General features: G+C 31.9%; 6 protein-coding genes and 1 pseudogene across 11 annotated transcripts; 3 read left to right on the top strand and 4 right to left on the bottom strand.

The window, feature by feature from the left end:
- The first annotated feature begins 3,973 nt into the window (after positions 1–3,973).
- On the top strand, positions 3,974–8,679 carry LOC107629543 (cinnamoyl-CoA reductase CAD2). The gene is made up of 6 exons (XM_016332361.3): positions 3,974–4,146; positions 4,235–4,407; positions 6,305–6,496; positions 7,353–7,521; positions 7,623–7,806; positions 8,437–8,679. Exons 1-6 carry the CDS (start codon positions 4,026–4,028, stop codon positions 8,579–8,581), a joined length of 984 nt encoding a protein of 327 aa, XP_016187847.1. The 5' UTR covers positions 3,974–4,025; the 3' UTR covers positions 8,582–8,679.
- Positions 8,680–8,795: 116 nt separating this feature from the next.
- Positions 8,796–51,013, bottom strand: SETH1 (phosphatidylinositolglycan synthase family protein). Of its 3 annotated transcripts, none has more exons than XM_088508879.1 (3): positions 50,637–51,013; positions 9,936–10,108; positions 8,796–9,868 (listed from the first exon to the last, which is right to left on the bottom strand). In XM_088508879.1, exons 2-3 carry the CDS (start codon positions 9,954–9,956, stop codon positions 8,987–8,989), a joined length of 903 nt encoding a protein of 300 aa, XP_088365005.1. In that variant the 5' UTR covers positions 9,957–10,108; positions 50,637–51,013; the 3' UTR covers positions 8,796–8,986. The 3 variants fall into 3 exon arrangements, with proteins under 3 accessions (XP_088365005.1, XP_088365004.1, XP_016187850.1); XM_088508878.1 differs by lacking the exon at positions 50,637–51,013 and adding an exon at positions 11,008–11,208; XM_016332364.3 differs by lacking the exon at positions 50,637–51,013 and adding an exon at positions 11,008–11,208 and having other exon boundaries at positions 8,796–10,108.
- Positions 13,721–16,123, bottom strand: LOC107629542 (myosin-like protein). The gene is made up of 5 exons (XM_016332360.3): positions 15,446–16,123; positions 15,018–15,317; positions 14,771–14,944; positions 14,441–14,641; positions 13,721–14,345 (listed from the first exon to the last, which is right to left on the bottom strand). Exons 1-5 carry the CDS (start codon positions 16,121–16,123, stop codon positions 13,977–13,979), a joined length of 1,722 nt encoding a protein of 573 aa, XP_016187846.2. The 3' UTR covers positions 13,721–13,976.
- On the bottom strand, positions 30,648–35,977 carry LOC107629541 (cytochrome P450 81Q32). The gene is made up of 3 exons (XM_016332358.3): positions 35,162–35,977; positions 34,438–34,827; positions 30,648–31,432 (listed from the first exon to the last, which is right to left on the bottom strand). The coding sequence occupies exons 1-3, from the start codon at positions 35,687–35,689 to the stop codon at positions 30,812–30,814; spliced, it is 1,539 nt and encodes a 512-aa protein (XP_016187844.1). The 5' UTR covers positions 35,690–35,977; the 3' UTR covers positions 30,648–30,811.
- On the bottom strand, positions 38,392–41,447 carry LOC107629540 (putative disease resistance protein At3g14460). 4 transcript variants are annotated; one of them, XM_088508876.1, is made up of 4 exons: positions 40,926–41,447; positions 40,750–40,837; positions 39,438–40,675; positions 38,392–38,724 (listed from the first exon to the last, which is right to left on the bottom strand). In XM_088508876.1, exons 1-3 carry the CDS (start codon positions 41,352–41,354, stop codon positions 39,441–39,443), a joined length of 1,752 nt encoding a protein of 583 aa, XP_088365002.1. In that variant the 5' UTR covers positions 41,355–41,447; the 3' UTR covers positions 38,392–38,724; positions 39,438–39,440. The 4 variants fall into 4 exon arrangements, with proteins under 4 accessions (XP_088365002.1, XP_088365000.1, XP_016187843.1 ...); XM_088508874.1 differs by having other exon boundaries at positions 39,438–40,665; positions 40,750–41,447; XM_088508875.1 differs by lacking the exon at positions 38,392–38,724 and having other exon boundaries at positions 39,159–40,675.
- A 2,705-nt stretch (positions 51,014–53,718) lies between the features above and the next one.
- LOC107632465 (cytochrome P450 81Q32-like) lies at positions 53,719–64,680 on the top strand. The gene is made up of 3 exons (XM_088507078.1): positions 53,719–54,243; positions 54,750–55,148; positions 63,906–64,680. The coding sequence occupies exons 1-3, from the start codon at positions 53,719–53,721 to the stop codon at positions 64,536–64,538; spliced, it is 1,557 nt and encodes a 518-aa protein (XP_088363204.1). The 3' UTR covers positions 64,539–64,680.
- Positions 64,681–64,928: 248 nt separating this feature from the next.
- LOC107632464 (gallate 1-beta-glucosyltransferase 84A24-like) lies at positions 64,929–66,479 on the top strand (annotated as a pseudogene).
- The last annotated feature ends 5,610 nt before the right edge of the window (positions 66,480–72,089 follow it).

Raw genomic sequence — 72,089 nt, forward strand, 5'->3', positions numbered from 1 at the left:
TTTTTCCAGTTCCTATTGGCAAGCTCATTTTTTTCAGCATCATTGGGGAAGAGGAGACGCTCGAGCCAAGCAGGACCGCAATTTCGACGCATGAAAGGGGAGAAGTTGAGGTCCTCATTGTGGAAGTCTTTGCAGGAATGGAAGGAGAAAAGACACCTCAAAATCGGTCTTCATCCGATTGTACTTCTGGAAAATCTGGTTTGAAATTAGCCAATCAAAAATCTTCAATGTGTTGTTTGTCTGTAGCGCCAGCCCCAGGCATTATCATATGCTTTTCGAAAATGGCGTTAAGCTATAATTGGAGAAGTCCGAGTGGACCACATGTACTGATCAAATAATCATTTCGAAGACAATAACAAATTGGTCAAGTTCTTCGAAAACATGCCCTATAAGAAGTTTGGCCAAATTGAGGTTGTTTCCTTCGTGAAGCAAAGAAGCAAGAAGAAGGAAAAGCTTCTGCATCTGCACACTTCGAGAGTAGAAAATAATTGCATTTAACCAATAAAATAGAAAGACTACATGCTCATCATCTATAATAGGAGTGCCTTCTTTGCCCATATGATGAGCAATAAAGACACTATAGGAGGTCATAGGGCCTATGTTGTATTGTTGTCTGGGTTGCATGTCAGAGGTGAAGTCTGGAGGACTAATGGAGAGTCCCGTAATAGTAGTCACGTCCAAAAGTGACATACCAATCATCCCACAAGGAAGATGGAAATTATTGGTAGTTCTGTTCCAGAAAAAAGTCACTGCTCCAATTATCCAAGGGAGCGTCGAAGGTGAGAAGTGTGAAAGCCTTATAAGGTCCTGAATCCCGAGAGCTCCCCAAGCAGTGCTCTTCGAGGGAGCAAAGCGCTTGTACCAAGCTGTGAAGTCAGTCCCTCGAGGATTATTTTTGGGTTATTCCTAAAAGGCTTTTGGCTGATGAAAAAAAAGATATCAAGGTCTTGGTTGATCACCAAATCTTTCCCTTAAGCACTGGGGAAGAAAGACAATTTCTTGTTTGCCCTTTCCAAGTTCTCGACGGGACCAATGAAACAATGTCTTCACCTATAGTGAAGGGAACAAGGATTCTAGGGTCATTGACTTGGAGTTGTGAGTCGTCAATGACTTTATCATTGACTTGATTCAGCACATGAAGAGTTGGAGGAGCCGGTGGTTCTACCATGGGACCTTTGCCTTTGTCTTGTGCAGCGACGTGGGATGAAGAAGCAGCCATTGAAGAGCAAAGAGGAATGGAGATTGAAGAGTCAAACCCTAATGTGATATGAATTTTAGTGTGTTGTTTTATGAATTTTATGATATCTTGTTTTTAATTTTTTATGTTGTACTTCAACTTAGAATAATTAAATTTAAATCTTGTGTTATTATTATTTTTTTGTTACTCAAGAGAACTTTTATTGATAATATTTTAGGAGTAAATAGGCTTAAACAGATGAAAAATGAATTTTATGGATTTTTTTTTGAAAAAATAGTCAAATAGAATCTTAAAATAGTTTTTTTTTAATTATGCGGATATACCCATATCCGATCCGATCTGATCCGCAAGTATACGGATCGGATCTTGCCTGAAAAAATGCAGATATCGTATCCGATCCGATTCGATACGTGTGCAGCCCTAAGAAAGGGCAGTTTTTCAAAGCTTTATCATGTGGGGGTGAAAGAAAAGAACTAAATAAAAAAAAGATAGGCTTTTACATGTAAAATTAGGTACAAATAAGACAAAGTAGTACTAAACTTTTGAAAATTGAACCGCAATAAAATTAGAAATTTAAAAGTTTAATCAAATTTTAGTTAGAGTTGAACTTGATATATAAAATAATATATTTATCTATAAATTATATAATTTTTTTAAAATAATTTTTTAATATTTTATTATTTTAAATTGGTTAATTACTAAAAAATAGATTAATTAATTAATTGATTGTTTGATTTTTTTTTATTCTTTAACCAATTTATTACTAGTCAGTTTTTAATTTTTGTTCTAAATTTGATTGGTTTAATAACTAATTCTTAATTAATCCATTCAAATCAATAGGTTCAATTCGATTCTTGAAACAATAGGTAGTACTATACAATACCGTATTTTTATTTTTAATATTAGAAAAGGTGTGTTTTATTGTATCATAGAGATAAGAGGTGTATTACAAAATTGTAGAAGAAAAAAAAAATTAAAAGATCAAATTTAAAAATAAAAATTTTGAGGATCAAATTTGGATTTATAATTTTTTATTTGCTTATGAATTTTTTTTATTTTTTTAAAATCACAAATTTGATTATTAGCTTTTCTCTCACGTCAACATTTACAAATCAAATTATCACCTAACCTAACTCGCAGAAATTGTCTGAAAATTTTAAAGGAGTAATCAAATCAATCAGAAATTATTGTGTGGTCTTGATGAGTAGTAGTAATAATTGAATATGTTCTTCAATAATTAATCCATCCATCGCTTTATTTTTTTTTAATTAACATGTTTTTAATGACTTATAAAATAACATACATACATCTCAACTTTATATATATATATATATATATATATATATATATATATATATGTTTAAAATAAATGCCCCTTTAACGAAATCAATAAGTGAAATTGCATGAATAGTGTAGCTTATAATAAAACAAGCCTGAAATTCAGGCACCATTGATCAGAAACAAACGTATATATAGTTGTGATTTGTGAACATGTGATTTCGTCTTCATTATTAATTCTTTATATGTATAAATTTAAATATAAATACAGCGCAATTATCTTGTCTTGCTTCAGAAATAAAGAGCGTGGTTATTTCTTCGAAGCAAAACATGGCACATGGGAGTAATCCCCTGTGGGGTAAAGAGAGGTAGAAAATAATAAAGAAAATAATCAAAATGTATGTTAATTAGGTTGTGAACTTGTCATACAGGCTTGGTCTGTAAAGTTGTGTAAAATATGTTGTTGATATACAATTTTCTTTTCTTCCTTCATAAATATAATTTCTTTTGGCAAAAATCATACACATGTTAAAAAATGAGTCCAACAATATAATATTAAAATTTTTTCAACTAAATTATCCTTGTATTTAAATTTTTATACATAAAAAAATTAATACTTAAAATAATCCCTGAAATTTGATCCTCAATTCAATTTAATTCTCAAATTTTTAATTAATCTAAATTATACCCTGAAATTTTAACGTATGTCTCAAATTGACTCTTCTATCCATTTTCGCCGAAAAAATGACATAAAAAATTTAGTTGACACCTAACAGTGGCACAAAAAAAAATGACGTCATAAAATAATATATTTATCTATAAATTATATAATTTTTTAAAAAATAATTTTTTTATATTTTATTATTTTAAATTGATTAATTACTAAAAGACAAATTAGTTCGATTAATTAATTGATTGTTTGATTATTTTTTTATTCTTTAACCAATTTATTATTGGTCAATTTTTATTCTAAATTTGACTGGTTTAATAATTAATTCTTAATTAATCCATTCAAATCAACTGGTTCAATTCTATTTTTGAAACAATAGGTAAATAATAATAATAATAATAATAATAATAATAATAATAAGTAAGAAAAATACTACACAATGTCCTGTTTTTATTTTTAATATTAGAGAAGGTGCGTTTTATTGTATTATAGAGATAAAAAGTGTATGTATCACAAAATTGTGGAAGAAAAATAAAAAAAAAATTAGAAGGTCAAATTTAAAAATAAAAAATTTGAGAATCAAATTTGTATTTATAATTTTTTATTTGCTTATAATTTTTATTTTTTTAAAGTCACAAATTTAAAAATCAAATTTGTATTTATAATTTTTTATTTATTTAAAATCACAAATCTAAAAATCAAATTTATATATTCATCAAATTTCATCAAGAATTCTGACCACAAATTTCTTATTTCCATATTAAAAAAAATTCTCAATTTATTCACACCAATAAATAATACATCATATCTGTCCATTATTAAAAAAAATTAGCCCACAAGACAGAGGTAGAGAGGGAGGAAAAAGAAACTCAAGAGAGAATGAGTGTCACCACTGGAAATGTTGTGTGTGTCACTGGTGCCTCCGGCTACATCGCTTCATGGATAGTCAACTTTCTCCTTCAACGTGGCTACACAGTCAGGGCAACAGTTCGTGATCCAAGTCAGTTTTTTTTTTTTTTAATAAACTAATTATTATTTATTTCTCACATGAATATAATAAAATGATTGATTTTTTGTTTTGGATGCAGGTGATCCAAAGAAGGTTGAGCACTTGCTCAAACTCAATGGTGCAAAGGAGAGGTTGCACCTCTTCAAGGCAGATCTTCTAGAAGAAGGTTCTTTTGACTCCGCCATTGAAGGATGTGATGGTGTCTTTCACACAGCTTCGCCTGTTTTACTTCATGTTGTTAAAGATCCAGAGGTTCTCACCATTTTTCTAGCTTGGTTTGGCTTTAATAAAGAGCAGCATGAATCTATTTATCAATGCCATATTGATTATGAACACTTTCAAAATTTAAGGCCACTCATCTAAATCTATATTTGTTATTTTCATATATAAAGAGAATATATACATACTACTACTTTCCACTACCATTGCCTATTTTCTAAAGTTTTAAATTATCTTCTAAACAAAATTTAAGAAAAGTTTCTCTTATAAACAATAAAAAAAATGACTCAAGCAAGTACCTATTAAGTCAACAATTATTTTGTAAATTGTAAGGTTGCAATAAGTACTTCTTTGAAAAAATTAGTAGGGGATTATTTTTTTTATGTAATTGTCAAAATATATTTTATCAAAAATAGAAGTAATTAAGATATTTGGATATAAAAAATATCGAAATTTTTTTATATAAAATTCCAACAAATGTCCTACATATGTCTGGATTATCATATAGTTTTTTTTAAAATAAATAATAGTAAACAAAATTTAAAATAAATTATGTTCAGAATATTTAAGTTAAAATGCTAATAATGTTAATAGTTTAAAATAATATTCAACATTTAAATATAAATATTGTAATAAAATACAAATATTTAATTTAAGATAGGATAATTTTTGTAGTATAATATATATTTATATACTATATATATTGAGAATATAAGATGAGTTAACGTCCAATTTTTTTCTTAAAGTACCCTTAATTAAATTATACTATTATAGTTATAGTTCATACACATGTCATTTCAACTACTTTATCTTTTATTATTTTTATACATGTTTAACAAATAAAAAAAATTAATAGATATGTTAGTATCTATTGATATACTAGTATATATAATACTAGTATATAATAAAAAAAATTAATAGATATGTTTTACATGCATTCTATTCCACCGACAAGTCATGTTAACTTTTTTTTTTAAAGCACAGACAAATGACTATTTAAAAAAAAAAACAATTTTTTTCCAAAAACTTCAAGAAAGGAGTCCAATCTATATAATAAGAAATTTTATATAAATTTTATGTACAAATTTATATGTAGTTATTGTTTTATGATGTTGATAATTGAAAATTATTATACAATAATTTAATTAAACATATTAAATTATTTCACTATTCTTAACTATTCATTTGAGACTCAAACAATATAATGCAATTGAATATTCATCTATTTATCACGGATCGGATTGGTTTAGATTTGGGGTAAAATTAGAACCAAACAATTGAATTGTAATTGGTTGTTTTGTTTGAATTTATGCTTTTTTGTATATGTACTTGAACCAAACAAAATCGTTTAAGAACGAATTAGTTTACTTCAAATAATTGGGTACTCGATGAAACAAAAATTTATAAAAAAATTTATCTTAAAAATTATATAAATACAATAAATATGTAAAATCAATAGAAATAATGCAAACATGTTAAACACTAAACACATTAAAAACTAAACATATTAAAAGATATATATTTTAATTATCATATGATTAGATCTATGGGTTGGTTCAGATTCTGCACTCCTATCCAAATTAATTATTAGAAAGAGTAATAATTTGATTTGGGTTGAACTCAATTATCCATTAATTTCAAAACCAATTTAATTGATTAAATTCAGATTCAATCTGATAATCGAATACATGATATTATGATCACCCTATTTTTTTAGGAAGAAGAGAATAAAATATATCATATATGTTAACAAAACCACACACATACTCTACCATGTCTCCGGATAGGAAACTGGTCCTACATAGAGTTACGAGTGCAGCGAAGTGGTCCTAATAGAAATAAATGATATTTCTATATTTATCTAAATTATCTATTAATAATTTTGCAGCTCACAGATCTGTTTGTTGTGTTAATTCATTTATGGTTGCAGGCTGAATTGATTGATCCAGCAGTGAAGGGAACTGTGAATGTACTTGGAGCATGCGCAAAATCACCATCTGTGAAACGAGTTGTCTTAACATCTTCCATTTGCGCAGTTGCATTCTCTTCCCGGCCTAAAACTCCTCAAGTAGTAGTTGATGAGACTTGGTTCTCAGATCCTCAATTCTCCTACCAATTGAAGGTTTCATTTGTGTCTTTCTCTGTTTTATTTATTTTTCATTCTTAGATTTAAATACCAATTTAACTGAGCAAACACATCCAAGTTAGGAATTGAATGACATTTTTTAATCTACACATTTGTTTTTATCCGTACATCTTTCTAATAGTAGAAGATAGAGATATTATTCTGTCGGATTTGAGTTTGTTATTTTTACTAGTATAATTTTTGACCTGGGTTTATGTCATATAAAATTATATAAATTAGGTGGATTCAGTTTAACTCGATTGGTTTTGATTAATTTAAGATCGAAAACCTATAAAATAAGTCGAGTAAAATATTAGAATCAAATTCATTCCAAATTAAACTCAATTTGGCCAGCTCATGTACTCAGAGTAAGGGTTCATTTGGAAAATTTCAAAAGTTACTTTTTTGAACATTTTACTTATGAAAAATAGTAATATTAATATTTAGTGAAATTTTTAAAATCAAATTGTAGTTTTTTAAGGAGTTATTTAAGTGTTTATGGAGAAGTTAAAAAAAATAACTTCTCTCATAATATAAAATTTTTTTATCACATTTCTTTTAAAATAAACACCTTTAAAATTAAAAAATCAAATACAAAATAACTTATTTATAAACTACTTTTAATATAAATATTTATTATTTAAGTTATTTTTTAAAAAAGAACTTAAATAAACTGTTTACTCAAATTGACCTAAGTGTCTAACTGACTAAATTTGTTAAGAAAATGTGCTATTCATACTCAATTTTCTTTTGTACAATAAATTGATTAGTTTTAATTTTTATTTTTTATAAAGGCGTTGTTTATACTTATCTATGTACATTGAATTGACACGGTTCCTATTCATATTCTCAGACATGGCAGTGGTATACAATTTCAAAGACTTTGGCTGAGGAAGCTGCGTGGAAGTTTGCGGAGAAGAACGGCATTGACATGGTTGTTATCAACCCAGTGCTGGTGGCAGGACCTCTCTTGCAACCAGAAGTTAATGCAAGTGTTGAGCCAATCCTCAATCTAATCAATGGTACATTTCATTCAAAATTTAAACACTAGAGTTTTTGGTTTGATACATTCCTTGTTACCAGGGAAAAACATGGAAGCATTCTTTAACTTGGTTGATTTCAGGGAAAAAATTTCCAAATAGTTCTTTTGGATGGGTCAATGTAAAAGATGTTGCAGAGGCACACATTAAGGCATATGAGATTGCTTCAGCTAGTGGAAGATATTGTTTGTCTGAAAGAGTGGTTCACTACTCTGAACTTGCTAGGATTTTAAAATCTCTCTACCCAACGTTACAAATTACTACTGAGTAAGTTTAATAATCTCTTTATTACAATCAATTTTTTCCAATTGTTTATTGAAATCTCTTTATTACAATCAATTTTTTCCAAAGGGTGAAGTACTATTTTCTAATATTTGGGTCAAATTTTAATTTGGTTTCTAACATTTCAAACGTCTTATGTTCATCTCAAAAAACTTTAAACAGGTTTAATATTGTTTTACCGTTAAATTTAAATAAATAATTACCGGGTCATATAATAAAAAAATATAACCAAAACCTTCTTATAACATTTTCTTTTCAATCTCCTTCTTGTAAAAAACCCTCAAATACTATCAATCAATCATTAATATTTCATAATCAAAAGAAACTCTTGCATTAGTAATTAGTAATGACTTGATTTTATCTATGTACTAAAATCAAACCTTATTAACTTTTAAATATGTTAATTGTTCGTGTCAAATTTAAAAACAAAACAACATTAATTCCATTTGAAACTTTTTATGACCGAAATAAGACGGTTAAACTTTTTACAACTAAAATAGGATGTTTGAAACCTTAAATACTGAATTAAAATTTAACCCAAATATTAAGAACTAAAATAGTACTTTATCCTTCTTTTAATTACATTTCACTTTGATTTTTTTTTTTAATCAATAGGTGCGAGGATGATGGGCCCTATGTGCCAACATATCAGATTTCTAAAGAGAAGGCAAAGAGTTTGGGAATTGAATTCCAACCCTTGGAAGTAAGCCTCAAAGAAACTGTTGAAAGCTTTAGAGAGAAGAACATTGTCAATTTCTAATCCATGATTTTGTAATAAGGTCAACCATGTCCGGTTGGTGACCATATACCATTAGAAACTCCATGAATGGAAGGAATAAGTAGGTTATGAGTATTAAACCAGATCAAGTGAATCTTTGGAAATGGACCAAGTTATATTAATATAAACTTGCATTATCAATAACAATCCGTTAAAAGCTAGGGTAAGGCACCATAGCTCAAATTTGGTGAAACTATTTTTCAAAAACTTGTTCACATAAAACTTTCACTATAGTTTCCTTCTGTAATTATGAAAGATACAAAAATCTTAGGGTAACTCCATGGCCCCATGCATTACAAAATTTGCATCTAGGACCATAATCAGCAAATAAGAAGATTACATTCACATGAACCCCAGAAAGCTACTCAAAATTGCTTTGTTTTTATCTCAATCTGTAATAGCAAAACAAAGCTTAGCCTCATCCCAAGGTCCATTGATCTCAAACTTGTACTCCTGGATCCGTATAAGCCAATAAGGGCAGACCACATTGACAAAAACCAGCAAACTAAGCAGCAACACAAAAAGTAAGCGATGCAGCATGTACACGAAACTTAATGTCACAACCATCAAACTGATAGAAAAACACAGGTGTAAACGGAACGAATATTTCTTAATGCAGTAAGTAACCAGGGGACCAAATAGGAAAACTTGCAAGGAGAATAGCATGATGGCAAAAACATGTAGTCTCGACGGAAGGCGAGAAGCAATGAATACAGAGGCGACTACAGAAGCATTTACAGAGATGCAACTGGTCAATGCAGGATTTTTTAGAGCCCCCGGTGCATTGACAGTTGATTCCGAATAGTCATGCAGGAAAAGGTGAATCACGAGAAGCGATACGGTTAACGCCCAAATGGAATCAGAACTGATGGATCTTGTAAGGGTTTGGTAGATGGGAGCCAAAACATATAATCCCATTATGAAAAACGAGATATTGAGGAAATAATGATGAACAAGGATGCTAAGGGAAATCTTTTCCTGAGTGAAAAGGAGAATTAAGAAACCCGAAACAAGAAGACTAACATCTATGCACAGAAGACAATTCTCATCAATGGTTGATTCTAGTGTGTAGGTCCATACTAAGACAACAAGAGCTACAATGCATAAGTATTCAGAAATGGAAACAGAGTCTAACATCACCTTTAGCATGTCCCTTCTTACAACATTGGCATTCATGACCATTCCTTCAAGGAAAGATTCATCGGTATGATTGTCATCAAAACCAGGTTGCATACCGCCATATGCTACTTTCCTCCATCTAGGACGAACCTGCGGAGAATCACTAGCCAAGTGATGATCCATCACAAGAAGCTACCCAATTTTCTTCAAATGTTACCTCAAATCTCAAATCTATCATATGAAAACACTTCTCCAACTTCTATTATGTGCTTAAATCTTGCTCCCCAGACATGATGCCACTTTGGGGCTTATACAATCAGTAAGGTAAGAAATCATAGTTTATTCACACTCTCTCGTGTTTTCAAGCTTGCAGATTTACATGTCAAAACCCTGAAGATAAAAAGTTGAAGAATTCACATAAATGCAAAGAAACCGAATTCACATTTGCAACTAAAGGCATATATGATTGATAACAGAAACATAAATACAAAGACAAAGAATTAAGAATATGATTATGCTACACAACACAAAACAGATATTGAGACACAAAATCAATTAACAAAAACTTACATTTAGATAGATAAATGAATAAAGGATTAAATGCAGCAAAGTTGTTAAGGTTTTTTTAAAACCCAAACCTGATTAAAGGTTAACCAGAAATAAGTAGCCACTATCAATAGTTCAAAGAGACAGTAATTTTTATTCCTCATGTGATGTGTGTGCGCTACACAAATCACGTTCCGAATGACGTAGCAAATCCATAATGCTCCTGTCACTATTTATGCAAGAGTGATTTTAATTCTATTTTGTTATAATTTCATTATACAGAATTACAGATTAAGCCACAGAAAAATGAATAAAAGAGAACATTCCAGATATATTAATCAGCAGAATACAGAAGACCAATGACAGTTATGTAGTTTACCTAAGTGAGAAGAAAAGTAGAACAAAGTAGAGAAGAGGGCTATGCATAACTTGTAGATCAAAACTAATTTACTTTATTTCAGTGCTAATTTTAAAATTTTCACTGAAATTGATTCGAAACATTTACCCTTAACTAAAATGAATAAAAATAAAAGAAATATCGCAGCAAGCAATAGAAAAAGAAAAAAAGGCAATTACAGAGCTACGCATTTCTCCAACTTTTTCAAGCCATATCCATTCACAAATTCCAAAGCATATGCTATGCTAATCCACAAGAACAACCAAACATGCCCACAAAACCCTAAGAACCCAAATTCCAAGGCAACAGAAGAGAGGAAAAGAGGAATAGAGGAAAAGAGGAATACCAGAGGGAGAGACGAGAAAAGAGGGAATGATATGCGTTAATTCAATTGGCAACGATCACTCGAGCGTCACCACCGTTGAATTGTGAATCGGAGAAAGAGAGAGAGAGAGTAGCGGAAGGATTGAAAGAAGGAACCTTGTGAAATTGGCAAACCAAGGATCACTTTCAGCTTGCTAGCTGCTGCAAATGAACACTACTCTTATTACCATTTTCTTCTTTCCTTTTTTTTCCTCCTTTTTTCCATATATTTTTTTTGCTTTTCTTTTACCTAACTGAATTGGGCCATGCCCCTTAGAAAATAAGCCCATCCATGTTTATTAGTGAAGAAGAAATTATAATTATCCAAGACCAAACAAAAAATAATTATAATTATCTAAATTATAATTATCAATTTCGGGTAAAATTGATAGCTTTATCAACGTCACCTGAAATTAATTCACCTTAGTTTTCACCATATCTAAAAATAAAGGTTTCAAGAACCGGACCAGTCATCAAACCGTTTTAGTTATTAGTTTACTGATTTATTGGTCTAACCGGTCCAACCGATAGTTCAACCGAAAAAACCATTTTAAAATAAAATAATAAAAAATTATAAATAAATATCCTAAAATATAATTATAGTCTAACATAATCTTAAAATATCTTCGAAATTTAAAACACTACATAAAATATCATCAACAAAATCCATATGATCTTATTAAAATACAAATTCAACCGTTAAATAGTAAAAAAATATATCTAAATATTAAATCCCAACATCATAATTTATCAATCATCAAAATCAGCAAGAACTTATTATCAGCAATTGCTTCTTGATTAATATTATTATCCATAATTGAAATTATTAAAACAGATACAAAATTAAAAACAGCCACAGCACAATGAAAAATAAAAAAACCATCAACAAGACCATATCTGAATTAACCCCACAGCATTCAGCAACAATCACAAAACCCTAGACCTTCACCCAGCAATTAGCAGAATACAAAACACCAGAACAAAAATAATTAGGAGCATACAAAACACTAAAAGTCATTAGCAGAATACAGTATCTACAAAACAAAGCCATTAGCAGAATACAGTAAACCTTTACCCAGCAAAACTAGCATCTACAAAACAAAGCCATTAGCAGAATACAAACACCAGCAAATTTGAACAAAATAATTAGGAGCCATCAGCAGAATACAAACACCAAAGCAAAAAATTCGGCAGAAATAATGAACTTCATTGGCACAATACAAACAAATTGCTTTAAAATAAAATAAAATTATTGAACCCAACTAATACAACAGCACGTTGTAACTCAAGTTGCACAAAGTAACCAAAGGTGCTTGAACTCAGATATACACACAAAGAGCAAAATTCTTGGCACAGTGTGCTAACTAACTAAGCCAGCTATAACAAATGTAAACAAAGCCAATTTTTTATTGAATCCTAAATCCTAAATAAAAAATAAAATTGCGGATTTCCAATTCTTGGCACCGTTTCTGGAGGTAATCTAACTCCCATGGTGTTTAATCACATCAGTAAAGAACCAATAATCAGTAGAGAACCTGAGCTAATCACAAAATAATCATTAATCAATAAAATCGCAACACATAAAACCAGAGCTAATCACAAAAACAGAGCATAAAAAGTAGAAAAAAAAACGAACAACAACTGAACAATTGAAGAACAAGCAAGCAAGACATTCACTGACCTTCGAAGAAGACGCCAACAGACCCTTGATTAATGGATGACGCCGACCAGACGACGGCAAGAAGATGAAGCTGACGGCAAGAAGATGCAAAGAGTAGGGGATGGGGCGAGCTCGCGGAAGAAGAGAGCAGGGGAGTTGGAGACTTGGGAGGCAGTGGCTACACGGATGGACGGCGGCAGAGCTCGACGGACGGACGCGGCAGTGGCTCGAAAAGAGTAGCTAGGGTTGGATAAGGGAGAGTGAATGATTCGGGCAATAGCAAAGCATAGGCTGAGAGGAGTGAGAAGTGAAGTGGTTCAGTTCAGTAATCACTAATCAGTAGGCCAAAGTTGCAAACGACGCCGTTTCCTTCAAACCGGCCGGTTTCCGGTCCAACCGGACGTTTTTGTCCGGTTCATCAATTTTTTATCGGTTTTTATTTCAGCAGTTTTACATATCTGACCGGACTATTAATATCATCGGTTCGCGGTTGGACCGGTTCGATCGGCTGGTCCGATCCGATTTTCAAAACACTAAATATCCTAATCCAAAAAAACTATCTTGTAAATTTTTTGGTGACGTTTTAAAAACATTTTTGTTACTATTATTTTATAAGAATAGATGTGATTGAACTATTATATAAAATATTTCATAATATCAATGCATTAAAATTAAACTTATTTTGTAAATAGTAGTACGAGGTTTTTTTACACATTTTTTTGAAAAACTTAAATAAAATAGTAATATTATGGTTCAATAAAGAGTGAAATTACTTTTTTATTAAAAAAAATACCTAAAAAATTGTCATATACAATAAATATATTTTCTATAAATTTAGTAAAAAAAAAGATTTCATTCTTCAAAAAAAAAGTCCTAAATAAAATTTGAGACAGGATCCAAGAACTTGGAATTTAAACCTTGAAATATGTTGAGACCGTTATGTATATGTGTCAAACTAAAAGTTATTGTTCCGAATTAAATAGCATTGTATATGGAATATGAAGGAGATAGAGAAACACAAATTTCACAGAATTGATGCTTCAAAACTATACTTTGATCATGCTGTAAATAATGAACGAGGCCGGCCAACAAAACGCATTACACTCTTCATATTCATTTGGATAATGAATTTGGTTGGTAACCTATGACATGAATATAACAACCTTGGGCATTCATTTTCTGCTGACTTAGTACACATTATTACATTGACACATACCAAATCACCTTTATCTTGATCCATCCCATTATGTTAAAGGTTGTTATGATATCTATATTTGTTGTGTTAGTGAGGGTCACTCGCAGAAAATCTTGTCAGCATTTGAAGCAACATGGCTATGGCTATGGCTATGGAAGTGGGAAAATCGCTTGGCATTGTGGTTCACCAACAATGATGATGAGTTCCCAATGTCTCGGAACGGTGTTCGTTTCGTGGCGAGGACTCCACCTATGGTGGCAGCATGTTGTGCTTTTTTGCTTTCCCCATTCCCTGAAACTTCTTTATGCCTGTTGCTATTACTATTTTCCTTTGAGTTGCAAACCATCACTACTCTCTTCTCCAATTCATCATGCCTTTCAAGATCACCAGAGACCGTAGCAATTTTCGCTTCAAGCTCTTTTGTTTTATTTTCAGACAAAATAGCCCTTTGTTTCCATTCTTGCACCTAGTTATAAACAGTTAAATAACAATTTAGTCAAATATGTCAAACTATTTTTCGACAACTTGGAGTGAGTAATCATCTAAATAAGTTTTTCTTACATCATTTTGAAGGGACTGGGCTCGATCTTCCCAAAAGTTGCGAGAAGACTGCAATTCCTCCATCTCTTCTTTAACCTGAGCAAGCATCTCTTGCATTTGGGACCATTGCTCTGTTTCAGCTCTAACCTGCTCCACGATTCTTCGAACAATCGTCTTGCATTCTCCTGAACACAATTTCCCTCCTTCATAACCCAATTTTTCCTGCAGTTTTAAACAAAACAACACCACAATTGAGTTCAGGAATACTGCATTTACATATGCTACCTTTTACAAAAAACCAGTTACTATATAGAATGATATTGAAATACAAAAATAAACATGTATTTATACTTGATGCGATTGAGGTACTCGGATGGAAGAAGATGATGAATCTTGAAGTTCAACTCTCTTTGAAGTTGAAGCAGAACTGTTAGCACTTGACAACATTGAATTGTACTCTTCCTCCATTCTCTTCAACAATACCCCCTTTGATAGTCCCTCCATTTTCCTTTTCAATATCTCCACCTGTGCAAACAAACACAAATATCTCAAAATGTAGATTAAGATGCTAGCTAGATGTTTTTGTTTTGCCGCTTACATTTAGTTTTCCTCTTGCAACAACGGATTCATGAATGGTGTTAACCGAGAAGCTTATATTTGCCATCTCTTGAAACTCCCTCAAGTATATGTCATTGGAGGATCCTCCAATCTTGTCAAGTCTTCTCTGCAAAACCGAAACTTGCTTGTCGAAATTTTTGGTTCTCCTGTTATAATTATTACTAGCCTGGGATGAATTTGTTGATCTCTTTTGCATCCTCTGAATCTTCTCCGTCAACTCACGAATCCCTTCATCCAAAACACTCTCAATGTTCTCCCCTTCACAAATCTTTATTCTTCCCTGCAGCATTATTCAAGTTTGAATCAGCACAAGATAGATGCATGCGCAATGCATATACAAAAATGTTACGCGCACATAAAAAAATCAGCTATCAAATCGAAAAAAGAAGTGAAGGGAGTAGAACTAACAGAAACAAGAGTGCGAAGTGCAGATCTGAGAGTGGTGTCGATCTTGGAACGAGTCTTCTCGAGCTTCTTGAATGCAATCTCCTTCTCCATCCGCAAAAGGTTACACTCAGCCCTCAACATCTCCGCCTGAAACTTGCAGTAGTTTTCTTCATCAACCACCGCCCTGCTGCTTCTTTCGGCGACTTTCTCTCTCCTCTCCCCACCATTAGCAAAGAGGACGATGGGAGGGGCCGATGCACGGCGTTCTCCATGAAGCAAGGTGTCGGCGTTGTTGCCGTTGTGGGGCCTCCGGCGACGAGGGAAGTGGAGGATGCGGGGAGTGGGAGGCGGTGGAAGGTGCCACTTATTCAGAGGGGGTCTCCTTGATGACATGGCGGCAGTAGTAGTGGTACGGGTTTCATACATACCATGCAATGAAAAATAGAGAGAGAATGGGCGGGGCGTGCAGTGCAACAAGGTCCTCGTGAAGTGAGTTAAGTACACAACACAATGCAAGAAGAGCAACAGAGATTTGAAATGAAAGGTGGTTGTTGTTTTCTTTTTTGGTTTCGGTATTGCTCGAGTCTTGAGATAGTAGCTTATTAGGTGTGGTGTTATGTTATGTGTGTATGTTATGTTGTGTGTGGTGTAACTATTTATTTCCAACGTCGGACACTGCCACTGCCACTGCTTCTTCATCGGAATTTGAAAAACATTACTGTTGCTCCTTTTATATATACTAACCAATCATCTATTCCAACTTAATTATTACCCTATACTTTTCAATTTTTCCACCCTTATATAACTACACATGCAATGATGCATCACTAGCTAGTTTGCTATTTTATAATTTTCGAGTTGAATCTAGAAAATACTTAGGCTAAATAATTTTATATGATTTGGAGTCATGTATGTTTTATAGTTAAAATATATACTTTATGATAAAATTAATAATAAAATATTATATTTTTATATTTAAATTAATATTTTTATTGATATTTATTAAATTTAACTTTTAAAGATAAAATTTTACTAATTTATCATATATATAAAATTTATAAAATTACATATACTAATTATACATCAAATTTAAGGTTAGATTCAAATTTTTAAAATAGACCTAATAAAATATTAGGTTGAATCCAAGTCTAGTTAAATCCAATATGGCCTAACCATACTCTCATATTAGCAGATCGAATTTCAATTTGAATCTTTGTGCAGTTTGAGTTTGTTTCTCATTATCATTAATCATCTCAATCGTCTCTAGTAATGGATATTCTTATGATAAGGAAATCAAACGTGTTAGACCGGAGAGAAAACAAAGCAAAGGAAAATTTTAAAGGATAAAATCAAGCCTTTTATTCATAAGTTTGAGATAAATAAAAAGAGAAAAGCAAAAGATTTATGATATATATTTTTATAAGTCTATCTTTTACCAAAAAAAAAAAAGATATGCATATTATATTTAATATATGTGCATATATTTATTACAATAAGTTCTTGAAAATAATTTAATTAAATTAAAATCTAACTAAAATACTCTAATTTGAAAAAAAATATATTTAAATAATTATATAATAATTATTAAGATAAAGGTATTTTTACATGAATATAAAATATATTAAGTGATATAGTCTAATATGACAAATTATCTAATAATTTTTAACTATCACCTTCATATAAAAATATTTTGATACACGTTATAATAAAAAGAAAAAATAAAAAAATTGATGAATAATTAGATGTCTATCTAATATAATATATTATTTTATTTTTATTAACTTTTTAAAATAAATTATACACTTATCTTAATTCCTTTTATACAAAATTATTTTTCTTATAGAATTTGCCAAACATTTTTACGTGATAATCACTGAAATAGCATATATAATAAGTTCTAAATTTTAAATTCGGACCCGTCACTTCACTTCGTACACTTTACTAGTAGTTAAGATATAAAAAATCATGATATTATTGTCCATACTCAAAAGACTTTAGTAAGTCCCACTAATGAATAAGTACTGGTGGATTTCCCTGTTATGATTTGATTTTTTATTTTGTCTAATTCCGATCAACCAAATGTCCAAATCCTCTTCCTCATTATATTCTCCTACTTTCAAATTTGAATATATTTGACTACGTTATAAAATAAATATATTGAATTCTTATGTAACGGGGAAAAACCCTAAAAACGTGTGTTTATATATTTTTTTATACAACCATTGGCGGAACAAGAATATATTAAGTATATATATAGTAGCAGATACACAAGCTTAAAAGCTGGAGCTGCCGAAATTAAAGTAAGTATAATTTAATATCAAATAATTACAATTTTTTTATGTATTTGATTACTATCCCAATTTTTTTTTTCTCTTATTCTCTTCTCATCACTCATACCTTATGAAACAAATAATACTATATATGATATATCCTAATCTCATTTTAATAGAATCATGGAAAATATATATTTTTTTCCCGCGCCAATCATGAACCGACGATGTTTATTATATTCAAGTTTTGAATTTGATACTGATTACATTGATAAAATAAAATGATATAGCAATGTATACTAAAAAGTTAGAAATAAAACTTACCACTTGAAGAAGCAATAGTAAATACGTAACTGAAACAATGAATACTACGAATAAATGGAATATAAATAGTGAAATACTAGTACTAAGTAGTACCACTAGTACTATAAATAATTTTTATTAGCAATTAAGCATAGGTGAAGAAACTCGTGCTTGCAAATTAAAAAATAAATTGAAATTGAAATGATGAAATATTTGTCAGCGCATGTTTTGAAGGAAGTCACACATAACAAGGTGTGCTCATAACAATCACATAAAGTGTCAGTGAGTCATTAATAATCAGCGATTAAATGCGAGTATGCCAATAAATATACATCGTCCGTGCCGTCTAAGCTGAACAAATTTTGATTCTCTGTCTCAACTCTTTCTTCCTCAACGGTCGCAATCTCACTCACTGTCAATTATTAACGATACTTCTTTTTCACAGGTTTAATCTTAAAAGGATTTCAATGGCTTCTAGTAGGATCATTTCTGTCTTTTTTATTCTCATAGATAATTAATTAATTAAATTGCTGTATTTGCATTCTAATGTTGTTAGTCATGTCTCAAAATGTATGACTATTTATTAATAAGAGAATATTTATGGATAAATTGTTTTATAAAACCGTATTATTATAGTAATAATATTATAATTCCTACAAAAAAATACGTTATGATTTATAATTTTTCATAACATGAGCCCATGCATATAGTTAAGTGATTGAAATATTGATGATACATTGAAGTAATAAACTAAATTTAATTTGAAAATGAATGAATTTTAGTTAAATAATATATGGGTATCTATCCATCAATGAATTATCAATAATTTAATTTTGATATATAGATAAAATAAACACTAAATAAGCTTTTAAAATACCATGCACTTAAGTTTGACATTAATTAAAAATATAAAAATTAAATTTTTTTAACATATAATCAGTCGACATTTATATAAAATATATAATAAAAATAAATTAAATAAAATATATATTTATATATTTATATATAAATATATAATATAAAAATGAGAAAAATATAAAACAGTTCTTGATAATTACCTCAAAAGGCAATGAGGTCCTTGAAAAAAAAAAACTCAATCCGGTCCTGATAATTAATTAATTATCTCAAAAGGACAACGAGGCCTCTGTGCCAAAAAAAATTAATGTTGTTTTTTTTTTGCACAGGGACTAATCAATCCAAAAAAAGATTCGAACTCGGATTGAGTGTTTTTTTTTTTTTCTTGAAGACCTGGTTGTCCTTTCGAGGTAATTGCCAGGGGTCGGGTGGAGTATTTACTCTATAAAAATTATTTTTAATATGGAGATGAAGATAGTATTTAATTGAATATTGATATTTGAAGTGTATACGATATTGTAGAAATACAAAAAAAGCGTTCAACACATATCTACGTATTGTCAAAATAATGACACGTATCAAACACACATTCTGCATGTTAATTCTCAACCTACTAAATCCACTCACATATAATTATATCAAATAATTTTATTTTCAATAAAAATACTAATATTTTTTCATATAAAAAAAATTAGTCTATATATTAACTAATTTAATAATTTATTTTTTGTATATAATAGTTTTGAATGAAATAACTAGACAAGTCGAAGCTAGGATCAGAATCAAAGAAAACATGATTTGGCTTGTACTTGTCACTGACGTTACTGTGTTACTATGTAGACTTTTTTGTATCATTGTAAATTTGTAAACAATCTGACTAAGTAACCAATAAAAATTTAGTCAATAATAAATTAATAAATATTTTTAAATTGTATTATATATTAATTAATTATCACTAATTAATAATTATTTAAATTTTATTTTTTAAAAAATGCAAAATTAATATTTATTTTACCTATACTTTTTCATTTGCAAAATAGGATTTTAAGTATCAAAATCAAAATGACCGCACACACAGTTTTGTGTATGCAGAACGTGTAGCTAGTGTGACACTTGTGTTGCCCTATTTTGAATTTTAGATAAAGTCAAATAGAATACAACCATAATATAAATAGATTTATGCAACTATACTAATAATATTGAGGATTGATCCTTTTCTCACTTTGTCTCGGTTTGTATCTCTCATTCGCAACAGTACCACGCTGAGATTCTCTCTTTAATTTGGCCTTGGGCTTCTCTATCTATTTAATTACAATATACTATTTCTTTTTCTTCCAAATTCAAAGAAGCCAATGGAAAATCAAATAATGTCGTAAGCGACGAGAGAGTAAGTAAGGCATGCACCAATAGGGCTTAAATTAATGCACCACGAGGATTGGAACGTATATCGAAGTTGCAACTGTTCAATACTCGTAAATTTTTGGACCCTTCTCTCCCTTGTGTTGTCTTTACCACTAGCTGTTTATGGTCATGTACGCTTTTGAATTCAGCATTTATGTGTCTAGCTATTTTCGTATTTTAGACACCAATTTTGAATCTAACGTAATTTACTCTAAGCTATGATAATTTGATCATAATAATTACTTCAGTTAATACTTAAATTCATCTTTAAAAATTAATTTATTTTTTAAATTAGTTTTTAAAAAATTTTGTTTATTATATTAATTTTTAAAAAATATAATTATAAATCAAATAAGTCTTTTTATATGTTAAATAAAATGTATTAAATATCACATAGACATAACATAATAACATGATAGATTAATATCACATGTTATAAGATAATTGATTGATATATTCATAATTATAATTGGTTGACCAATCATTTTATAACACATGATATTAAATCTATTATGTCATCACATTATATAGTATTTAATGTGACATGTTATTATTTAATTTAAAAAAAAAACTACTTTAGTTTATATTATATTTTTCAGGAACTAATATAATTAGAGGACTAACTTAACAAATGTGTTATCTTTCATTGATGAATTCAAATATTAACTCATAATTAATTTATATATGTGTATATTTTGATAATCTAATGTTAGATTAATTTTGATACATTTTGTTGTTATTTAATTAGATTCATGTATTTAGATGATTTTTTAAGTATTAGGTATAAAAATTAGTTATTTTTACTAATTAAAAAATATAAAATGACAAATTTTACTCAATTTTTTTTTAAAATAACATATAATTTATATTTTATGATATGTCAAATTTTAATTGAATGTTATCTTAATTTGATAACAAATTATACTTGTAATTTGAGTTACTTCAACTTGAGTTAATATCTTAACCATAATAAAACTATTTGTAATTAAGTTATTATTTAAAATGAGTGATTATCTAATTTCTTAAAATATTAATATAACCAATTTTTTTTTCAAATAGTTATTTTCTAAAAAAAATCCTCCTGAGTTTTCTGCACACCATCACTCCTCAATGTAATCGCTCACAGTTTACTACCTCACCGTGATAATAGTTAAATATTTTGAATAATACTGTATCTTTTTTTTTGTCTTTTTTTAAATATATTTTTACCAAATTATAAACCTTGTGAACTTTTAAATTTTTAAATGAATTTTACTATTCATACTAAAATTTTGATTTTACTAGATGAAATCAATATAAAAAATAATATAACATTGTCAAAAAGAGATAATAGAAAACTGAATAAGAATGAGAATTTTATGAATTTATTTTTGCTAAAGTGTATTCAAATTAATTATTTGATGGGATGAACGATTTTGAAAGAAATTGAGAGAAGTAAAAGCCATTATAAAAAGAGTTATGGTACCTAATTTGGGAAAGAAGTTTTTCAATTTTTTTTTTTCTGTGTTTTGGAAAGAATGATTTGAAAAAAAATAAGATTTAGTTATTAATATTTTAAAAAATTATATAATTATTTATTTTAAATAATAATTTAATTATAAAATAATTATATTATAGTTAAGATATTAACTCTAATTAAATTGAAGTAACTCAAGTTCTAAATATAGTTAGTTATATCTAATTAAAAGTTGACACATCATATAAGATAAGTTGTATATTATTCTAAAAAAAGTTGAGTAAAATTTATCTATATAAAATTGGTTATTTGTGTGTGAAACTTTTTAACTAATAATGTATATATAAAAATTAAAGGATAATTTAAATTAATAAAATGAATGAGTCTCAAAATTATATAGATGTCTCAAACACAATTCAATTATATGTCTGTCCGCTTTATATCTCTATGTAAATCGAATTAACTTAATACGATTTACACTAAACACATATAAATCGAATCAACCTAATTCAATTTATTATTGTACAACATATACATAGTAAATCAAATTAACTTGATTCTATTTACTACTTGTACAAATTATTTACTCTTTATTAACTTTAAAATATAAATATCAATAAAAATACTCGAACTTGGAATAAAATATCAAAAAATCAAAACGAATAAGAATATAAATTCAAATTTTGTATTTTAGTTAAAATCCTAAAAAATCTACATTTTTACGAACTTATAAATTCAAAACGAAATAATAAATAATTTTAAAAAATTCATTTAAAAAATTTTTTTTGACTCATTAGCATCTAAAGAATCATAATTAAAATTTTTTATGTTAAAAAAAATTAATATAAAGTATAGCTCTCCAAAAAGGCATATGAGTTAAAACTTGAATTTTTTTTAGAGTTAGAAATAACGTATAACATCTTCAAAATGTTTGTTCTACACTTAATTTTACAAATTAAATAATACTTTAATTGATATAATATGTTAATTATTTGTAAAAATACATATTGTATAAATCAAATTAAGTTGATTCGATTTCAATAAAAGTATATATAATTTTGAGCTTTTATTTATTTTATTTATATAAATAATTTAAAATTAAATTTATATAATATTTTATAATATTATCCATTAAAAACATAATAACGTACAATATAATAATATAGATAATCGTAGTCAAGCTCATTAAATTGGTAAATGTTGAAAATTTTTAATTTCATAATCATTATCACATTTTATTGCATATACAAAATAAAAAATTCAGTTAATTTAAGATTAAATATTAAATTAAATATTAACTATAGATTAAGTTATGCAGGCAGCTGAATAATGTATAACCATCACCCATATATATCAATTTCCATTGCTTATTGTGGTTAAGGATTTTTTATGAAATTAGAATCTAGCTCCTATTTTGATTTTTGAATGTTCAAACTTACCATATACTACAATTAAGAAGTACTTACTGGATAGTACAAGTATATATGAAGCATTGCATGAGCACCACGTGGACCAATGAGAGAAAATAAACAATGTGCATAAAATTAGTTAATTAATTAATTAATAATTGATGCAGTACAGTCATATACTCATATCTTTAATGCTGCCATTGCTGTGAAAGCAAAGTTAAGGTGGAAGAAAAAAGGGACACTATCTCAAATTAAAATAAAATATATGTTCAATTATTATAATTAAATCCCTTTTGAAGAGTTTCATGATTTTACCGTTACATATTATTATATATACGGTGGTAGTGATTCTTATGAACAAGTTGTAAGATTCCAAATCCATTGAAAAACTTGAATTTTTAGCAAGTTTCCTTTTTTTTTTTAATGGTTCATTGCAGCTTTTCAAAAAATAAAATAAAATGAAATTATTATTATTATGAAAAATTGCAATGTGGCCCTGACACTTTTTCGAATGGAAGTATCTGACAGAAGTCAATGTTTAATATTTCATTCTACGGAGTAATAATTTATAATTGGAAAATGGTAGATACAAATCTTTGCAAAAGATTAAATGATTAATACAGGAACCTTACCTAGTCACACTCTCACAGCCCCCATCTCCCAAAGTGGATTATATGATAATTAATAAAAGAAAAAGAGTCAAATGTTTCGCTATAAAAGGAGCTTTATCTTCTTTGAAACATATACTTACTTGAATGGTTCTCTAATGTAATGTAATGTTTGGTCATATAAAGTAACTGTTAGTGCAATCTATATTCTAAATCATGACAAGACAATGTTGCTGTAATGATTTTAGGGAAATTTAATTTGTATAAGCATTGAGCATAGAAAAATTGAAGACACAGAAATATAAGAGAGGAAACGGATTACGATTACCACATTTCACATGATAACTACTACATTCTTTTTATTTTTTATTCTTTTGGTTTAAACGTCTTGTACACAAGAACTAGGTCCATTTTAATTGGGCTACTTAGGCTCCATATTTATTATATTACTGTCTTCTTCAAAACGAGTTACAAACTCTTGACCCAACAAAAGAAACAAGATAAATACCAAAAGAGTAAACTACTATTTGTACCCACGGAAGTTAAAAACGCTGACATATCTATCCATAGAAAAAGAAAATTATCATTTGTATCAATAAAATATAGATTTTGCATAATAAAATTATCCAAACACTAAAAAATTACCTAAAATTCCTAAATTACCCTTACTTCACCACCATACCACCTCCTTCACCCAATCACCTTTCTAACCCTAACCCTCTTCGCCCTGCCACCACCCCTCTTTTCCTTTCTAATCTCAAATCCCACCACCACCTCCTTCACCCACCACCACCCCTCAAACTCTTCACTCAATGGTGGCTCCCGCTACCCCCGCAACCGTCACCGGAATCCTCGCCCTCGTTCACGAATTTACCGGTGAATCCAACTAGTTCCTCCAGCTCACCGCCATCTACTTCGCCAAGGCCGGATTCGCCACCTGCGCCATTGACCATCAGGGCCACGGCTTCTCCGACGGCTTCATCGCCCACATCCCTGACATCAACCCCGTCGTCGACGACTGCATCGCCTTCTTTGACGAATTCCACTCTCGCTTCGATCCTTCTTTTCCTTCCTTCCTCTACTCTGAATCCCTCGGCGGCGCAATCGCGCTATTAATCACTCTCCGCTGCTGCGATTCGCCAGAAAATGTCTCATCTGCGAACCGAGCGTGAGCTCTGATTATGGTGTCGTCCTCTTCGTGGGTGAAGGCCTGATGCTCTACCTGCGGGGAGACACCATCGGAGCCTGCAAAAAATGGGTTGGTTCATGAACCTGTAATGAAGAACAAAGCAAAAGGAAATCAGGGGAGAGGTAGATATAACAACGGCAGGGATCAGGCAACGATGGTGGTGGTTCTACGACGCAGAAAGAGGTGAAGAGGGTTGGCTATGTCGACGATAAGGTAGCGTGAAGAGGAGGGTATCTGACGCAGTAGGCTCTAGTTCGAGGCCGATGGTGATGGTGGCGAGGAGAAGCTGGCGCGATGCTCCTGGGTTCGGGGTAGGTCTGCGACGTTGCTAGCGGAGAAGGGGGTGAATAGTGATGAGGAGGGTGATACGGTGGTATGTGGTTGATGTTGGAATTGGGTGGCTGAAAAAAATGAGAGAGAGAGAGGAGATGATAGTGGTGGAGGGAAGGGTAGTTTAGGAATTTTATTTAAATTTTTAGGGTTTGGATAATTTTACTTGCAAAAACTATTTTTTATGGATACAAATAATAATTTTCTTTTTTTTATGGGTAGATTATGTCAGTATTTTCAACTTTTGTGAATACAAACGATAGTTTACTCTAAAAAAAACAAAAGAAACAAGATAAAATAAAATAAAACGAATAAATAAATATTGCATTTGGAAGTGGAGGCATAGCTGAATTGCACTTGGTTCGACTTTCGAGATTGGTTATAACTCAGTGGAGAATGAACTTATTGTCTGCGTGAGTGCATGAACAAAAAGATTCTTACACGATCAATCTATAAGGTTGTGGAGGTCGTCACACAAAACAAAACACATTGTTGTGAAAAAAGAGGGGAAAGATTAATTTAATTATATATTTTTCAAACAAAATTATTCCTAAAAATAAACGGCATTGAATTGTGATGTGGGAAGAGCAAAACTACAAAAAGCCAGGAAGGTGGAGAAGCTAATAGAAATCAGCATCCAATTTGCTGGACGTTGTTTGCTTCCGGCGAACTAGATAAGAGGAAGCCTAACTGATTTAAATTAATAGGATGATTAGTTCACTCGTCTACTTAAACAAATATCAACTAATTTTTTTTATATATCAGAAATAAAAGAATGGAAAAATAATTTGTGTATTATTGAGTGTATTTAGTATATTTGAACATTTATTATAGAATATTACATTTTTATTATTACGATTCTCTTTTTTTGTACGGCCTTAAGCACAACCGCCATTCGGGCAGCCAGTTACCCTTACGACCATAGACTCGTTATACTTCAGACCAACCTGCACCACCCAGTCATAGATCATTAATTTACAATAACGCATACTATTTGGAGATCTTGATAAGCTGTAGACAAATCTCCCCAGAAGAACAGCTTGAGCGTTGTTGTGATGGGAGGCTTCCATGCATAACGTATATCAGTCAAGATGATGTTTTGATTTTGAGTGATCCGGACATTCAAATTATACTTCTCAATAATCTCTCTTTGTGTTTTCTTCGTCTTTCCACCAATGCGACCGTTATCAACATGAAGACCATAAATAAACTGCCATCACCCTGGAAGATGGAATCCAGCAAATAAGGTCATGTTGCATAATGGAATGGAACTATATTCAAGCCAAAGATGTATTACCAAAGCATGAATCAACTAAAGATCGTTTAACCACATGAAAAGAAGACATGGGTGTTTGAGAATGAATTTATATACATATCTGCAACTAAAGAAGGCAAGTAAAAAAAATCTATAAAACAACATTTTTTTTGGCTCCTCGTGCTATCCCTTAATCTGTCTTAGTGGGATTTGAATCACCGACACTTGCTTAAGCAGGCGAGTAAGTTAACTACTCCACTAACACAAATTAGTTACAAAGCACCATTTTATCAGAACTACAATATTCTTTTTTTTTTTTTTCTGAAAACAAAGTGAATTTATGTCCAGAATAACGTTTTTCATTTATACTTTGCAGAGTAAGTTCAGTTTGTTGGTCCCACATTTTTTGTGCTTTGTTTGCTGGACCAAAGCGTTATTACATATAAGTATATTTTACAGTTTGGGCTTGAGTCCACCACTTTTGATAAAATTTGGGCCAGTCTTTTTGTCAAAATTTGGCCCACTTTACTTGTTCCAATATCTCCACTTTCGAAATGGAGTTTATCCCCTGACCAAAACAAAAAGAAATAGAGTTTATCCCCGTCAAAAAAAAAAGAGTTTATCCAGACCGAAAACGAAAAAGAAATGGACTTTATCCTTTGAGCGAAAAAAATAATCTAGTGGTTGTATTTTTCAGTAATTGCACCATAAAATTCTTTGATAGATGTTAGATATTGAAATGACTCGTTTGTATAACGTTTATAATTAAAAAACTAAGTGGGTTTATGCTATTTAAAAAAATTCCTAAAAGAGAGATTATGTGATATAAAGTGAGACTGGTTGTCAACAAGCTATAGTTCAGTCGGCGTATGTCTCCCTTCCCACTAAAAAATCTCGGATTTGACTTTCATCTAATGTAGCTTGAGCAAAAAAAAAAAAAAAAGCGTGGATTATATATGGACATATGGTTCAAGGGTGTACATGACCAGGCCACACCGGATTTAGTTTAATATAGACTCGACCCGAAATATAGATTGGGTCTAATTTTTAGACTCTAACCCGATCCTAGACTCGATGAAACCTACGCACCTTTGGGCCGGGTGAAAACCGGGTCTTTAGCATGTAAAAATCACCTAATCTCCAACCATTATTTTACAATTCACATAGTAAAATTCACTTAAAAAAATATAACAAGAACCAATCATTCTTTAAAATTAAAGCATAAGCATAATCAATACTAATATTGTCTAATAAAATCAAATATTTAAATCAATACAAATAACACAATATTATGCATTAGTGTAAAGTCTTATGCATTTTAAACATAAAACATTAACTTATAATCTTATAATGACTAATAACACAAAATATTAAGGTTTACAATATTTAAATTTCACATAAGAATAGCCATCATCCATCACTAATAACACAAAATATTAATTGTGTATGATGACCGGGCCATCGGGCCGAGTTCGGGTGACCCGAGCTATGGTCCGATCCCGACCCGAAATAATGACCGGGTCTATTTTTGAGACCCTTACCCGACTCTAGATCCGATGAAATCACACTAAATTAGCTCCTAAAGTGTTCGGGCCCGGACCGAAGCTTCGAGTTGGGCCGGGCCATGTACATCCTAGGTCCAACCTCCAAGTTTTCTTAATCCAAATACTGCTTTTATATGTAAATTTCATAGTGCCGTTTATGGTCTAAAACAGATTTCAAAGGTCCTGGTTTCGTACACTTGCTGCAACCTTAAAAGCTAAAACAGTGCAGTTTGTGCCTTTTTGTTTATTTGACAAACCAATCCTTCCATTATCTCTCTTAATTTAATGTAAATGATATTCTTATTGCTAGCAACAATGCATCTGATATTTATTCTCTTATTAAAATTTAAAATGCTGTGTTTTCTCTTAAGAAATTAGGCATGTTTAATCGTTTTTTTCTGGACTATTAACCAAATTTGGGACGGATTCCTCTAAATGGACCCACTCTTTTTAATGTTAAACTAACAGTGTCAACAACTTATTTATTTCTGCTTACCAATTTAACCAAACGAATGAGTTTACCTGTGTCTGGTCTTTAATCAAGGTTAATTTCTTATTTCTTTGTAGGTGAATAATAACAATACAGTATGACTACGTAAAATGATTTAAAAAATGAATGGTGCAGACATTTAGAATGGGTAAAAACATAAAAGTTTTGTTAGATAATATAAATCAAACACATCATGATTATCTTCTACTTATCAATAATTCTGGAGGATTAAAAATGCTACAATAGAACATCGTAGAAGTGTTGTGGAAGTTGTAGTCAAACGTGAGTTGCAATGTTTGACTATAACAATAAAAAATTGAAACCTTAAAGAATTTAAGATAAAACTGAATAGGAATTATGCAAGCTTTGTAAAATGTGCTTCTTTACAAATGCTTAGTAATTCAGCAGTGCCAATGATAATTACAAATTGGTGCCCGTTTAGACTCCGTTTGAAAAGCAGTAGAATTTTTTTTTTATTTTGAATTATAAAAAAATTACAGTACATGTATTTGGTACTTTTTTTAAAACAATTTTTAATTTTTCAAAAAGTTAATTCATATCTTTTTGAAAAAGTAGAAATATATGACTTCTTCTCTTCTATAAGTCATTCTATTATCTTCGTAAAAAAAATATCTCAAAATAAAAAAAATATACTTTTATTTTTGACTCTATAAAAAAATATTGAAAATATTGACTTCCCATTACTGTTTTCACCCAAGATTCCATCTGCTAAAAGTATTGGTCTTCCACTATTATTTTCACGTAATGATTTATCTGTTGAAAATATTTATTTACCCTCCACCACTATTTTAAAATAATATTCCATTTGAACCACTTATTACATGTATTCCTTTCAATTTTTTTTAATCATTTTACCACTCTATTTTTATTATTAAATTTGTATTTAATATTGTGTGCGGTATAAAATCTCAGTTTTAATTTTATATAGTTGCAATTATTTTTATAATTAGTTATAACAAGTTCTTGACCCCAATAAAAGAGGTAAAAATTTTAATAGAAGTAAAAAAGAAAATAAAAAACAGCAACAAAATATACATTGACACATATTTCATAATTATTTTTTATTTTTATCGACCATATTATACACAATAAAATAGCAAACACTAACTACACAATAATTTTGTTGGCATTGCCATTAAGATTATTGTGAATTAAAATTTTATTACTATTTACCACATACAAGAACACCATTGTGAGTGAAGATATATGAAGTAAAAGAATCAGTTTCTACCTAAAAAATGGAACTAATAAGAAAACAAATAAAGAATTAATTGCCTAAACAATTGTAATCTTAGTAATTAGGTTATAGAAAATTAACATTTAATATTAAAAAGTATTTGTTATCATGTTGTTTTAATATCTATTTTTTGTGAAAAAAATATATTTTTTTAGTTATTTATCTAAACGTTACAACTTTAAAATAAGGACTTCTATAACTAAAAATTCAAATACAAAATAACTTATTTATAAACTACTATTAATAAAAATCCTTATACTTAAATTTTTTTTTAAATTTATTTAAATTATTTACCCAAACTTTATACTTGTAGAAATGTCATAAATGAAAATATACTTATCAAGAAGTCACTTGTCTCTAGCTTCTATTTTTTTTTTTCTTTGAGTTTTAGTGAATTTGAGAAAAAAAAAAACATGATAACGTCATCCATGTGAATGCAAAATTGTACACTAATTAATTATAGAATTTATTATTACAAATTTTCCAAGGCACCAATAATTTAGCTGAAAGACTAGTCCATCTCCGAAGAAGCTAAGAAGGCTGGCCCATCGTTATTGAGGTAGAAAAACAATTTTTCTAAGTGATGGAGAAGACTAACTACTGCTACTATATGGAAATTTCCCTTTTTTTTTCCATAGTATATATCATACGATTATAATAGGTATGTATTAAAATCAAGTATTAAAATCAGTTATTAATATAATATATATATAAATATATTAATAATTAATTTATTTTAATATCCAAATAATATTGTTAATATTCACATTACATCTAATTTTTTTTAAATTTTATTTTAATGTGGAATCCTTGTGTATCGATTTTTTTTTTAATACAATGGCAGCTAGCTAATCAGGAAAAAAAGAGAAGCAAGCATATATTATTTAAGCCATTTAGCATTTAGGCCTTTATAATGTTCACATTATAGTGCAATACACATAATATGAAACATATATATAGAATTTGTTCCCCCTACATCTACTTTATTCTAAAGATTGAGTCTTGCATGCATGCGCAAATTATATATTGGATAGAACCTTAACCATTTCTTGACGTGGCTTGCAAAAAGCAACCAAAGGTTTAGCTTTGGGCAACGTAAGCCCTATTCCCTCTGCCATGTCCACTTGATCCTCAATTTTCTCCCATTCAAAACACTGAAACAGTGCTCCTAATGCATGTCCCATAACATGTTTTGCCAAAACAGCTCCAGGGCAAGCTCGTCTTCCAACACCAAATGGAATCACATTGTAACAAACTTTACTACCATCTCCATTATCATCAAATCTTTCTGGAACAAATTTTGTAGGATCAGCCCATAAGTTAGGGTCCCTCTGCAGTGTCCACAAGTTCACAAGCAGCATTGTCCCTTTCGGTATGTCATAACCACAAACATTGCAATCACTTGAAGACTCGTGAGGTAAGAGAAGTGGTGCCACGGGGTATATGCGAAGTGTCTCAGTGATTATGTTCTGCAGGTACTTCATTTTGGAAGCGTTTGATTCATTCAAGAGTTGATCATGGCCTGCGTGTGTTTCGATCTCGTGTTGAAGCTTCTTCATTGTTTGTGGATTGTTGAGGAGAAGCGACACTGCCCATTCCATTGTAATAGCCGAAGTTTCTGACCCAGCTATCAGCATTGCCTGGATTTTTAACAGTTTTTAAATTATAACTATTTTTAATTTTTTATATATTTCAAACATTAAAAATATTAAAAGTTATTTTTTAATAAGTTTTAATAAAATATTTTTTTATGATATTCTAAAAAACGTATTCGTAAAACATATGCTACTATGTTAGTTAGCTCTTTTCATTTTTGAAATAATTAGTGATTGAAATCAATTTTGACCTATGACATGACAACATCATCAAATCTTACAATATTTCCCCAAAATTCACTCTCTAAACCAGTCTTAGGCAACGCCTTTTGTACTATTTTTTTAAAGTTCATTTATATCCAAATCCAAAAAATCATTGCCTATGCTAATATAAGCAGCGGTTATAAGTTTTTTGGCGTTAGAAGCAAATTAACATATATTTTTTCGGTTATGCTGAGAAAAAAAAATCTAAAATTATCCTATTTAATTTAATATTTATAATGTATGTAATATTTATTATTATTATTATTATTATTATTATTATTATTATTATTATATTTAAGATTATTCAATTATTTTATCAATAATTGATAATGAATATAAAATAAATAATGATTATATGTGAACTGAAATTTCTTTTACATGTAGAAGACAGAAGATATTATTATTGTCAAAGATATGGTGATGAGAGACTTGGAAGAGATACGTCTTCTTTAATTTGGAGTGGCATATGATGTGGGGTATTTTCAGTCAATTTTTCTCATTACGTGTTTTGACTTTCTCCCTCTGTTTTCTACCTTGTCTATTCAACAATACTTTTCATTTCTTCCAACAAAAAGACAAAAGGAATAAAGTGTGCGATTTACATTATTATATATGGTGATACTATCACCAAAATTTTATAATTATCTTTATATAAAGATATTTTTTTATAATTATTAGATCATAAATTATATAATTTGATTTTGATGTATTATAAAAATATTATTTTTTTAAAATATAACTAAATAAATAAAATATACTTTTAACACAAAAATTTTTATGAAAAAATATTTTTAATATTTTTATTTAAATAGATGGCATTAGATATTCGTACCACCTTTAATTTGAATGTTACCTTTGTATTTGGATAAGGTATACTTAACAATATCTCAAGAAGTGAAATGTGAATTTGCTTCATTCTCAACTCAAAAAATATAAAGAGCTGAAGATTATCTATAATTCCAACAATTTAACCAAAAAATCAAACATGAAGTGCTTTCTGACGCACACAGCTTGTTCCACAATACCATGCCTGGAGCCAAATGTATATATTATTTGTTATAAGAAAAGATATAAATAACTAATTTTAGAATTTAAATTTATAATTTAAAATTAAAAATAAAAAAATTATAATTTAAAATTTAAAATTTAAAAGTAATAAAATTTATTTCTAAAAAATTGATTAATATTAGTTGAAAAAAGTAAATTTTTAATATTATTCTAAATTAAAATTATTAAGCATTCATCGTTATTTATTTTCTGTTTTATTGATTAACTGTTAATTAAAAAAAAAGAAATTAATTATTTAATAAAAGCGAAATATAGCGCATGCTATTAAACTAGCTCATGACAACAATAAAGAAGTCTTGTGGCCCACAAATTCAACCCAACAGAATACATAAATTCAGTTCTAATTTCAGTCTTTATTAATTTATCTTATCTTATCTTTATGTTATCTTCTCTTCTTATCTTATCTTTACTTTTATCTTTCATAGGACAATACTTTATATATATATTTAGTCTTACCCTCATAGTTTACAACACTTCAGTACAATTCAATCAATCAATAATCAATAAAAGTTCGCATTCTTTTCTTTTCTTATTCTTTCACAATTTTATCATGGTATCAGAGCCACTTCTTTTTCAACTTCCTCCCACAATAAATAATCATAGATTTAGTTACATGCATCCAAGTGAAAATTCTACCACAGTTTTGATTATCCCGGTTCTTTACCAGCAATTCCGTCTGCGCCTTCTTGTATTTCATCTGCAACTTCTTCCGGGAGTTTTGTTTCAGCAGTTCAATCTGCATCTGTTCTAGCAGTTCAATCTGCATCTGTTCTAGCAGTTCCATCTGCGCTCTACGCGCCATTTGAAGACCACTCTTATTGCGCTATACGCGCCCTCTAAAGATCAATCTTGTTGCGTTTTACACGCTTATTTTTTATTTTTTATTTTTTATTTTTTATTTTTTATTTTTTATTTTTTATTTTTTATTTTTTATGAAGATCGCTGCTTGCTCTCTCTCCCTCAAGCACAGCATCTCCTTTTATGTATTTTTGCCGTCGGTAGCTCAAGCTCCGCCGCACGCAATTGTTTAAAGATCGCTGCTCAAGCACAACATCTCCTTTTATGTATTTTTGTCGTCGGCAGCTCAAGCTCCGCCGCACGCAATTGTTTAAAGATCGCTGCTCAAGCACAGCATCTCCTTTTATGTTTTTGCCGCCGGCAGCTCAAGCTCCGCTGCGCGCATTTTTTGAAGATTGCTGCTCAAGTACAGCATCTCCTTTTATATTTTTGCCGCCGGCAACTCAAACTCCGCCGCACGCATCTTCCTCCGCGTCACTACGTCAAACGCGTCTTCATCAACAATTTCATTGGAACTTATCCAAGCTGTGGATTATTGACATCTTCCATCCACCAGCTTGCGGGGGCGTATTAAACTAGCTCATGACAACAATAAAGAAGTCTTGTGGCCCACAAATTCAGCCCAACAGAATACATAAATTCAGTTCTAATTTCAGTCTTTATTAATTTATCTTATCTTATCTTTATGTTATCTTCTCTTCTTATCTTATCTTTACTTTTATCTTTCATAGGACAATACTTTATATATATATTTAGTCTTACCCTCATAGTTTACAACACTTCAATACAATTCAATCAATCAATAATCAATAAAAGTTCGCATTCTTTTCTTTTCTTATTCTTTCACAATTTTATCACATGCAAAAAGCCAATAACCCTTATAACAATCTCTTAAGGTGAAGAAGAAATAAATATCTCACCAGAATGACTCCTTTCATTGTTTCATACGTGTAGAGTTCAGGTTCCTTATCTTGCAAGTCCAACATGACTTCAATCAAATTTAGTTTCCCATTATTATTATCACTTCTGATGCTCCTATTCCTTTGGATCTCATCAAGTAGTTTCTGAAGAAAACTATCCACCCTTTTCATCAAATTCACCATCTTCTTTTTCATGCCTTGAAAATCAATCCATTCTGGTATTGGAATGAAGTCATTCAAGCAACTAGCTTGAAGCGCCGTGAACTCCTTCATCAGAATTTGGAACTCTTTACCTTCTTCATCAATATCCTTGCCATAGTACCTTTTCCCAGATATCATCCTCAGCAGCATGTTGAAAGAGACTTCCACAAATTTTGGCCTCAGTTCTACCTATTATCATTAAGTAGTGACCAAACCATAAATAAAAATAAAAAAAAATGAATAGAAGAATAATTTTACATAAACTTTATCTTAGTATATGGACTAATAAAGATAATAAAAATAATAGACAACATAATATATCTAAATTTGTGATACACTAAAATATATTATATATTTAAAATTTATTAATACTATGTGTACACTAAAGTAAGAAACGAGACTCGAATTCGAAATCTTTAATTGAGTATGGAAAGATTATGTCATTTAAATACTATAATTGATGAAAAATTGAGTATACGATGAATTGAATCTTTTTGGCAAACCGGATATTATAATGTTCTACCTTTAACTTTTGAGTTTGACCACCTTTGCTGCACTCTTGAAAGAGTTCCTTCACCAACAACCGAATCTCTTCCTCACGAATGCTTTCAAACATGGCAAGACGATTGGTAGAGAAGAGCTCCAAGGTTGTTAGACGGCGGAGGCTGCGCCAGTGGTCGCCGTAGGAAGCAAATCCTATCGTCCTACTACCATAGTTGAGAAGCTTCGCGGCAAGTGTGGTGGGACGGTTTGCAAAAGTGATATCATTCTTTGTGAAACATTCTTCAATGGCGGAAGGTGAAGAGACAACAAGGACTTTTCGTGTGCCGAGTTTGAGGAACAGCATGTGGCCATATTTCTGTGTGAGGTTGTGAAAGCTTTGGTGCAAGGGTTGTTTTATGAGATGAAGGTGACCTATCATTGGTAGAGAAGGTGGACTTGGTGGTAGGTTTTTGTGTTTGCCATGGATTTGAAGAATGTATTTAGAAACAAGAAAGAAGAAGAGGAGAAATATTGAAGTAGGTATCAGCCAGTTACTTGCTTCTTCCATGTTATTGTGAAAGAAAAAAACTGTGTGGGAGAGTGTTTATATATTTGCTGAATGATTCTTGTTGATTCATTTGTTTTACTAATGAGCTTGACTTTTGAAGCATTTTGATAAGGATTTCATGTACTAAAATTTTGAGATTTTTTTTATACGAGTGGAATATTTACAGTGGAACATTGCAATTATTGTTGTACCGACCACTTTTGCTAAGAAATTAACCTTTTTTTTTTTCTGATCATTAATGAGCTATTAAAATGGAAAATGAGCATAGAAGAGTGGAAGTTTGACGCTGTTATTATTATAGAGAGGGAAATGACTCAAATGAGAAAGTTAGATGATTCAAAATTTAATACCTATTTTTTTTAAGTTTAAGGAGTAAGTTAAATAATTTTTTTTATTTTTTATTTAAAAATTAAAAAATTAAAATAGTAAACTTTTTTAACTAATTAATTAGAATTGCCTTCAATCTTAGTTTATCCTAGCAGAATTGTGTTTTTTTTTTTTTCACTCAACCACGTTACCTAAATCTACTAATCAACTTTTAAGATGTGTGTACATAAATTTTGTACCAATAAATGTTTTTTCTTAACAGAAGTTGGCCTCTATTTTCTTCCTTTACACATGTACTCCTTAGTTAATTTTCGGTCCATCTTATTGTATGTTGAGTTTTTTATTTCAAAAAAAAAAAAAAATTCCATACTGAAATTTGGGAGGATATGGACAAGCAAAGAAACTGGGTTTGGTAGTCTCGAACAGGGACCTACTTCTGCATTTAATATAGGCGGCTAAAAATTTAGTGTCTTGGAAGTATTTTGTCTAGTAATGGAATTGAGAGATTAATATTACCGTTAATATTTAATATATAAAAGAATAAGGTATATTTTTTATTATTAACGTTTATAATTTAAAAAAAATTATTTTTATTATTTAATTTTATTTTTAATCATTTTTATTTATTTAATTTTATTTTTAATCATTTTTATTTATATCAAAACTACTTCTAAAAATTTTTTATTTTATCTATAATATTTTACATAAAATTAATGTTTAGATATAATTTTGACACAAATAAAAAATACTAAAAATAAAATTGAATGAAACTAAATGTTGAAGATTTTTAAAAAAAATCGCAAACATCAGAAATAAAAAATATATTTATACAAAAATTAAAAAATTTTAAAATACAAATATTTAAAATTTAATTAAAAAATATATAAAATTTAAACTCAATAAAAATATACTTTTAGTTAATTTTATAAAAGTTTATTATTTGACAACTTACTATAATATTGACTGCTATAATATATATTGATTCGAATTCCCTAGCATTAGTCATTTAGTCTTTTTAAAATAAGAAAGTGCAATAGAAAAATTTGTGTTAATAGATTTCAACTACTTTTTGTGGCTTCAATTATGTCGAATTGAATTTGTCGAGCTTTTGGCAATGGAATTCGGATGCTTTAGGCTTACTAGAGACAAAAAAAAAAAAAATTAAGTAGAGAGTAAAAATAACTATAAAAGTGGTTTTTTTTTTTAAGTTTCAAAATAAATACTCTAACAATTGTAATAACGAGAGAAACACATACAGAGCTTTTAGTTTTAAAAAGTTTTAATATATAAAAAATCTTTAAAGTTTATAGGTTTCAATGAAAACATTTTTCATTATTTGCCTTAAAAAATTATTAACTAAATTATTTTTATTTGCAGTGTTAAACTTTTTTTAAGTCTACTCCAGTCTCCAGTTAATGGACTAAGATCTTGTTATTGTTGCTGTCATTATATTAAACTTTTATTAGAAGTATAAAAAATAAATTATACATACATTAATAAAATATTTTAAATTAAAATCAAGTAATCTAAAAGTCAATTTATTAATTCGCTTAAATAAGTGATCTAATTCAAAGCATACCTTGTATTAATAGACTCAGTAGCACAGTAAATTAATTTTTTATTTTTGAATTGGACTAAAGGATATTGTGAAAAACTAAAATATATTGAAAGCTTCTAGTATGAGGAAAGTATTTTAAGGTCTTTTATAGACCAGGATAAATTACAAATATGTAAAAATTATGGGAGTCACTTTGAAATATGATAAACAAGTAATTAATCTTTACATGACTATCACACTCATATGATCATCACGTGTGTTCAAAGAGAATTCAAAACCCAAATTCTCTACATGTGTCAACATCACTAATAAAAGAAATACTGTAAATTTAAATTACTTGTTCATTTCTAAAAACAATTTCATTAAAAGATCTAAAACATTTTTGTTAAAAATGTGTTAGTCATAAAAAGTAACAATAATAACAATAATAATAATAATTATAATAATATCAATTAATGTACTACATTAGAGAAATATATTTTTTTTAAACAAAAAGCAAGTGACGGAATTGTAGATTTGTTTTTGAACTTAGTCCTTGTAGTTTTATCATGTAATATAGGCCCAAATATAGAAAATGTTGGACTTAATTTACAAAAACAAGGCCCAAAATACTTCCAAACTATTGTCAATAACAGGATTGAGGAATAACCGAATAAGTAACGTGGTTTTTTTATAAATGGTTATTATCAGTCCCTAGTTGATAATAATACTTTCAAAATATTGTATAACTAATGGCAATTAAATCACACACCAAAATAGTGTACAACAACTCATATAATAGAGGAGTAGCATTGTTAGTTAATTTAAAGTGATAAGGTTGAGGAATAAGAAGCATCGTATAATTGACCAATTTTTAGCAGCTAGAACATGAAATTCAGGATAAATGGAACACACTCCAAATTTTTTACTCTTAGAAGAGTAAAAAATACGATGAGATTATACTAATAGTTCGGCTTTAAATCTCAAGTAGGTACATAGAGTCATAGACAGACTCCCCCACACTGTAGCACCAGGCCAAAATGCTTTACAGGACTTCCCTAATTCCTATCACCAACCTCGGCACCAAAGGCGGATAAATCTGAAAGTTCTTGGTGAAACATGAAATTTATTGTCTCATATGATCCCTAACAACTAACCAGTCCTCTGCAACCTGCAATAAGTTCAGCAGAAAAGTTCTATGAAAATTTTCAACAACAGAGTCTGTGAGCCTTCAAGTTTACTTCTACAATGTTAAAGTTTGTGTAGAACTGGAACTCCATACAACATGCAGAGTTGCTACAAGCACAACAAAACTTTTTCCCCTAGATGTGTCTGCTAAATAAATCATATCATGCAATGTATGAAAACTAATTTTTCTAAAAGCTTAAATAAATTTTTGTGTAGAGATGCAACTACTTAAACTAGGGTCAGCCTCATTCATGTCGTGCTCAAATCTAGAAAATAATTTTTCTAAAAGCTTAAATAAATTTTTGTCCCCTTTAAAAATAAAATAAAACTATAAGGACAAAAACCAAAGTTTGCTAATGTTACAGAGACCAAAATCTTATTTAAGTCTTCTCTAAATTTGATAATACTAAAGAGTCCTAGCAAGCTAAATGCTTCATTAGATTAAATATTCATATTATAAATTACGAATATACAAGGAAATCAGAAATAAGTACACTAATTGGTGAAACCAAGTTAATACAAGTTGGCAAGCATCATCTGAACAAGGCAGTAATATAAATTAAAACAAACCTAAATATCTCAATTACAGCTTAGCTTAGGTAGTTGTTTGCTTGGAATGCAAAACATTATTAAAAGAAAAGATAAAAAGATGAATCCCAAATATATATATAAGGAAAAAAATAACAAAGTTCTAACAGGTTAAGACTTAAGATGTACGAGTGATTTCTTCCCGTCAATAAATACATTGGGGACATGAGCTATCTCTCTCAAGTACTTGATATTTGGACAATAACTCAATTCCAAACGCTTAAGAGAATTGAGGCTAGACAACACTGGAAGTGAGTGCAGTTCAGGGCAAAATTTTATCTCAAGTTTATTCAACCATGGAAAGTCTCCATTTTCTACTCCTGTCCACTCTTTCAATTGAGGCATGGATTGAATTGACAGTGTTTCCAACTTTGGAAATGCATGATATAGTTGATCTTCTCCATCCCGACAAAAGTGTTCATCTATTCTTTCAAGCTTGTCCATTCCGTCGATCCACAAAAAGCGAAGAGATGGCAATTTACCAATGGGTAGAAGACATTCACAATTCATACAATTATAAAGTTCCATATCAACTAGATGGGCATAGGATGGATCAGAAATCCAATTTGGAAGCTTAAAACCTCCATAACTTGTTATTTCTAACTTTTCAAGATCCAAAGAAGGTTGAAGATATTGAAGGATTTGTTCTTCTTTAACAGCATCACATTCCCGTGAGGTAGTCCATATTAGTTCTAGACTAAGCAGCTTCTTATTACTCAAATCAACCTCCTGGGCTTCCTCAAAACTCGAGATGTTTTCCATTCTTAAAATACATAATGATCCAGTCAGATCAACCAGATCCTTCAGCTCTAAAATCCTACAACCATCATCCTTACCAACAACGAATTTGGACAAAGTCTGAAGACTAGTCAGGTTACCTATCCCATGAGGCATAGAACCCGATCCTCCAATAATGTCAAAAACAAGATGCATCAAACTGGTGAGCTTCCCAATCTCTTCGGGCAACCCATCTAGCTTAAAACAATTCTTCAACCTTAGAGTCTGCAAATTAGAAAGACTACTAATTGAATCAGGCAATCTTTTGATGGGCGTAAAGGAGAGATCAAGATATCGAAGCAACTTCAAGTTCCCCAAGGAACTAGGTAGTTCCAAAATATGACTTCTACTAAAATTTAATGCCCTCAAGTGCTTAAGCCTCAAGAAAAGATCATGCGGGACTTGATGAGCATAAAAGTCAGGTGTGGGAGTAACGAACAGCGTTTCCAGATTTCGAAATCTTTCCAATGACTCAAAACCAACATGTTTGATGCTTTTAGCATCTAAGGACAAATGCTTAACATCGTCGGAGACACCATCAATGTCTCCATCAAAGACTCTGGCATATTCTGCAGAAAACTTTAATTTGGATTGGTTGATTTTATACAGGAAAGTGCGGAAAACACCCATAGATGGATCTAACCTAGAAGGAAGAACAACTTCATCAGATAGCAACGAAGCAAACACTTGATTCTCCACCTGTCTAGAAGAAGCGGTAAAGAGGTCTTGAGCTGCCCATAAGGAAATTAATTCTTGTTTGGAAAATTCATAACCGAGAGGAAAAAGAGAACAGTGAGAAATAAAAGGAAGAAGATCAACATGTTGTTCAGCGGTGCTTCTTTCAGAGTGAATTGCAAACGGAGGAGAGGATGCTGAAGGAGAAACATCCTTGTCCAGATTAACTTTGAGCTGTGTTAATTTCACAGCCTTTCTACTTCTCGGTCCGGTAGTAGAAGGGAACGGCATGGTCGCATCAGATGGTGATCTTGGAGACAGTCCAATCGTATCTCGAATTGTGGGCAAGGATTTTCTTGAATGGATAGGAATATGATCCGCGAGATCCCTTGAAATGTTCCCCACCCGCGGAGGCAGAGTCTCGTGTGTGTCAGGAGGAATAACTTCCTTTGGAACAGCTCTTGGTTTCGGCTGATTAGAACTGGGATTCGAGTCCATGGGGTGTGTGCGTAGATTCTGGTAAAGAAGATGGTGGTTCCAGAAGGAGAAGCAGCTGCAGAAGCAAAGGCACATAGCGAAAGAAACCCTAACACATTGTTTGGTTTGATAGAAAATTGGTGGAAAGAAAATGGATGGAAAATGATATTTTCCTTTGTTTGATTATGAAAGAAAATAGAAAGGAAATAAAATTTTTGTATGGTTCCATTGACAAAATTTTCTTTCCATCACAAGCAAGAAAATAAGAAGAAAAGTGCTATATTTTTGTATTTTCAATATTACCCTTAGTTATATTATTATTAGTAAATATTAATATAAATTTAGTTTTAATATATTATTATAATAAAAATTTATATTTAAATATTATATGTATTAGATAAATAATTTAAATCAAATATATAAAATTATAATATTTTATAATATTTATAAAATATAATAAAACATGAATAAATAAAAATATTTATATTTTATTTTATGATAAGAGTATTAATGTAATTTTATATTATTATGATTTTTTTTTTCACTTTTCTTTCTATCCAAACAAAAGAAAATTTTCTCTCTATTTTCTTTCCATCTATTTTCTATTCATCCAAACAACACACAAATAACTTAACTTTTCTTTCCATTTTCTTTCCTCTTATTTTCTTTCCTTTCATTTTCTTTTCAACATCCAAACAAACCCTAAGCGAGGGAATAGAAAAGTAAGTTTGTATTAGAGTGATTTATGTTTGACAATTTTTGATAAAAAGTAAGTTTGTGTTAAAGTAATTTATGTTTGGCAATTTTTGTATCAAAATTGATTATAGTAAAATAAATGTTGTTTGACTTATACAATTCAAAATCACTTTTAGATCAAAAATTACTAAAATAGACCTCAACTTAAATTATTTTTTTTATATTATCTTATTATTATTCTAATTTAGATATTTAAATAGATCTTATTAATTAATTTTATAATAAAATTAATATTTACTTACTAAAATAAAAATAACATATAAAAATAGATAAAATATATTTTTAAATAAAAATAAAATAATATAAATTTTATATATATATGTAAAAGAATATTTAATCAAATATGTTACATTTTTTTAAGTATTAACTAAGAATGTTACTTTAGTATTTTTTTGCATCGTACTCTTATTCTAGTACTCTCAATAATCTTATTCTTAATATTAATTTGGAATCCAACGTTTATGATTTTATTATTATCTATGATTAATTTTTATCTAATTTATTTTTTTAATAGAATCATAATCTAATGTTATAAAAAATTACACTAAAACATAGTATATGAGAATTACAATTATAACAGAGAGTACTAAAAATAATAAAAAAATTAAATATTTACTTTATAGTAATTGAAACAAATCTGAAAATTTTTTATGATCTTTTTATATAGTATATTTTTAGTATTTTTAGTACTCTTTTTTTAGTATGTTATAATTTTTTACTATTATTATTATTTATAGTTAATTTTTTGTTTAATTTACTTTACCTAATAGAATCAATAAATCATATTATAAAAAGATAATAACAAACATAATACACAAAAATCACAATTATAAAGGTGTATAATATCAAACAAACAATTGAAAAAAATAAAAATAATAAATAATAGAAAAATAGAGCTCATATAAATAGAAATAACAAGAATTTTATAAATAATATAATAACATACATGAAGGATAAAGTTGATAAAAGATAAATAAATGGTTAGTATCCATGGTTAAGAACGCATAAGCTAAAAATAGTTGCTTCTTGTAAACGTTGGTTTTGGTAGCAAAATCACTTCTGCGTTCATAAAAAAAAATTTGCCAAACCAAAAGTTGAAGCTTTCAAGAAGTCTAAACGTGCTTCTTCTCTTCCAACGAGTTTCCCAAACACAGCTAGTGGTGGTGGTGTTGCTGTCAACTCGACGTCGGCCCTCGAGTGTTATGACGTTTTTAAAGTAGGCTTTGCATTTTGGTAGCCCACTTTTGAATGGACTATCGTAGCCTCTCTTAAAACATAAGAATAAAGCACTTGTATAAACTAAATCGATGCTAATATTATATGAATCACCCAGACTAAATAACGTTACGTACATGTCTCCAATTATACTTCTATATAAATCGAATTAAACTAATTCGAATTGCATAATATCTTTCAATATTATGCCGAGGATGATATCTGGGAAGAGATACTATGGAAAGCATGGAGTGACCGAAGGAGGAAAAGAGTTTCAGATTCTTACGAGGGAGTTCACTGAGCTTGAAGAGAATGATTGAGTTGATGAAGAAGATGGACCGGTTCTTGCAGAACCTCTTTGACGAGCATAGGAGAAACAGGACTAAATTAACGAAAAAAGGAGCATGACTCTGATTGATGTCATGTTGCATCTCAGAGAAACTGAACCTGAATTCTATGCTGATGACAATATGAAAGGAGTCATTTTGGTAAGTAAATAATTCATTGACTTATGGAAGAAAAAATTGAGATTTTACGTGAAAATAAAAAGGTAAATTAAAAATTGTATCTTAATTTAAATCATAAAATTGTCTCTTCTAATTGAAATTTTGTAAAATCAGTAGACTCATTTAAAATTATAATACTGGAAGATTTTAGTAACTATCACTTAATTGCCAACAATAATTGAAACACTTATACCCTGTGACACCACAACTTATACCCCACGAATCCTCTAGTGATTGCCAAGGAGAGGTTCGAAGAAGAAGATAGAGGTGGGGAAGTGTACTACAATATGATTCCATGAATATTGGAAGGAGAGCTTGCCCTGGAGCAGTGTTGGCAAAACGTATCATTGGGCATACATTGGGTGCATTGATTCATTGTTTTGAGTTTGATAGAGTTGGAAATGAAGAAATCAACATGAAGGAAAGACTAGGACTTACCATGCCCAAAGTTGAGCCTTTGGTGGTTTTGTGTGGGACAAGTCGGAGTATGATTGAAGTTCTGTCTAAGTTATGTGTTAATAATAATTAGATCATGAACCATCTTGGATTGGTCTAATAGTTAATTCAATAATTCGTTCAAACAAGTACTAGAGATTCAAATCTCACTTTGTGCATGCAACAACCCATTAGCCATCAATAAATCTAATACTAGTAGAATTATTTTCTAAACAAACACCAACTATTTTGATGTGCAAATAACATTGTTAGTTAAGTTAAAGTGACAAGATTGAGGAATAAGTAACATGGTTTTTCATAAATTGCCAGTTCCTAATTGATAATAATACTTCCAAAATATTGTATAATCAATTGCAATTAATCACACACCAAAATAGTTTACAACAACTTATATAATAGAGGCGTAACATTGTTAGTTAATTTTAAGTGATAAGGTTGACGAATAAGAAGCATAGTATAATTGACCAATTTTTAGCCGGTGGAACATGAAATTCAGGATAAATGGAACACACTCCAAATGATTTGATAATTGTAATAACTATAAGCGAAACAGTCTCTTAGAAGAGTAACAATACGATGAGATTACACTAATAGTTTGGCTTTAAATCTCAACATAGGAACATAGAGTCATAGAAAGAGCTCCCTCATACTGTAGCACCAGGCCAAAATGCTTTACAGACTTTCCTATCACCAACCTCGGCACCAAAAGCGGATAAATCTGAAAGTTCTTGGTGAAACCTGAAATTCATCGTCTCATATGATCCCTAACAACTAACCATTCCTCTGCAACCTGCAATAAGTTCAACAGAGAAGTTCTATGAAAATTTTCAACAGAGTCTGTGAGCCTTCAAGTTTACTTCTACAATGTTAAAGTTTGTGTAGAACTGGCACTCCATACAACATGCAAAGTACTACAAGCACAACAAAACTTTTCCCCCTAGATGTGTCTGCTAAATAAATCATATCATGCAATGTATGAAAACTAAATAAGATGGAAATCTTCTGATGGTGCAACTGCTATGCCTATGCCAAAACCACCGAGCCTTTTCTTCTCTTTCCAAACTGAAGGAGGAACATATATTATTGTTATTTCTGGCTTACAATCCACAACTACATCTCCATTTTCAGGCACAAGGCTACATACATCTATCCTTCCCAAACCTTACCAGGTAAGGAGCATTGAACACTGCATCACCCTTGTGTAGAGATGCAACTACTTAAACTAGGGTCAGCCTCATTCATGTCGTGCTCAAATCTAGAAATTAATTTTCTAAAAGCTTAAATAAATTTTTGGCCCCTTTGAAAATAAAATAAAACTATAAGGACAAAACCAAAGTTTGCTAATGTTACAGAGACCAAAATCTTATTAAGTCTTCTCTAAATTTGATAATATTAAAGAGTCCTAGCAAGCTAAATGCTTCATTAGATTAAATATTCCTATTATGAATTATGAATATACAAGGCAGTCAGAAATAAGTACACTAATTGGTGAAACCAAGTTAATACAAGTTGGCAAACATCATCAGAACAAGACAGTAATATAAGTTAAAAACAAACCTAAATATCTCAATTACAGCTTAGGTAGTTGTCTATTTGGAATGCAAAATATTATTAATAAAAGTAAAGATAAAAAGATGAATCCCAAATATATATAAGGAAAAAAATAATAAAGTTCTAACCAGTTAAGACGAGTGATTTCTTCATCATCAATAAATACATTGGGGACATGAGCTATCTCTCTCCAGTATTTGCCCTCCACTTTCTTGCAGTCTTTCGGTAGCTCGGAGCAGTGTCTGATCAAAAGATATTCAAGACATCTAAATCTGTTTCCATCAAAAGAATATGAGATATTTGGACAATAACACAATTTCAAATGCTTAAGAGAATTGAGACTAGACAACACTGGAAGTGAGTGCAGTTCAGGGCAAAATTTTATCTCAAGTTTATTCAACCATGGAAAGTCTCCATTTTGTACTCCTGTCCACTCTTTCAATTGAGGCATGGATGAATTGACAGTTTTTCCAACTTTGAAAATGCATGATATTGCTGATCGTCTCCATCCCGACAAAAGTGTTCATCTATTCTTTCAAACTTGTCCATTCCGTTGATACACAAAAAGCGAAGAGACGGCAATTTACCAATGAGTAGAAGACATCCACAATTCATGCAGTTATAAAGTTTCATATCAACTAGATAGGCATAGGATGGATCAGAAATCTAATTTGAAAGCTTAAAACCTCCATAACTTATTATTTCTAACTGTTCAAGATCCAAAGAAGTTGAAAATATTGAAGGATTTATTCTGCTTCGACAGCATCACATTCCCTTGAGGTAGTCCACGTTATTCTAGACTGAACAGCTTCTTACTGCTCAAATCAACCTCCTGGGTTTCTCAAAACTCGAGGCGTTTTCCGTTCTTAAAATACATAATGATCAGCTCTATTTTTATATAATCAATGAATTGGTACTAATTTATTATTATTATTTTATTTTACAGGTAAAAAACTAATAATTTTGGACGTTTCTAATTTTCAATAAATAGAGACTAATCAAATTTAAGATACTTTTAGTTTTTATAAAATATATAGGTAATACTAATTTGAGATTTTTTTATGATTAAAAATATCGTAATTTAAAATTTTTATTTGAAAAAAAAATTATAAAATTATATGAATGTAATAATGAAAGACAATTTTTTGAGATTTGGTTCACATTTAATTTGGAATTGACTTTTGGTGTAATTAATGAGAGAAGATAGTTGTAGAAAGAAATTAATTGTGTCAATTAAGTTAGGAGCGTAATTTACACTTAGGGCTGGCAATGGGTAGGATAGAATAGGATTTGGACTCTACCCTTACTGTACCCGCGGGTTGAAAACTTTTTTAAAATTCTATCTTACCCTACCAGCGGGTTGAAAATCTCTCAACCCTAACCCTATCTGCATCCTAAAGTTCTAAACCTTATCCTATCCGACCCTATCCATAGAAAAAAAATTTTCAAACAAATATAAAATTCAACCATTCCAAATTTTATACATATTAATAAAATAAAAAATTAAAAATTAAGTTCAAATTAAAATTAAAAACAATAAAATCTTTAAAAAATCCAACATAAAATTACAAATAATATAATCATCAACTAGTTTAATGGTTACTTCAAGTTTTTATAAGAAAAAGATTGTGACTTCAATACTTACTTTCTTCAATACATACATAATTTTTTTATATATATTATATAATATATTAGAGGTGCGGGTAGGATAGGGTATACCCTAAACCCGTACCCTACCCCACCCTACTCTACCCACAGCGGGCAGAATAGACAACCCTACTCGAACGGGTTGGTCCGAGTTGGATACATATTACCAGGCCTATTTACACTCTTTTATCAGTACAAATATTATTGATCATATATTTTTATTTATTGTCTATAATATTTTGGCTACCTAGCATTACTCAAAAATAAATATTATGCATTGTTGCTGGCAGTAAGAATATCATTTACATTGAATTAAGAGATAGATAATGAAAGGATTGATTTGTCAAACGAACAAAAAGACACAAACTGCACTGTTTTAACATTTAAGTTTGCAGTAAGTGTACGAAACCAGGACCTTGAAACCTGTTCTAGACAGGCGGAAAATTAAGCGTTTGATTCATTGCTATCTGATCAAGTTCTTGTTCCTTCCAGCTGTGGGTTCTTTTCGCACTTTCCTGTATAAAATCAACCAGTCAAAATTAAAGTTTTCTGTAGAATATGCCAGAGTCTTTGATAGTGTCCCTGACGATGTTAAACATTTGTTCATAGATGCTAGAAACATCAAACATGTTGGTTTTGAGTCTTTGAAAAGATTTCGAAATCTAGAAATCCTGTTCGTTACTCCCACACCTGGGTTTTATGTTGATCAAGTCCTGCGTGATCTTTTCTTGAGTGAGGCTTAAGCACTTGAAGACATTAAATTTCAATAGAAGTCGTATTTCGAAACTGCCTAGTTCTTTTGGGGACTTGGAGTTGCTTCGATATCTTGATCTCTCCTATACGCCCATCAAAAGACTGTCTAATTCAATTGATAGTTTTTCTAATTTGCAAACTCCAAGGTTAAAGAATTATTTTAAGCTAGATGGGTTGCCCAAAGAGATTGGGAAGCTCACCAGTTTGACACATTTTGTTTTTGACATTATTGGACAATTGGATTTTATGTCTCATGGGATAAGTAACCTGACTAGTCGGCAGACTTTATCCAAATTCGTTGTTAATAAGGATGATGGTTGTAGGATTGTAGAGCTGAAAGATCTGGTTGATTTGACTGAATGTATTTTAAGAATGGAAAACCTCTCGAGTTTTGAAAAAGCTCGTAAGGTTTGATTTGAGCAATAAGAAGCTGCTCAATCTAGAACTAAGGTGGACTACCTCAAGAATGTGATGCTATCAAAGAAGAACAAATCCTTCAATATCTTCAACCTTCTTTGGATCTTGAACAGTTAGAAATATGAATATCAACCTTCTTTGACAGCATCACATTCCCTTGAGGTATTAGTTCTAGACTAAGCAGCTTTTTACTGCTCAAATCAACCTCATGGACTTCCTTAAAATACCAGTCAGATCAACCAAATCCTTCAGTTCTACAATCCAACAACCATCATCCTTACCAACAACAAATTTGGATAAAGTCTGAAGATTAGTCAGGTTACCTATCCCATTAAGGATAGAATACAATTGTCTAATAATGTCAAAAATAAGATGAGTTAAATTGGTGACCTTTCCAATCTCTTTGGACAACCCATTTTACTTAAAACAATTCCTTAACCTTAGAGTCTGCAAATGAGAAAAACTATCAATTGAATCAGACAATCTTTTGATGGGTGTATAGGAGAGATCAAGATATCGAAGCAATTCCAAGTTTCCAAAGGAACTAGCAGTCTCGAAATATAACTTCTACTAAAATTTAATGCCCTCAAGTGCTTAAGTCTAAAAAAAGATCACCCTGACTTGATCAACATAAAATTCAAGTGTGGGAATAACGAACCGCGATTACAGATTTCAAAATCTTTCCAATGACTCAAAACCAACATGTTTGATGCTTTTAGCATCTATGAAAAAATACTTAACATCGTTGGGAACACTATCAATGTCTCCATCAAAGACTGGCATATATTCTGCTGAAAACTTTAATTTGAATTGGTTGATTTTATACAGGAAAGTGCGCAAAAAATCCACGGATGAATCTAACCTGGAAGCAACAACTTGAGCAGATAGCAATGAGTCAAACACTTGATCCTCCACCCGTTTAGACGAAGTGGTAAAGAGGCCTTGAGCTACCCATAACGAAATTAATTCTTGTTTGGAAAAAAAAATAGTGAAAAATAAAAGGAAGAAGATCAACATGTTGTTCAGCGGTGCTTCTTTCAAAATGAATTGCAAACGAATGAGACGATGCTGAAGGAGAAACATCCTTATCCAAATTAACTTGATGATGTTCGAGCTGATCCCCTTTAGGACATTGGATGATCCCTGATTTTGGCGGCTTTAATTTCACAGTCTTTCTCCTTCTCGGTGAGATGGTATATGCGTACCTAACTCACAACAGACAGAATATCATAATGTTTAGGTTCCAAAAGGAGAAGCAGATGCAGAAGCAAAGGCACAAGCGAAAAAAACCCTAAGTGAGGGCAAAGAAAAGCACAATGTTTAGGTTTGATTTGACAAAGCCAAGGTTCAGACAACCAAACCGGTTGTTACTGGTTTACTAGTTTAATAGATTCAACTGTGATTCAATCAAAAGATTGTTTTATAAACTAATGTAAACTTCAAACTATCATCCAAATTAAAAGAAATACACAACCACAACATTATAATCTCCTCCAAATACAAACTCAAAAGTCAAATAATAAAGAAACAATCAATCATGAAATGCCAACATCAATAGATACACAACCAAGAAAAAATTCACAACAGAACAGAATATCATAATCAAGATTCAAGAATATCATCAACATCATCGAAAATCCTAAACCAAACCAGGATATGGACAACAATAGGTACACAACCAAAAAAATTCACAACAGAATCATAAATCCATAACAGAATCAAAGAAAATCAGTCACTGTAACAACAGAACCATAACAAATTAAAAATATAACCACAGAAGATCATAATCAAGATTCAAGAACATCATCGACAATCCTAAACCAAACCAGAGTAATGACAACAATAGGTACACAACCAAAAAAAATTCACAACAGAACCATAAATCCATAACAGAATTAAAGAAAATCAGGTAACAACAGAACCATAACAAAGTAACAGTAGAACCACGCAATATCAGAATCAAGATTCAAGAACATGATCAATATCATCGACAATCCTAAACCAAACCAAAGTAATGACGGCAATAATTGAAGAAGAAAAATGGAAAATCACATATTAACAATGCTAAGAAGAATACCTTCTAGAGCACAGAGGTGAGGGAGAACCGGATGGCTGGAGCAGAGAAGGGTTGGAGCTTGGTGGAACAGAGCTGGCGCGGCGGAACAGCGGCTTTGCGCGACGGAGGAACGACGCGAGATGAGAGCAAGTGACGAAGTGATGGAGACGACAGTGGACGAGAGTGACGGAGTGAAGAGAGCAAGTGGACGGTGGCTTCGAGCAGTGGTGGAGAGACAGTAGTGGGGAAGGCGGTTTCGATCAGTTGCTATGGCGGAGGTGACACGTCGGTGGCTGGACGGAGCAATTGACCGAGTGATGGAGGAGCTCGATGCTGCTGCTGGTAGTTGTGAGTGAGTGAGTGCTCATTGCTCAACGAAAGGGGAAGGGGATTAGGACATTTTAGGGTTTCCGTTTTCATTTTTTTTAATGCAAAAAACGGTGCCGTTTTTTTGGTGCAAAATGTGAACCGGATTCCGGTTCTGCGACCCAATAGTATTAATCTCTGGTGCAATTTTTAAAATCAAATTGCAACTTTCTAAGAAGCTATTTAGGAGCTTATAGAGAAGTTAAAAAAAAATGACTTCTCTCATAATACTTCTACTTTTCATCACATTTTTATAAAATAAGCATTTTTAGAGATAAAAATCCAAACACAAAATAACTTATTTATAAGTTACTTTTAACAGAATCATTTATTGTTTAAGTTATTTTATTAAAAAGAGCTTAATTAAGTTGGTTACTCAAACTGGGCCTTAAAGCATAAGAACTTTTATTAATAACAGCTTATAAATAAGTTATTTTGTATTTGGATTTTTAGTTATAAAAGTACTTATTTGAAAATTATAGCGTTTGGATAAATAACTCAAAAAATAATTTTTTTTACAGAAGAGAATGAATATTAAAATAACGATGATAATAATGTTGATTTTATATAACCTAATCACTAATATTATGTATGATATGGTAGGTGAAAATAAAAAATAAATATAAAATGTGTGTCAATGTATATTTTGTTGCTATTTTTTATTTTGTTTACTCTTATTAGAACTCTCTCTCCTTTATTGAGGTCAAGAACTTGCTATAATTAATTATGAAAATAATAGCAAGCTATAAAATTACATATAAAAAAAAAATTGAAATTTCATACCACAGTTAAATATAAATTTAATAATGAAAAATAGAGTGATAAAATGATAAAAAAAAATACTTAGAAGGAATATATGCAGTAGGTTGTTTAGATGCAATATTGTTTGAAAATAGTGGTGGAGGATCAATACTTCTATCAGATGAATCATTACGTGAAAATGGTGAAGTTTGGAACATTGCGTGAGAATGATGGTGGAATAATGGTGGAAGACCAGTGCTTCTAGCAGACCTTGCGTAAAAATGGTGGTGAAGGGTCAGTATTTTTCACAGAGTCAAGAAGGAAAGTAAATTTTTTTTATTTTGAAATTTAATTTTTTTTAAGTAAGTGGTAGAATGACTTATGGAGAAGCAAAGAAGTCATATACTTCTATTTCTTCAAAAAGCTGCAAATTAACTTTTTGACAAGTTAAAATCTTTTTATAAAATGGTGGCAAATACGCAGATTATGACTTTTCATAATTCAAAAATAAGAAAAAAAAAATAGCTCCTGCTACTTCTCAAACGGACTCTTAATTCTTGTAATTTTATCATGTGCTATAGCCCTAAAAATAGAAAATGTAAATTTACAAAAAAGGCCCGAATAAAAGCCGGAGAAGAGATAAAACTCATGTCCAAAAACCAAAAAAGGCAAAACTAAAAACCACAGATCAGTTTTTGTTTGCTGCTTTTGTGGTTTTAGAACCCCCGATGTCAATCTTATTCTATCTTGACTGTCCTTTGGTGGAGGTATTGATAAACTTCTTTTCTTTGGGCTTAGGCCCCTATGTTTACCAAAACCAAAAAAGAACCCCGCTCTCAAAAAAAAAAACATATATAGGGCGCCACCCCTGCTCGCGAATTACTAGTTCAATGTTCCATTTTATGTTTTGCAGATTGCAACAGTCTAGGTAAAAATCAAGTTCATCATATGTAGAAGCAGCGAGGAAGGAGAATTATAATAGAAATAGGAGAATAGTAATAAGGATGATATGATGTTTTCTTGATTATTGTGTTGTCTTTGTTTCTTGACTTAGGCTCTTCTGAGTATTTAGTTGTCAAAGAGAATAACTAATATTCATAAAGAGTTGCTTTGTTGTCTCTCACTTTTTTTTGTGGGTAGAATTGTTGTAAATGACCTAAAATAAGCCATATGTAGAAGCAATTGTAATTTGAAATTGATATCTACTATGAAAGTGCGGTATTGCTTTTATTTTTTTAATTAATCATTTTAGTTAAACACATAATTACTCAAATATATAAAATATAAATTAAAAATAAATTATTAAACTATTTTTTAATTAATAACACAGAATCGTAAAATAATTTCAAATAAAAAACAAAAATTCCATATATTGTAAAAATAACACTAACATAAAAGATATTAAAAAAATAAAACTAATTTAAAAAAATCATACTTTTTGTATATAAAAAATATCATCCATCAATCACAATCATTATATCAGAACGGAAAAGTCTAGGGGGCCAGCAATTTTATCAAATTTTGGCCAGCATGTAACCATCAAAGAAGAGTGAGCCATTGGATGAAATCTCATATTAATCTCACACCATTAAAAATCTCATTGATGGCTATTTGATGGCTATAAATCTCAAATGTTGCTGACCCCTAACATTTCTCTATAAGAATATATATTGTGTTTGTAAAAACTTTTTTTTTATTATACTGATATAAATAAGTTTAATTATTCAACTATAAAAAATTAATTATTTTATTAAAAAAATGTAAAATAATATATAAATAATATACTCAAAGTTAAAGAGATAATAGCTAATTTGATGTCAAAACTTTAATGTTTATGAAATTTTTTTAAATGGAAGAAACTTTTTCCTTGAGGCTCGATAAAATAACATTTACCTGCTACATATATAGTATCTTATCTTCTGCCGGCCAATATAATAATTAACATTAATATATAGTGTGTTCAGTACCTTAGATTTTACAATAATAACATATCCAAATGGAAGACGAAGCATCAGTTTCAGGGGACTGGCTGATGATACTTCTTCTTCTCTTGTTTCTTTTTCTTGCTAAATTCATACTTGAAAGAAATAATAAGAACAACAAAAATCTACCACCAAGTCCAACTTCTCTACCAATCATAGGTCACCTTCATCTCATAAATCAACCCTTACACCGAAGCCTACACAACCTAACAAAGAAATATGGCCACATCCTATTCCTCAAACTTGGCACACGCAACGTTCTTGTCGTCTCTTCACCTTCCGCCATTGAAGAATGCTTCACAAACAATGATATCATTTTTGCAAACCGTCCCCAAACACTTGCTGGGAAGCATCTCAACTACAATTGTAAGACAATGGCGTTTGTTCCCTATGGCGACCATTGGCGCAGCCTCCGCCGTCTAACATCTCTTGAGCTCTTCACCGCCAACCGTCTTGCCATGCTTGCTAGAGTCCGAGAGGACGAGGTTCAGTTGTTGCTGAAACAACTTTTTCAAGATTGCAAAGCTCAAAACTTAAAGGTATAAGTTTAGACCTAAAATTTTAAGTATGAATTGTAAAAATATTTGATTGCAAGATCACTTATTCAAAAGTTTAACTTTGTTCCTATTTAACAGGTTTTGTGGAAAGTCTTCTAGAAAAAATTAATACATCATTTTATATAAGAATTTTATATAATTTTTTTTATATAATTTAATCAAATATAAATAATTATATCTTTAATAGGTTTTTATATATATATATATATATATATATTTTTTTAATTTATTTAAAATTAAAATAAAATTATATTCTAAACTTTTAAATTATATAAAAATTTTGATATCATCTTATGAAATTATTTTCCTCAAAAATAATGTTTGCTGATTAAGTAAACATTTATACTTATATCTTAAAATTTTCAATAAGTTTGAATTAGGTAAATAGCTATGCATCTCGGAAATTAAAGTTGCTAACTTCTTTATATATATGTCGTTTAATTTAATCCATTAATTTGAATCTTGTAACTTGTAAGTGACCGCAACAGGTAGAACTAAGGCCGAGATTTTTTGAGCTTTCTTTCAATATCATGCTGAGGATGATATCTGGGAAGCGTAACTATGGAAAGGATATTGACGAAGAAGGGAAAGAGTTCCAGATTCTAGTGAAGGAGATGGCGGAGCTTCTGGGTAGTGGGAACTTGAATGACTTCATTCCACTGCTAAAATGGATTGATTTCCAAGGTGTGGAAAAGAGAATGGTGAGGTTGATGAAAAAGATGGATGGCTTCTTACAGAAATTACTTGATGATCATCGAAGAAATAAGAGCATCAAAGGAAACCAACAAAATAATATGAATAATCTCAATTTAATTGATGTCATGTTGGATCTTCAACACAAGGATCCTGAATTCTACACGCATGAAACTGTGAAAGGAGTCATTCTGGTCAGAATTCATTCTTTCTACAATTTTTCTATTAAAAATTAATATGGTAATTATATTATATTATTTTAAAAATACTCTATCTATAAAAATATATGAATAATTTAATTTAATTTTAATAAATGTTTTATATTAATAATTATTTTTAATGTAGTGGCAGTTGATATTGTTTATTTATAAGTCCTAGAGATCTAGACTAGCGGCAACGCAACGACTAGTTCGAATAGGACAAGAAGAAAATAGGCGAAAGCTAGTGCACTCCAGACAAAGTAGGGAGTGCAGCACTCTTTAAAAGTTAACCTATTATCAAAAGTGATCAGGTAAATTAAATTTATTTATTATTGTTATTTTTTTTTTGTCATGGGTTGAACAAACAAACCGACACTAACAAAAAATAACTAATTCGCTCGTTTAACACAGGACTATCTTTACACCAGAAAAGTACTCAGAAAAAATTGATCGAATTCTTCCACTATTGTTCTGTCTAGGCACAGATTTTGACGCTCTTGAACCCACCCCATTTCACCTCTACCATAAATTGACCTTCAAAGCCCGAAAAATTGCTGCCATAGAAAAGAAAGACGTTGTTTATAGCCGCTGCTGGTTGGCTAACTCCAAACGTAAAATTGATTCTGTAGAAGAACCTGGTCTCCATGAAGGTGCCATGATTCTCAAATGACGACGCAGTCAAAGCAAATACATGACAGTTACAACAAGTCCATTATTTTTTATTTCAAATTATCCTCAACGTATACGTAATAGAATGAAAAATTAAAATACAATTATATTTAAACAATTATTTGTATTTTTTTATTAATTTATTCAAAAAATAATTAAATTTTAAAGCTAATTGGTATAAAATATTACAGATATAAAACTAAAAAAAAAATTATTTGTATAAGAATGAGTCTAATAAATAATTATTCTATTTAATATATAATTAAGAGTATTTCTTTCTTTGTCAACGAGTTATAGTTCAAATGACATAGTCTCTATATTCACCTAAGAGTTGGTAAAAAAAAAAGAATACTTCTTTTTTTATTAACTTTTTTAAACATTAATTATTTATTTTACATACAATATAAAAATAAATGAATATAATATTTATTGAGTAGACGCAGTTACGTAAAATTTTTTTATTGTCATAGTATTTGAACCAAAGAAAAGAAAGTATTATTTTAAGAAAAATTAATAATATATTTTTAATAATATTCTTAATACAAAATAATAAATTTTAAATATTTTTTAAATAATATATATTAACTAAAATGATATAATTATTCCAAATAATATATTATAAATATAGTAAAATGACATATTTCAATAAAAAAATTGTTAATAAAAAATTATATGAATTTTTGTTTCACACAAAATAAAATTATTATATGTTTGTTTGCTTTTTACATTGTATATATGTTTTTTCAATTAAATTAATATAATACAAAATATTTTATCATTTTATTCATATTTAATGTTTTAATTTTGTTTCTCACAAAATAAAATTATATATATATATATATATATATATATATATATATATATAAAACACAAAATTTTTTATTATTGTGTTTATATTTAATATTATAATTTTATTTCACATAAAACAAAATTTATTTAAATTTTAATATTATATACATAATATATATGTAACACAAAATTTTTTATCATTGTGTTTATATTTAATATTATAATTTTATTTCACACAAAACAAAATTTAGTTAAATTTTAATATTATATACATAATATATATTTAATATTATTTTTTTAAAATTCTAATATATCTTTTTTTTCTAGATTTAGTACATGAATTTTCAACTTATTTTTTATGTATTATTTATTTTAATTATAAAGTCCAATAACTTTTTTTTTGTGTACAGACATATTGCTTTTAATATTTATATACTATTTTTTTATTTTGAACTTCAGTCCAATATCTGAGACTTACAAAAAAAATCTAAAACTTGAAAAAAATGATTAACCTGATTAACAGGTTACCTTCTTAAATCCAGACCATTCAAATAAAATATAATAAATGAAGAATTCAGATTTAATGAATTCACAAGGTGTGCAGCACTCCATACTTAGCGAGGAGCGTTTAAGGATGAGCCAAGAAAATATTATATACTAAAATCAAATAGAAGCCAAAAGAAAAAGTTTCTTTTAAAAAGGAATTTACTGTTTTCCATGCTCTCAGCCTCTAAACGAGAATCAAATCTCTTACACTTAATTAAGAGAGAATGAATTTCATCCACTCAGCCTCACTTTTAAATTGAAATAAAGAAACCTTACTTTAATCAATAAATTGTATGTGAATGATGACCATATGATTGAATTATTAATTATTATTTTCCTATCAAATGGCTGACATCGGTGCAAAATTATTAGTCAAATAAATTTATTAGGATTTGCTTTCAATGCTACCTAAATTAACAAGTATATTACGGAAATAATAAAAAATTAATCTAAAATAATTTAAAATTTAAAATTTAGAATTTTTAAATTATTATTAAACAATTAAATAATATTAAATATAATAAATATTTAATTATAAATATTATATATAAATATAAATATTAAGTTACATATATATAATTTTAGATTATTATTGTGTCTATAACATATTGGAAGCTTTTTTGCATGCATATGAAGGCAATGGAATTTCTAAATCGATTGTCTTTATGTGTGAGTGGAATATGTGATGTTAGAATAATGCACTTCTATAATGCTACTGTTCCGTCTGTGATGACCGAGGTTGATGATCTCCGGCCGAGCGTTTGGATGCGTGGCTGGACTGTATGTTGTCCTCGAAGAATAATGTGAGTTTAATCTCGGCCTTCTGAAACACGGCGGCGGAAGCACCTGCACAAAGCACTCCGACGCTCAAGTAAGTGGGGGAATAATTAAGAGTAAACTACCATTTGTACCCACGAAAGTTGAAAACGCTGACATATCTACCCATAGAAAAAGAAAATTACTATTTGTACCCATGAAATATGGATTTCGCATAACAAAATTATCCAAACACTAAAAAATTACCTAAAATCCCTAAAATACCCTTATCTTTACCACCACACCACCTCCTTCACCCAATCACCTTCTTAACCCTAACCCTCTTCACCAAACCACCACCCCTCTTTTCCTTCCTAATCTCAAATCCCACCACCATCCTCTTCACCCAGCTACCACCCCTCTTTCCCTTTCTAACACACTCTCACCATTAAGTCGAAAACCTCAGCTTCATGTTCTGCGTAACAGAGCCCCTCTCTTCTTCCGACTAAACTCAACTTCAGGGCCCAGAGCTTGAGCTACAATGGCGCCGAAGAGGCAGGACGATGGAAGCACCAAGAAGAGGAAGCGGATTCCAGCTTCGGGCTCTAATGCCGAAACATTACATGAATCCCCTTCTAAGGCTCCTAAACTCTCTACCTCTAAGAAACCCTTCAAATCCCTCAAAACACGCAAACCAGACGCCGTTCCTAAAGACAAGACCAAGAAGACTCCCCTTACAGGTCGAGAACGTCGTCTTCATGCTAAGGTCTTAAAACGTTACCAATTTACTTTCAAATGCATTTGAATTTGTGTTTTGTTATTGTTATGAATCAGTGGAACATTTTGTTGTTTGATTTCAGGAACTTGCGGAGGCTAGAAAAAAGAAGAGGAAGCGCCATTTCACTATTGAGCAAGTTTTACTTTGAAATTTTGTATAACTCAAGGCTGGTGACAGAAGCTCTGCAAAAGATGAAGGGGAAAATTCCTGAAATTGCAGGCCTGTCTCGCCATCTGCAAGGTCTGCTGGAACGGCTGTTGCTTCAACTCTGACATTCTCGCAACTTTTGATGCTGCCGTCGCCGATAAGGTAGCGTGAAGAGGAGGGTCTCTGACGTGGTAGGCTCTGGTTTTTGGCTGATGGTGATGGTGGCGAGGATAAGCTGGCGCGGTGCTCCTGGGCTGGCAGAGGTCCGCGACGTTGCTAGCAGAGAAGGGTGAACGATGATGAGGAGGGTGAGACGGTGGTTTGTGGTTGATGCTGGGATTGGGTGGCTGAGAACATTGAAAGAGAGAGAGAGAGAGAGGAGGGAGGAAGGAGATGATAGTGTGGAGAGAAGGGTAATTTAGGGATTTTAGATAATTTTTTAGGGTTTGGATAATTTTGCCTGTAAAAATATTTTTTGATGGGTACAAATGGTAATTTCTTTTTTCTATGGGTAGATATGTCAGCGTTTTCAACTTTCGTGGGTACAAATGGTAGTTTACTCAATAATTAATGAATAAAGAGTAAATAACTAGAAGTGAATGTGGAACCTGCCCCTTTCTGAATCAGGGGGGTAAGATTTATAGGCTCCTTGGGTTTACTGGTGAGCTCCTGTTAGTTCCGATATTCCTGGTCAAGTGCCGTTGTGGATATCTTGTGAAGAGACGTGATTGAGTGGTGTATTCAGTTTCGGAGATAATTTATAAAGTTTGTTTGTTCTATTCTACTTGGTTCCGACTTTTAAGGTCAGTCTGCAACTGAACCTCCATGCCGATTATGGCGTGGTACGCATCATAGCCCCCCAGGTCGGCTAGCGTTCCGTGTAGGTCGGTAGGCGAGCTTTTTGTTTTTCATACGTGGCTAAGTTTTGTTTTGAAAAAATTTGAAAAGGGTTTTACTTGTCTCTTCGCAAATCGTGTCATCTTTTATTGCCCATTATTGCCGTGACTACGAGTGCCAGGGCGAGCTGTTCTATCTTCGGGTACCTCTGTTCCGTTGGTTGCATTACTCTGCTGACGAAGTATACTGGCTGTTGGATCCTTCCTGTCTCAGTGACAAGGGCCGAGCTTATGGAATGATTGGAAATGGATAGGTATAGATATAGAGGCTTGCCAACCTCAGGTCTTTGTAGTACGGAAGGTGATGATAGAAGGGTCTTTAGCTCGGCGAACGCCGTTTCGCACTCTGGTGTCCATTGAAATCGTTTGTTTTTTAAGATCGTCTGGAAAAATGGATGTGACCGACTTGAAACCGCGGGTAGGAATCGGGAGAGGGCGGCTATCTGTCCTGCTAGTTGTTGTACTTCCTTTATCGTCCTGGGGCTTGTCATGTTGAGTATAGCCTTGCATTTCTCGGGGTTTGCTTCGATCCCTCTGGAAGTCAACATGAATCCTAGGAATTTCCCTCCTTGGACTCCAAAGGCGCACTTTTCTGGGTTTAATCTCATGTTGTATGCTCGGATCTGTTCAAATATTTCCTTGAGGTCGTCGCAGTGTGACCGATCTTTAGTGGACTTGGCGACCATATCGTCCACATATATTTCAATGTTCCGACCTATTTGGTGTCGGAATACTTTGTCCATCAGACGCTGGTAGGTTGCACCTGCATTCTTAAGGCCAAATGGCATAACTCTATAACAGAAATTACCATGTTCAGTTATAAATGCTGTTTTGCTTTGGTCTTCTGGATGCATTAGAATCTGGTTGTACCCAGAGTATGCATCCATGAAGCTCAAGCTGTTAAAACCTGAGGCGTTGTCTACAAGTTTATCGATGCATGGCAGGGGATAAGCATCCTTGGGACATGCCTTGTTTAGATCCGTAAAGTCGATGCACATGCGCCATTTACCTGAGTTTTTTCTTACCATTACCACGTTTGAGAGCCATGTGGTGAAACGGATTTCTTTGATGAAGTTGGCCTTGAGGAGCTTTTCTGTTTCTTCTAAGGCCGCTTTTGACTTCTCTGTGCCGAGGTTTCGCTTTTTCTGGGCTATGGGTCGGCATGTCTTGTTAGTGGCTAACTTGTGGCAGATGATATCTGGGCTAATGCCAGGCATATCTGCCGGGGTCCAGGCGAACAGGTCAGCATAGTCTTGTAGTAACTTTATCAATTCCGATCTCTGTTGTCCTCTTAGTGCTTGGCCGATGTAAGTCACCTGTCCCGGGACTTGAGTTAGCTGGATCTTGTGTAGCTCATCTGTTGGTTGAGGTCTTTCCTGGGTATCTCCTCGAGGATCAAGCTCGGCCAGGGATAAGATTTCTGTGCCATTTATTGCATGGACCTCCCTTTGTTTGTGGCTTATGTCCGATTTTTTTAAGCTAGCATTGTAGCATTGCCGAGCTTGTTGTCGATCAGAATGTATTGTCGCTATCTTGCTGTCTTGCGCCTGAAACTTAACACACAGATGATAAGTAGATACGACTGCCCTGAACATATTCAGGGTAGGTCGTCCGAGGATAATATTGCAGGGGCTGGGGCAATCAACTATTAGGTATTGTACGCTAAGGTTTTTGATAATGGGTTGTTTCCCATCGTCGTCCTTAGCCATATGTAACCTTTGATTGGTACTCTCTCGCCAGAGAACCCTACTAATTCCCCGGACGATGGCTGTATTAGTTTTTCAGATAGATTCATTTTTAAGAAAGTAGAATAAAAGAGAACATCTACACTACTACCTGGGTCCAAAAGGACTTTCCTTACCAGAAGGTCGCCGGCTTGGATCGATATTACCACCGGGTCGTCCGAATTTGGAACAGCCGAGCATATGTCGGTTTGGTTAAGCGTGATTTCTAAGTCAGGTATGTCCTTGTTGTTTGGTAGCGTTGTTTCTTCGATTGCTAACATGGCACGGTAACTTCGTTTCCTTGCTGAGATCGTCTCACCCCCTCCTGCGAATCCTCCAGATATGCAGTTTATGATGCCTTTGGGGGGGGGGGGTTATTGCTCGGCCACTTGTTGGTGTCTTTATTGGCCGAGGTTTGTTGTCGCTCTTCCTTGTTATTTTCTCTGTGTTTTCTACCCTCAATGTATTTGTCCAGGAGGCCCTGCCGCGCCAATCTCTCGAGGAGGTCTTTGGCTATCACACATTCGTCGATCGTGTGGCCATATTTCTGGTGGAAGGCACAATGTTTGCTTTTATCAACGAACCTCTGATCCTGGTAGCTTCCCGCCCTGGTAGGTGGTTTTATGATTTTAGCATTGAGTATTTCTTTTATTATCCTTTCTCTCTTTGTGTTGAATTTGGTATAGTTGTCGAACTTCGGAGTGAGCTTGAATGATCTGCCGAGGTCTTTAGCATTTGCTGGTCTGGAAGATCTGTCATCCTCTTTTCTCGGCCTCCTTTCTGTTTTGTCGGCTTCCCGGAGTTCTTCGATTTCCATTTGCCCCGCTGCTCTTTCGCGGAACTCGTCTAGTGTCTTTGGCTTAGTCACTGCGATGATTTCTCTGAACTTTCCGGGCCTGAGACCAGCCTTGAGGGCATGTAGGTGGACGGCTGGGTTCAGGTCAGGTATTTCCATGGTGGCGTCTGTGAACCTGGTCATGTAGTCCTTCAAGCTTTCTTGTGGGCCCTAGCGAATGGTGCTGAGATAGTCCGATCCAAGCACATAAATCCGAGCTGCCGCGAAATAATCGATGAATGACCTGGCTAATTCCTCGAAAGAGGAGATTGATCCTGCAGACAATTTCGAGAACCACAACAGGGCAGCCCCATCGAGGTAAGTAGGGAAAGCTCTGCAAAGCACAGGGTCATTGTTAGGTCCGTTAAAAAACATCATGGATTGAAATTTCTTTAGGTGAGCCCGGGGGTCACCAATCCCCTTGTACGGCTCAAGAGAGGAAGGGAGAGTGAAATGTTTTGGCATTTGGTAGTTTGTGATCTCCTCGGAAAACGGGTTGTCCAAGGTCAGCTTTTCCTTGGGGGGGTTGGCACAGATTAGATCGGCTGGACCTTGGGTTGGACCTTTGTTTTCTTCTTGCTTGCTGTTCTGCGTGGATAGCTCAGCTAATCTCTTGACTTCTGCTTGTAGTTCGGCCAGCTGGGCCATGAGTTCGGCCTGACTGGGTTGAGGGACTCCATTGTCAGCCATGTACTCAAATTAATGGGTCCTGCGTAAGAGAAGAAAAGAGGGTGGAAATAAAGTGGGGTTAGATCGGGCCCCACAGTGGGCGCCAAATGTTCCGTCTGTGATGACCGAGGTTGATGATCTCCGGCCGAGCGCTTGGATGCGTGGCTGGACTGTATGTTGTCCTCGAAGAACAATGTGAGTTTAATCTCGGCCTTCTGAAACACGGCGGCGGGAGCACCTGCACAAAGCACTCCGACGCTCAAGTAAGTGGGGGAATAATTAATGAATAAAGAGTAAATAACTAGAAGTGAATGTGGAACCTGCCCCTTTCTGAATCAGGGGGTAAGATTTATAGGTTTCTTGGGTTTACTGGTGAGCTCCTGTTAGTTCCGATATTCCTGGTCAAGTGCCGTTGTGAATATCTTGTGAAGAGACGTGATTGAGTGGTGTATTCAGTTTCGGAGATAATTTATAAAGTTTGTTTGTTCTGTTCTACTTGGTTCCGACTTTTAAGGTCAGTCTGCAACTGAACCTCCATGCCGATTATGGCGTGGTACGCATCAGCTACTATTAATGTATTTTCTTTAGTTATGTTTTCACAATTTTATTAGCCAACTAACTTTTTGTGTAACCAATAATAAATTTATAAAATAGTGAATGATAAAGGTAATATAAGAATTTGAATTGCTATTGTTATTGTTAAAAATTTCTTATATTTTCATATTACTTTTTTTTAAAAGATAAAAAAATAGATATACTTGATCGTTTAATTTATTTTACATTTTTCTTCTACCAGAGGCTTTCCTTGTAACAACTATGAAACATTGTAGCCAAATTATGGTTGCAAAAAGCAAGTTAGAGAGCCATAGTATATAAACTGTTAATTTCTTTTTACAACAACAATAATAATAATATTAAGCATTATTCATGTTATATATGTAGGCAATGCTCACAGCTGGGTCCGAAACTTCAGCTACTACTCTGGAATGGGCAGTGTCACTTCTCCTCAACAACCCTAAAACAATGAAGAAACTTGAAGCTGAGATAGAAACTCACGCAGGCCATGGTCAACTCTTGAATGAATCAGAAGCAACCAAACTCAAGTACCTGCAAAGCGTAATAACCGAGACTCTTCGCCTTTACCCAGCGGCTCCGCTTCTTCTACCTCACGAGTCTTCAAATGATTGCAAAGTTTGTGGTTATGATATACCAAAAGGAACAATGCTACTTGTGAATGCGTGGACACTGCAAAGAGACCCTGATTTATGGGTGGATCCTGCAATGTTTGTGCCAGAGAGATTTGATCTGGGAGATGGAAGTGGCGGTGGTGATCACGTAGTTTATAATATGGTTCCATTTGGGGTTGGAAGACGAGTTTGCCCTGGAGCTGCTTTGGCAAAACGTGTTATGGTACATGCATTGGGAGCATTGGTTCAGTGTTTTGAGTTGGACAAAATTGGAAATGAAGAAATCAACATGAAGGAAGGACTAGGTCTTACCATGCCCAAAGTTGAACCTTTGGTTGTGTTATGCAGCCCTCGCCAACAAATGATTAAGATTCTGTCCGATATGTAATAATTCAAGGTATTATAGTGTGCATCTTGCTGTGACGTTAGATTTTTATTGGTTGAATAAGGTGACATTAGATTTTTATTCATCAATTTCTGCATAGTAAATAAACATCCTACGACTTCCCAGTAAACCTAACACTAATAGACTAATTCTAACATTCTCTCCGTGATTTTGATACAATTTCACTCTCTCTATTGATTAAGCAGCTAACTACTTCTTGGTTTTCCAGTAACCCTATGAGTCTGATCTATCTCTTCCATATATTGTTGGCTTTCAAGTAGTGATACCTACAAGTCTCTATTTATCATGTTTGTACATATCCACACAACAACACAAACTTCAAATCTCTAATATTATTTAAGCCCACATTCTTTTTCCACATTCTTCATTAACTTTAGAGCGAAAATGACAAAAGGATTATTTGATTCTCTTGTGCATGTATACCTGGTCTCCTTTCCGAGGCAAGGCCACGTCAACCCTCTCCTGAGGCTAGCAAGCGCTTAGCCACAAAAGGTCTGCTGGTCACCATTTGCACGCCGGAAAGCTGGGCAAAACAAATGAGTCTTGCCAGCGATATAGTCCCGGGTAAGCCGTCCCTAAACTGGGTGCGGCTCGAGTCCTTCGAAGACCAGTGGGCCGAGGACGAGCCACGTCGCCAAGACTTGGACCAGTGTCTTCCCCAGCTAGAATCCGTTGGAAAGAGAGTCCTCCCTGTCATCATCAAGAACCAACACCCTCCGGTGTCTTGCCTCATCAACAACCCCTTTATTCCATGGGTTTCCGACGTGGCGGAGTCCCTCCGCCTCCCTTCCGCCATGCTCTGGGTTCAATCCTGCGCATGCTTCTCCGCTTACTACCATTACTACCACAAATTGGTGCCGTTTCCGTCCGAAACCGACCTAGAGCTCGACGTTCACTTACCCTGCATGCCGTTGCTGAAGTCCGACGAAATTCCCAGTTTTCTGCACCCTAATACTCCTGAACCTTTTCTGAGAAGGGCCATCCTGGGACAGTATAGGAACTTGGAGTTGGAGAAACCGTTTTGCGTTCTCATAGACACATTTATGGAGTTGGAGCACGAGAATGTTGACTTCATGTCTAAGATCCGACCTATCAAGACGGTGGGACCGTTAGTTGTTCAGTAACCCCAAGGCAGCCAACAACGCCGCCGTGAAGGGTGGCTTGCTAAAGGCTGATGACTGTATCATCCAGTGGCTCGACACAAAGCCAACGTCCTCGGTGGTTTACGTGTCTTTCGGCAGCGTGGTGTATTTGAAGCAGAAGCAGGTGGATGAGATCGCTTACGGTCTTTTGGATTCAGGAGTTTCTTTTCTTCGGGTGATGAAGCCGCCGCACAAAGATTCTGAGCTCAAGATTCACGTGCTGCCGGAGGGAATGTTGGAAAAGGCGGGAAACAATGGTAAGATAGTGTGGTGGAGTCCCCAGAAGCAAGTCCTGGAGCAGTCCTCTGTGGCGTGCTTCGTCACCCACTGTGGGTGGAACTCATCCATGGAGACCATGGGCTCCGGGATGCCCCTTGTGGCATTTCCGCAGTGGGGCGACCAAGTCACGAATTCTAAATATTTAGTGGATGTGTTTAAAGTTGCGGTTAGAATGTGTAGGGGCCAAGCTGCCAACGAGTTGATTAAAAGAGAAGAGGTTAAGTGTTGTTTATTAGAGGCAACGGTTGGCACCAAGGCAAAGGAGATTAAGGAGAATGTTTTGAAGTTGAAGGCAGCTGCAGAAGCCGCTGTGGCGGAATGTGGATCTTCTGACCGGAATATCCAAGAATTTGTGGATGAAGTTAGAAAGAGAAGTTTGGAAATAATTAAGATAAGCAGCAATAATAATAATAATAATAAGTCAGCCAAAGTGAAAATTCACATGAAATCATATAATTATCTTCATCTAAAGTTGATAGCAAATAGTCATGAGATAAATTGACAAGTTTGATTAAATTATTCTTTAATAACTTTTAATTATCAATTTCACATGAAGATTACTGCATGTTAGTTTTTACCGTCAGCTAATGTCGCAGCGTGTTCTACCGAGGAACCCACAACATCTCTTAGTGAGGTTGGTGATTTTCTTGAAGAAGCCAATTCCTAACAGCAAGGCACAGTTAGTTTGAACTTTGCAGCTTTGATCTATATTGCATTAATTAATAAGAGAATAAAGTTCTGAGGAAAAAAAGTGATGCTTTATTTCTGTTGTTGTTCCCACCGTTATGAACGAATTAAAATCATTCCAAGAGAAAACACAACACTATTGCACTGCAAACAACCCAATCGCACATGGAGGTGTATTAATATTTTATGTAAAGTTTTTACACATAATTAGTAAAAAATTGAGGTGAGGTCGTTCATTATTCTTGACTTTTAAGTCAAGTAATTGAAGAGTGTTTGTTTGTGTGTGTCACTGTGTTACCCGTGCTGCTTGTTCTGTTAGTTGTTTGTAATTCCTCGTCTAGTTTTCACTTTTGCTTCTTCTCATATTTAACTTAATCTAAGCTAATAAGCTATTATGTGTCCGGTTGTTGGAAAATAATGTACACAAATTATTCTAATTAAATATATAGACTCTAATTAAGGAGTAAATATATTAGTATATTAAACATAATTTTTGAATTGAATTTTGAGAATAAAATAATATTTAAAATTTTTTATTATTAAAAATTCTTTGATTAGTTTGTTTAAGATTGTTATTTTGAGATTTTATTTTCTCATATATTGAGTATGATTTTATTTTGATATTTTTTATTATATTATTAATTAATAATTTTTTTCTAATCTTAAAAGTATTATACTTATAGAAGGAGCGTGCATATATATTAATACATAATTATGAGTAAAAAAATATTTATATATTATTAATTAGAATGCATGTAATAATGTTTTAAATCAATTAACGAGAAATGTATTTGTATATATTATTAGAAAAAATATAATATTTTAATTTATTATTAATTATACTAAATATAAATTATACTACAATTATACATAATTATTTGTTACTGAATTAGAAAACTAAATTATTATATTATTAATTAATTATTTTTTAAATTAATCTTAAAAGTAACTAAATCAAGCTTAGTTTATTTTAGATTGTTGTTTTAAGATTTTGTTTCTTAACATATTGGGTATGATTTTATTTTGATGGTCTTTATTTTCTCTATACCTGTATATGGGTGTTTTAGGAGTGTACAACTATTACAAAAAAAATATTTAATAATATTAAATACTTTTTGAAGGGTATTTACAAATTTGATTAATTAATATTATTGATATTATTATTAATATTAATAAATGGTTACTAACCGTTTAGTACCATTTGGTTGAAAGGACACAACCTTTTAAGGATTGTGTATGTTTAAAACATTGTGTTTATTGGTTAAAATGACACAACTTTTTAAGAATTGTATATATTCAAAACATTGTATCTATTGGTAATAGAAAAGACACAACCATTTGTATACGTAACTAATCATAATTGCTACGTGCGATATGTATAAATAAATCATTGTCCACTATTTCAGAAATATAAGTACTAAGTGTACATTTTAATCAACTATTAAGAGATTTTCTTTGTTCGAAAGAATTGAGAATTTCTTACTATTGCTAATTAAGAAATTCTTAGGTTTCATTGTATCTTGGGAGAGTATTGTCATCAACCCTATAACAACTAAATGTGGAAACAAATATCTTTCTAAAGAAAGCGATCTAATCGTGTTTTGAAACTACTATATAAATATAAAATTTTGTCATCTTCTCATACTACTATACCCAACACTTTTAAAATTATTTTATAAAATCTCAAGTAGAATAATCTGGTTAGGACTTAGGACTACAAATAATAAAAAAAATAGGATAGAATAATTATTAAATACAACATATATTAATTAAATTGTTATAATCAAGATAAATTTTTTTAACACATATAAGACATTAAAGATACAATTAATATATTACTATTACTATTATGTTTCTTTTTATTTTATATTATTGTTTGGTATTTGTATAAATAACCAAAGATATATAATTATTTTATACAATTTAAATATATTCATGATAAATTTCATTTAAAAATATATTTCAAACATAAATACAAAAAAATAAATATTGAATATTTTTATGATAAGAGCTTTAAAGTAAAATTTTTAGAAAAATATCTAACTGATATATTTAATGAATTATCTTAATGTACAAATACTATGTACTCCATGTAATTCATTGTGTTTAAAAAAGAAAAAATTAACGGAAAAGCTCTGCATACAAGCCATTAGGGCTTGTATGCTTTACAAGTTCATTAAGCAATAAAACAAAAAAACGTGTTGCTCCACATACGTTGTATACACGCGCTATATAAGATCCCGCGTATATCTAACTACCAAATTTAAAAGATTTGTTTCCTTCTTCGTTTTCGTTATTTTGAGATTTAGTTGTTCTTCTTCTCGCGCGTCTTCCCTCCTTCTTCTCAATCGTTCTTTTCCTCTCCTTTTCTCACTGGTATGTTCTTCGTTTACGTTACTTTCCTCTCTCTCTGCAACTCAAGCTTCATTTTCTATTTTGATTTGTTGTTTTCTGAAATCAAAGTTTGAACTCGTTTTGAAGATAATGGATCATTCAACCTCAGATTGTCAGCTGAATCCAGGCGAAGTGGATTATGAATTTGAATCTAACGAAGTTCCTGAGGTTTGATTTACATAGGATTAGTATGAATTTTCTTTCAGTAATTTGTATAGTATTGTGTAGTTGAAAAATTGCTGAACATTGACTGTGAAAGTAACACGTTAACATGAATTTGTCGATTCAATGTATTAGTTGTGATTAATTATCTGGAATTTATAGCAGACGCTCGGGTGTAGATCAATTCCATTTTGGGTGTATTTTTTCTAGAAGTGTGGGTGTATTTACACTTTACTGGTTTTTTGTTATTTTAATTGAGTTGTTGTTGTTCAGGTGTATTATATCAGACATGATTGGGTGTGTTTTTAGTTTTTGACATGGTGTATTCTGCAGCCTGTGTATTTACAGTTTATGGCTTTAAAGGTCATTTTGTAGTTGAGTTGTTGCGGTTCGGGTGTATCATATTAGACATGATTGGGTGTATTTGAGTCATATCTATGGGTGTATTCACAGTTTCTGACATGGTGTATTGTGTAGCCTCTCTCGGTTGTTGATGACGAGCTTGTTCCGAAGGTTGGAATGACCTTTACCACCCTTGAAGATGCTGGAAAATTTTACAGGAACTACGCTAAGGCTGCAGGTTTCTCTACAAGAGTTCGATGCACAAATAGGAAGGGAAACGAGATTAAGAATCAACTGATTACATGTAGCAGAGAGCGAAAATGGAAATCTAAAATATCTCCGACCGAGAAGACCAATCCGACAGCCGGTTTAAACTGTCCTGCAAGAATTTATATACACACATTGAAGGATGTCGGTGCTTGGATCATTTCAAAGGTTGTGCTGGATCATTCACACCCCTGCTGTCCAAGTAAAGCAGAGATGCTCAAACAGCACAGGGAACTAAGCATGTCCATTCGTCGTACGATAGAGAATAACGAGGAGGCCGGTATCAGACCAAGCAAAACCTACCAATCATTTGTTGCGGCTGCTGGGGTCACCGCGAGTTAAATTTTATCGAAAAGGACGTGAGGAATTACATTACCAGGGAAGTACGGAATATTTCCGGACAAGAAGATGCAAAGAAATTCGGGAAATATTTCTTAAGAATGAAAGAGAAGAATTCGAATTTCTTTTTTGAGCTCGAACTCTAGGAGGATCAATCGATTAAGCTCGCTTTTTGGGCCGATGCAAGAAGCAGAGCTGCCTTTGAGTATTTCGGAGACATCATTTCATTCGACACCACCTACAATACAAACAAGTAATAAACTGCCACTGTTTATGATGCTAAATTAATGTATTTTTACGAATTCGCAGCAGAGGTGTATATTGGCTGTTTCATTGGGTGTATACGAAGCATTTATTGGGGTGTACCTAATGATTTTGCATTCTGGACTATGGTAATTTGTTTCAGGTATAATTTGGTCTGTGGTTCTTTTGTCGGGGTGAATCACCACGGTCAGTCAACACTTCTCGGATGCTCTTTGGTGAAGAACGAAGAAATTGAATCATTCAAATAGTTATTTCAATGCTGGCTTCGTTGCATGGGAGGAAACGCTCCGAAAGGGTTTCTCACCGATCAGTGCGCATCAATGAAAAGGGCTTTAGAGGCCTGTATGCCAACGACAATTCACCGTTGGTGTATTTGGCACATCATGAAAAAGATTCCAAGCAAATTAAACGGGTACAAGGGACATGCTGATATTGAACAAGAAATGAGCCAAGTTGTTTGGAACTCTCATAGCAAAGACTTATTCGATAGGAATTGGAATGATTTTCTGCTGAATTTTGGTCTTGCGAACAACAAGTGGCTTTCAGGTAATGTCTTTTTAAAATCTGCAGCAGAGGTGTAAATTGCATGTTCCCTCGGGTGTATTTATAGTCTGTGTTTGGGTGTATTATGCAGATCTGTACGAAGACCGTCACATATGGGTTCCTATCTATCTGGATCACCACTTATGGGCAGGGATGAAAAGCACACAAAGGAGCGAGAGCATGCATTCATTTTTTAACAAGTATATCACCCGGAACAGCTCGCTTATTCAGTTCGTCAAACAATACGATAATTGCCTCGGAAGCAGGGAGCAAGCAGAGAGAGAATCAGATGCTGCAGATTTTCATACAGTCATACCGTGTGCAACCAAATCCTCCATTGAAGCTCAGTTTCAAGATGCGTACACTCATGCAAAGTTTAGGGAAGTCCAAGCGTAATTCAGAGGAAAGGCGAATTGCATCACCAGATTAAAGAATTCTGCTCTAGGCTATTCAGTATACGAAGTCGGAGAACAAGTTTCCAGCTCAATATTCAACAAGTTCGTGGTTACTTACGACTCAATTGCAGCCGAGGTAAAATGCCAATGCTCATTATTCGAGTCGAGGGGGATACTATGCCGTCACGCACTAAGCGTGTTAAGCTTCGAACAAGTAAGCCAAGTGTCACATAGATATATACTGGAACGATGGAGCAAGAAGGTAAAGAGGCGACACACACACATCAAGAGCAGCCACGACGAGCCACTAATGGATCCAAGAAGCAAGAGGTTCTACCAATTGATTTTTTGTTCGCAAAATATTTGCGAATTTGCATCCGAATCGGAGGAGCTGACTGCAATTCTGCACCGTGCGTACGATAACGTCATGGCCGAGATGGAATCATTAAAAGCCAAAAGGAAGGGGACATCTTCTTTATCCCATGAAGACGCCAACTTGGAATCCGTTAACGAGCTTCAAAGCCCGCCAAGGATTCGAACAAGAGGACGTCCAAAAAATAGGCTAGGTTCAAAGTTGGACAAACAGATTGCAAATGCCACAAAGAAGAAGACGAAAGTTTTAAGCGAGGTAAAAGTAATGTTCTTTAAATTTGTGGCGATTGAGTTTATTTTTCTCGTTAATAGTTTAGCTAATGTGTGAGTGTTATATTCAGATAAAC

Source organism: Arachis ipaensis, chromosome B3 (genome assembly GCF_059453495.1).
Source record: "Arachis ipaensis isolate K30076 ecotype BB chromosome B3, ASM5945349v1, whole genome shotgun sequence".
Classification (NCBI taxonomy): Eukaryota; Viridiplantae; Streptophyta; class Magnoliopsida; order Fabales; family Fabaceae; genus Arachis; species Arachis ipaensis.

What these genes read in the sequence shown, in the direction of transcription:
- LOC107629543 (XM_016332361.3), top strand. Translation starts at nt 4,026, where the DNA reads ATGAGTGTCACCACTGGAAATGTTGTGTGTGTCACTGGTGCCTCCGGC. An exon ending in AATTCTCCTACCAATTGAAG is followed by an intron (nt 6,497 to 7,352) that starts GTTTCATTTGTG and finishes TCATATTCTCAG; the next exon opens with ACATGGCAGTGGTATACAAT. An exon ending in ACGTTACAAATTACTACTGA is followed by an intron (nt 7,807 to 8,436) that starts GTAAGTTTAATA and finishes TTTAATCAATAG; the next exon opens with GTGCGAGGATGATGGGCCCT.
- SETH1 (XM_016332364.3), bottom strand. Translation starts at nt 9,901, where the DNA reads ATGGATCATCACTTGGCTAGTGATTCTCCGCAGGTTCGTCCTAGATGG.
- LOC107629542 (XM_016332360.3), bottom strand. Translation starts at nt 16,123, where the DNA reads ATGAAGAAGCAGTGGCAGTGGCAGTGTCCGACGTTGGAAATAAATAGT. An exon ending in TTGCAAGAGGAAAACTAAAT is followed by an intron (nt 14,945 to 15,017) that starts GTAAGCGGCAAA and finishes TTGTTTGCACAG; the next exon opens with GTGGAGATATTGAAAAGGAA. An exon ending in CCCAGTCCCTTCAAAATGAT is followed by an intron (nt 14,346 to 14,440) that starts GTAAGAAAAACT and finishes GTTTATAACTAG; the next exon opens with GTGCAAGAATGGAAACAAAG.
- LOC107629541 (XM_016332358.3), bottom strand. Translation starts at nt 35,689, where the DNA reads ATGGAAGAAGCAAGTAACTGGCTGATACCTACTTCAATATTTCTCCTC. An exon ending in GTCAAACTCAAAAGTTAAAG is followed by an intron (nt 34,828 to 35,161) that starts GTAGAACATTAT and finishes TAATGATAATAG; the next exon opens with GTAGAACTGAGGCCAAAATT. An exon ending in CAATGAAAGGAGTCATTCTG is followed by an intron (nt 31,433 to 34,437) that starts GTGAGATATTTA and finishes TTAAAAATCCAG; the next exon opens with GCAATGCTGATAGCTGGGTC.
- LOC107629540 (XM_016332357.3), bottom strand. Translation starts at nt 41,354, where the DNA reads ATGTGCCTTTGCTTCTGCAGCTGCTTCTCCTTCTGGAACCACCATCTT.
- LOC107632465 (XM_088507078.1), top strand. Translation starts at nt 53,719, where the DNA reads ATGGAAGACGAAGCATCAGTTTCAGGGGACTGGCTGATGATACTTCTT. An exon ending in GCAAAGCTCAAAACTTAAAG is followed by an intron (nt 54,244 to 54,749) that starts GTATAAGTTTAG and finishes TGACCGCAACAG; the next exon opens with GTAGAACTAAGGCCGAGATT. An exon ending in CTGTGAAAGGAGTCATTCTG is followed by an intron (nt 55,149 to 63,905) that starts GTCAGAATTCAT and finishes TTATATATGTAG; the next exon opens with GCAATGCTCACAGCTGGGTC.